The sequence below is a fragment of the Streptopelia decaocto genome, assembly GCF_964273445.1.
Source record: "Streptopelia decaocto genome assembly, chromosome: 4".
Taxonomy (NCBI): Eukaryota; Metazoa; Chordata; class Aves; order Columbiformes; family Columbidae; genus Streptopelia; species Streptopelia decaocto.
Window position 1 is genome coordinate 4894697 of NC_138658.1, and position 72089 is coordinate 4966785.

At 42.3% G+C, this 72089-nt stretch overlaps 1 protein-coding gene across 3 annotated transcripts; it reads right to left on the bottom strand.

Moving 5' to 3' along the window:
• Positions 1-296: 296 nt before the first annotated feature.
• On the bottom strand, positions 297-50206 carry EMCN (endomucin). 3 transcript variants are annotated; one of them, XM_082050752.1, is made up of 12 exons: positions 49989-50202; positions 34191-34250; positions 31414-31515; positions 30905-31018; positions 24623-24745; positions 18917-18949; positions 16292-16357; positions 14173-14268; positions 13138-13162; positions 12062-12123; positions 3190-3252; positions 297-2000 (listed from the first exon to the last, which is right to left on the bottom strand). In XM_082050752.1, exons 1-11 carry the CDS (start codon positions 50047-50049, stop codon positions 3194-3196), a joined length of 801 nt encoding a protein of 266 aa, XP_081906878.1. In that variant the 5' UTR covers positions 50050-50202; the 3' UTR covers positions 297-2000; positions 3190-3193. The 3 variants fall into 3 exon arrangements, 2 of the variants coding, with proteins under 2 accessions (XP_081906878.1, XP_081906877.1); XR_014183880.1 differs by lacking the exons at positions 297-2000; positions 3190-3252 and adding exons at positions 7312-7515; positions 7865-11260 and having other exon boundaries at positions 49989-50206; XM_082050751.1 differs by lacking the exons at positions 297-2000; positions 3190-3252 and adding an exon at positions 7312-11260 and having other exon boundaries at positions 49989-50206.
• Between the last annotated feature and the right edge of the window lie 21883 nt (positions 50207-72089).

Genomic DNA, 72089 nt, shown 5'->3' on the forward strand with positions numbered 1-72089 from the left:
TGAACAGGGGAAGGATCCTGATCCTTCACAAGGATGGAAGTTCACGTTTCCATTTACCACAAGCTCAGGGGTTAAGAGGATCACAGGTTCTCCATTTCTGTTCCCCACTAAACCCACCTCTTCAGCTTCACACACACCCACAACCATGCCCAGAGTATCTAACGCCTGCCCTCCAGGCTCACCATAAAGAGTTCACCTCACTCTGAGCTATAGGAACACACAATAACGAACAACAGTTGTATGAGGAATGGGTAATGAATTGCATTTCTGCAATGAGAAAAATAAGAGCCGCTTAATAAAGAGAATAACTTTTAATAAGCAGTTAATTTTTTTTTTCTTGACACGCCATGGTATTTTGTGAACAATTTTTGTGCAAACACATATACATGTATTTCACAATCTTTCTCTGCTTTTTTCTAGTGCACTTTCAGTATGATGCAACATGCTACAAAATGTATTTTTTAAATCAATATGAAAATCCACAATGATTGCTTTTTTACACAGGAAACTTTAGCAGTCAGGAATCTGAGTAGCTGCAGATGCCAACTAGTGTATTTTAGATGGCCTGACCTTTCCAAAGTAGGTATCCAAGACTCCTCTGCTCCTGAGCGACCCAAGTGATCCAGGAATCGAGGATCCACCTAAGTTCAGCTGCAGCATTGAGGACACTTGTTGGTTCCCCATCTTTTACAGAGCTTCATCAGAAGTTTCTCTTGGTGTCGCTTAGACAGAGGATTATTAGTCCCATCAAAGTGGAAATAAGGGCAACGGTCAAGCACAGGGCAATGAACACATTTCAGCATCCTGTACAAACATGAACTAGCAGATCTGCTCAATCTCTTACCACATTGCTAGTTAAGTTTTACTGTTTCAGAGCGAGAAGTTCCTCAAAAGCATTGTATCAATAAGTATGAAAACTTAGATCATTGCGCTGGCTCCTGGTCCTGCACTTACAGCACCAGTTGTCATTGTTCCATTCACCAATAAAACAATGGAGGTTCTTGGCACTCTACCCGAGCCAGTGGATTGAGACCGAGCAGATGCTCACAGTAAAATAATCTTCAAACATTTATAGCTCTAGAAAAGTAGGATACATGCAGGTAGAAGCGCTACTTGATATTTTTGAATTGCCAGCTCTGTACAAATTAAGAGAGTCTGTAATTAGCACTTGAAACACTCTTTAAACTTCCAGAGTTATTCAACAACCCACAGGAATCCCATGCATTGCTCAGAACAGAGGGAAAAAGGTTCATCTGTAAAATTGCTTATCTTGCTGGCCCCCACTGTGCGCCCCAGGCTATATAGGAGACATTTATAGCGTGTGTAATGCAATTAGCCAAGGAACAGGTGAAAATCAACTATGTTGCCTGCTACATTACAAAGATCATATCCAGTAATTTACAGAACTTCAAAGAGCCTCAGTGCAAGGTATATTCCTCCCTTCACAGGAAAAAGCGCACGCTTCAGCATTTCACCCAGGCATCCCATGCTGTAAACATTTCTGACAAGTGAAGTGTGTGCTACAGTGAGGAGTCTCGTGGAAATCACTGAATTCATTTTCATAGTGGCAATTTGCCCAGTACTGTTTCAAGGGTCTGGCCCTGTTTGTATTTTGCTACATACAATTAAAAGAACCCTATCTACCACAAGTTCAACAAAATCTGTTAACATATTCCTTCCTGTATGTACAGAAAATGCTTTCAGTAACTACTATGCAAACATCACTTGATTTTTAAATTCTCTTCAACCTTCTTGAAAGTTTTTCTGCTCTTACTATATGTGAAAATAATAAATACATACGATATACCAGTTATTAAGCCATCAAAAATTACATGTCATTCCAGAAGGGACAGGAGACACCTGAGATTCAGAAGTCAAGAGCTGGTCATGAATGCAAGTGTCCTGCCTGGTAAAAAGCTTCAGCTGCTCCACGTTTCCTGTGGAACCGCGACTTTGGTGGGAAGTTTGTGCGTCTTGTGATAAAACAGGCTGCTTCACGTCTGAAACAACAACAAGATTATTACTTCACGTAAGGTTGTTCAGCAACATAAGAGTAATTTGAAATGGATGACATAGAGTAAATCAAATATGGGATATACAATAAGGAGTAAACCCATTGTACATTGTCCCACATCTGCACAAAGAGAATCACCTCTGGGTTTTTTGATAATGTAGGTAAAGTTGCATTCTGCTGCTCTAATTCAAGGGGCAAATGTCATTTTGTCCTCACTGTTGGCATCAGGAAAGCCCAGTTTGTACATCCTAGTGGAAATGAGAATGGCCCCAAAACATCAAAGATGTTTTGCAAAAAGGTCTCTCCACATTTCTGGTCAACCAGATCTCAGTGGAGTGCGACGGGACCTGTTCTAGAGGGGCTTCATCCTGCAACGATGGTTGAAGTCTGGGCTTTGTCTGGGCCAAAATCTTTGTCTTGTCCATCCCACACATGCTGTGACACCTGGTTCCTCAGGCCAACCTGCTTCTCTACCTCCCATCAGCACCCTGGTCACACAGGGTCCTTCCCACTGCCCTCAGCAAGGGACGATGTTTCCTCGCAACTCCATGGGAAATGGAGATCGTGGTGCCTGAGAAAGCTTCGTGCGTGAAGGAAAATGCAGCGCCCACATCACAAACAGTGGGTTTTGGGGGTGCCCTGACAGTCTCTGCCCTCACACACATAAAAATGCTGTCCAACACCTGCCAGTTTTGCACCTTAGCCACCAAGGATTTCAAGCTAAAATAAACCACCTCAACGAAAGTATGATGTGGAATGGACACAGATTTTTCATGAAACCAAAGGAGCTGAACGCTTCTAGGTACCAAGTTCCATTTTTTATAGGTAACTGCCTTTAAGAATCTCTTACTTCTTACACAAACAGGAAGAAAATTCACCTGTGGAATTACAGCCAGGAGATGCCGAACAGTTAAAGCCAAATGCTATGCCTAGAGAGGTCTGCAGCTTCTTCAGCCCCTCAGTTCGCCTGGGACTCTTGTCGTGATGGTCTGCTCAAGCTGAGCTTTGTTTAAACCACTGTTCCTTGAGGCTTCCACCAACTGAAGTCACTGCTCTTTATGTTTTGCATTTTTAACCCTTTTGTTTAGTTACACGGCACAATACTGAGACTAACAAGTATTAACAAGACTAACAAACACTAACATTACAGGACATGACAAAAGCAATTAACTTACATATTTATTGCTGAGGTGTGAAGAGTTGTCGAGTTTTATTCTTCCCCTGAGATGGGTGTTCTCCTAAGAAACAGAAAATATATATATTTGCATCAGTTAAACATGCAGACACAAAACGACAAAGGAGTCTAGTGGGAACACATCACTGCCCACCATACAAACCAGCCAGTCTCCTTGTCAGACTTAATGAGCAAAAGCCATCCACACAATAGATTTTTACTATTTTTCTGTGTTTTATAGCTTATTTCCCCTGTGATTTGCTCTCAAACGGTGGGTCGCTACCACAAAGTATTTCCAAGGCAGTTCTCAAGGGGTTAGAAAAGGCGTAAGATTTCAATTAATTTTAAACTATGATTAGAACATTAAATAATATATCAGAAAAGAGATATAACTATAAAATTATGTTTTTGCTGACATCACTGAGAGCAGCTCAGTTCCTCCGAAGCAGGAAAATGAACATCAAACAACTTCAGTCAGGGATTACAGACAGTTCTCACTCCTCTTTCCCTGGAGAAGCGGAGCTGCTGCCAGCAATTCGAGGCAGACAAATAAGCCTCCAGATGAGGATGTATTCACAGCCATCCTGTTTCCAAACACGTGTTCCAGGAACGCCGGTGAGATTTCTTTGCATCAGAGATTCCTACATGGAGATGGAGAGGGAATGGCATCCCCAGACTGGATGGAACCCCATGGAAATCCAAATAGCTCCAGGGAACCACCTTCTGCTTCTCTGCTCACCTGCCGGAGACAATTTAATGTCTGACATGTACACGAGAGGCAAGAAAGGGAGGAGATGTACTGCATTCTAGCAAAAGTGAATATACATTAAAAATCTCATGTGCGATATATAGCCTGGGGTTGGAAATTGTAATACAAATCGGGATTATAACAAATTCACTGATTAGGCGTTTAAATAATTAGCAGTCAAATTAAATAGTTGCACTCCTGAAGAAGATGAAAAAGGCTCATCAGTGGTTTTCAGACGGCTTTTCTCGGCAGCAAAAAGGGCTCTTTAATTTAGTGCAGCCTTCTGGAGATGATGGAAAACTTGGTATCTAATGGGGTGAGAAGAGAAACACTGAAAATTCTTCAATAATGGAACGGTGTTCACTTCTCAAGTGTTCAATTTTGGATAAAATAATTTCAAAAAACATCATAAAGTATTGTTACGTCGGAGTGTCAGAAGTTCTGATGATGTTAAATTTCAGCTAAAAAGGCCTTCAGGAACCGCTTCAATAATTCATAATGTAAGTTTTTAGAGAAAAGGAAAGCCTAAGCTTCTGGTAGAAAAAATGAAACGTTTCAAGAAGATTGATACGTTTGTGGCAGGTGAAAAGTTTTTTGTTAGATAAAAACATTGTTTCGAAAAGTTGGAATAAAGTGGATCAGCTCAAATACTTCATAGTTTTGTACTAGCAAAGAAGTGAGTTTTTCAACAACTCTAATTTCTTAATTTGTCTGATGAGGTTTCCACGCAGGTAGTTGCATTGCTTTGCCACTGCACTCCGAGAGGGCAGGAGCCTGCAAGAATTCCAAACCAAAACCAAGTTATTGCTGCTCCATGGTGGCAAATGTGTCTGAAGATGTTTACATTACAGGGTATATAATCATTAGTGCCTATTAACAATCCAGTGATGAAGACAGAATGGTGATATACTGGAGGAGAAATGGTCACACAGACGCTCTCTGTTCTAGAGTAACAAGGGTAACACATGGTTTTAGACCCGGGGCTGCAGGACACCTAAAGTCTGCACAGAGAGGTGCCTACAACAATTTTGGAGTCTAATGGCTCAGCAGTTTGATGATGTGCCAAAGATTCAGCTGCAGCACAAAGAGCAGGTGAGTTGCAAGCGGGAAGACAATTTTGTTGATCTCAAAACAACCTTAACCGACTAAATTCCAAGACCGCAAAAAACCAAACTTGCTCGCAAACCATCACCCACTAAAAACAATGGATTAGACATTGCTTCCCACAAGGGAAATGAAAAAAAAACACCTTGTGTTTAGTATTTTGTTAGAACAGATGATATTTTAGTTGAATGAAGAAATGATTTCACACCAAACTGGCTGATGGAGAAAATACGCAGTGAAGTGGCGATGCTCAACCAGTCTAGACAGCTTACCTCTGTGAAATGAAGGCTGCTGTCAAGGGAGAAAGGGTAGAGCTATGCAAAATATACCAACAAGAGCGGATTTGCTGAACAACATCAGTGAAAATTTGGCTTTTGTTGATTCTGGATTATGAGTTTAGGGGAGGATGACACACTCAACCTCTATTGCTGCACGTTAGGACATGGAAAGTATCAAGAGAGACTTGAACCATCAGCTTCTCACAATACAGTTATACAGTGTCTTGCGTAAAGTTATCAGTTGATCCAATTTAATAGGTACCGTGGCAATGATTTCCTGCTAATGGGTTGAAAATTCATCGTGTGTTTGTCCACTTCGGTAAGTGAATGAGCGGACTGTGAAAAATGGGAGATGAAGGGAACTGGAAGGAAGTATTTGGTGCAGCTAAAAAGGTTCTGTCGGCTGCAAGTGCAACGTGACCCCCTTTGCCTGGGTCCTACCTTGAAAGAAAAGATGCACAGCTCGAGAAAGAGGCCTTAGGCAGAATATTTGGAAAATGAAATGAAAATGACACGGAAATTTTAGCTGACAAGTAAACTCTTCCATTAAACCCTTTATTCTCCCTCTCAGCCTCCTGTGTTGCACCTCTTTGGTGATTTTTGTCTGAAATTGGATTGTAAACACAAATACAGTGGCACCTTGAAGTCTCTAAACATTACTGTCATATAATACAGATAGATCTGCAGTTAAACTGTCTATCTTATTGCCGCAGGAGGCTGCAGGTGCCGCAGGGGATAAGGCAAATTCATGGAAGTAAAAGCCTCCAAGAACTATGAACCATCAAAGACACAACCTCTGATTCGGGGCATCTCCAAGACTCTCGGACCCTTCTGCTGGAGCCCCCATCGTCCAGTCACCCCAGTAAATTGGCAATATGCACCAATGCGTGCTGCTTTAAAAGGATGACAATACGGAAGATGTAATAGGAAAAATTCTGTATTCATAACTCCTGATCCTTCAGCATATTTGTTTGAAGTGCACGGGAAGCAGACTGAGTACACAGATACTGAGGGCTCTGCAAAGTTAAACGTTTAACTAGGGAAATAATAGTACTTCAGTGAAAATGCCAAGCTTTTCTTCCTAATTAAATTTTCACTTATGTGGTATTTAATTTGACTTTTCGCTCTCACAAATATAGTCATTTCTGACTGTTAATGTTGCATCCTGGTGCCGTTATATGTGAATAAGTAATGGACACATAATCAGCTGAAATTATCGATTGTATAAAATCAGTTTTGAAACTCTGAAACAAACATTTCTTGTCTCTTTTATTTTTTTTTGGGAGGCTGTTGTATTAATCTCACTGTCATTTCCTCCCCCCAGTTTGATTCGGAATCTGAATATATTGTTCAGAATACACATACACTGCAGAACATGGTGATATAAAGGAGAGTTAACAGGTCATATCATTATGAGTACAGAAAGTCTTGGACCTGGGCAAATCCCTCTTTGATGTTATTGTGAAAGCCGGAAGAAAACCAATATAAAAAATAGTCTTTGACATAAAAATAGGTTGTACTGCATCTCGGACTACATTGTCTGTAAGAAAAAATTACTTGCGCTGTTATTTCACTGTAATATCCACTGCTGAGAAATTGCTTGTAAGTGGCAACCTGGTTTGGAGCAAAGAATTAAAGCAAGTTTTTCATAAAATACGATTGCAGAAATGTATTTTTTTTAATACAAGTATAGAACTACTTCTGCAGGCACAGGAATCCAAATGTCTATTTTTACCACACTGAACTTCCCTGCCACCCACTGCACCTGTGCCCCTGCAAACCGCTCCTCGCCCCCATAGCCGGACAGCAGGATCTGCGCAATTCCCCGCTCTTACAAATATAAACGGCTCACAAACAGGATCAGAAATATAGAAGGAAGCATGTGCTATTTAATGTTTTTTGACTACAGCTTTGCCCAATAGTCTCAGCTGGGAAGTGTGTGCAGTGAGATCTTTGTGGTGCAAGTAAACACGAACAGAATCCAGCCATGAGCTGCAAAAAAGCTGAGGAAGTTTATTCTTCAGTTCCCGTAAACAAAGAAAACACAACTTCAGGCTGTTATACAATACAAAGTTGTAAAAAAAAAAATAATACAGTATCAGTAAATGAGAAAGAGAAGGAAAAAGAAGCAGGTACTTGATCTGTTTCACTGTTGCACGGGGATCATTTTCTATGAAGCAGCTTCTAGATTTTCTCCCTGCAGGGAAAATAAGAAATACTTGATTTTATCTCCTCACATGAGCAGGAACACCAGGTCTTACTGCTCCTAAGCACACAGCATGCCAACAGACCGCTCCCCGCTGACCTGCATTGCTTATCTCACAAGTGAGAGGAGGAGGGAAGGGAATTTTGAGTGCCAGAGTGAGTCACCTATAGACACAGCTCCCCTCCCCTTAAAGGCATCCACCTGGGTCCTACACAAAATGAGAGAGAGGTGAAACTACCAGTGTATGTTGAGAAACCCCACGGCCCGCTATAGAACCCAATGGCAGGGGTAAATTTCTCTGGGCTGGGCTCCCAATGAGATAAAGCCAAATATTTCTTACCTCCTTAAATGACACGGTCCATGCTCAAATGTGCTCCGCATCATAGAAACCAAGGAGGAAGAATACTCTGCCCCAGCTCCTGATTTGTCCGGCTGTACCACAGCTACATCTGTGGTTTGGTGTGTGAGCAGAACAGTTAAACAGCCTCAGCATTTGGAGATTTGTGGGAAGCGGTGAAGAAGGTATTGTCACTCAACCACGTCATTTCAGAAGACCACAGGGTTTTCCAGATCCAGACCCTGGGCTGTCTCATCAGATGCTGAACTTTAGGTGTATTCCAATGACTGAGGCAAGTTTCTGTGCTGAACAAGAAAAAGGGTTTTTCCTTTGTTCTGGGATGATTTTGGTGGTCGGTCACTATGTGTAGTGCAGTCACCAGCCTCTGATATCAAAGACCAGGAATCCTGAGAGCCTTTACAGAGAAGGCTTTGGAAATTCAGCAAGTCCAGAAAAATGCTGCAAGCATAAACTAGGATCATCTCCAAAGTGATTGAAGTTATGGGGTTCAGTTAATCTATGCCATGAAATCCCACATATCTTCAAGGCAGGCAGCCCATTTTGTGCAAGAGATGCACCCAAGAAATGCTACGAACATCTACAGGCAGGAGGCACATCCAGCTGAAGCAGCAGATAGCAGTCCTGAGGTTGTTATTACTGTTAACCAACAGTAGCTTTTGGAAGAGATGTGGAGGATATGGGGAATGCTGGTTGTTCTATGTCTTCGGTTCGCACTATTTTGTACTGTCTGAGAGCACCTCTAGATATTGAGTGATCCCTTTCTCCAGCGTGAATACAATAAGTTAAGGGTGTTTCACATGAGACAGGTCAGGTCTCTCCTGAAATATCCACGTCAGCCTGGTACATTTTCCCAGCTTTGTTTAGTAGCAATGCTTGAATTTTCATTTGCGTCCACAGTGGGTGTCTCGGGAAGCCCCAGTGCAGATGGACACCTTCCATTCCAAGTGCCTCAACAAAATCTGAGCCCCATCAGCTTTGACACACTTAATATCCTTCCAGCAAATTCAATGCAGAACAGGCAATACCCCTACAAGCCGAGTGAGCCACATCCTGCTCTATCATCTCAAAAGAGCACACACGGGTTAGAAAACATGACCTAATGAATCAGCTTCTGCTTAGGTGCCAGGATTATACCTAAAAACTCTGAAATATTACGTCACCTGCCACACTCCTATGAGACTTTATATTGAATATTGAACTAGTGTGCTCCCGCTATAAAGGCTCCTCATACATTTTACCTGCTCCAGAATGGGTACTTCAGGCAACGGCCATAAAAGAAAATTTTCAAGTCATTACTCAAGTATCAATTTTTCTATAAAAAGTCATTAATCTGTATGGAGTAGCCTTACTCCAATTTCTATTCCTCAACTTTTCTGTTACTGAGGCATTTCCATCCCTCAACATTTTTCATGAGTCCTAAAAGGTGATCAATACCTTCGCTGTTTTTCAGCGAAATACGCAAGAACCCTCACAGCAAAACTTAGGTATGTTTTCGAGACAGACAATACTTTATCATTAACACCACTGATGATGGTATTGACCTCTTAGTATTCAAGCAAAACCCTCCATTTATATTCTCGGGAAATGTATCTACCACTGACAAATCAATCATGCAGTTCTGTGAGCTATATTGAATCCCAAATAAGAAATATTTTTGCAGGTAGATTTTCTGGAGCTCTGTGCCACAGAAAACCATCTTTTCTCCCTAGGAAGAGCCACCCTAAATTTGTCTGTATAGTCAACACGGAACAGCTGTGGTAAGTCCTGCATTTGCACATTAGTGTAAAACTTCTGCAATGATTCAGTAACCTGAGCATTTTTATCCAGGCTGCGTTTTCAGATAAGATGCAAGTACAGGCACTTACCTTGTGTTGGGCATTGCAGTTCACTGCCAAATGTGCATGAAAATTTAAAGGTGTTTAGTTTTGTCTGCTTTTTTTGCTTTACATCAATTCTCAACCATCAGTGACCCCATCTTTCTAAGAAGAGTTTTAAAACACGGCAATATTAAAGCTCAGTTTTACCTAGTGCCCTGATGATACCGCTCCATTAAAAATTATTTCTTTAGTCCAGGCTTAATGTTTTCCTGTATTCTTTCACATTAATTGTAGGTATTTGAAATAATGTCCTTGATTAAACTTAATTCAGAAGCATAGCTTCTGAAAAAGGAGTGGGTTTTTTCTTTCAATTTACAGTCAGATCCTAATTTTAGAAGTCCTAAAACAGGATCCTTCTGTAGTCAATGGACCTCCATAGGTCAACACATTCCAGTTCAAGATACATGCCCAAGACAGATAGGATAAATAGCCCTCTGGATACATACATCTCTTTCAACTGACCATGTGCAGCTGGCTTAGTTTTTACATAGATAAAATAAGGCAAGATTAAACTCACCATAACCTTTGATCAAGATATATCACGCACAACACTGACACACGGCTTTTCTAGGTTGCCTGCTTGAGCAGTTTGTGGCTCCTATCCTTATTTGGTTTGTATATATGTTTTTACACGTTTTTAACACAGTTATATAATCTCAAAATCTTCCCTTTGGAATAAAGAGTAAAAAAAAAAATAATTAATGCTCTTCAGAACTTTCTAGTTTTAGTCAAAATCTTTCGTAGCTTTGTTGGTGTGTACAGAGGTAGCTACAACACACACTTTCTAAATGGCTGAACAATTAATTCACCTTTTAATTGAGCTGGATTTCATGTGTCTAAAAAGGAAAAAAGCAGAAAACATGTAAAGAAGTTTTATGCAGTGCAATTGTTTTCAGCAGTTGTAAGAGGGACCACAAGTCAGACATTTCTCAGGTTTCTATCTGCACTATAAGAAACGCCTAAGTTTTCATGTAGCCAGTAAATCTTATTCAAATGGGCAGGCATCCTAACATATTTGAAAATACCTGTATGACTGACAAACATTTCTGTAAGAAAACAGGCCCTTCTTTCAGGCTGCTTTTAATTTAAGAAGCAAAGTGTGCCTGAAAACCTAGGGAAAAGCAGGACTTCCATTTCTGTGAAAGCACGTTTAATTTTGAAACATATAAAGATGCAAGAATTCAAGAAAAAAATGGTAGCTAGTTTAAATATGAATTGTATTAATGAGAAGAGGACAAGAATCTTGTCTTCTAAGTGGTTATGACTCATACTTTCCAATTATAGCACGCATACATCATACTTCAGTAGAAAAGAATATCAAGCATCTACTGGATGGAAGTTATTTGGATGCTTGGTGAACCAGTAGCTGATTAACAGGCACGAGATCTCATCTTGTGAAAAAAACAGTGAGCCCGAGTCATTCTCATTTACCCTAAAAAAGCATCAAGAGGCTGTTTTTCCTGGAGGATTTCTGCAGATGAGGTGAGAGAAAAGGTGGGACCTACACGGTTGAGGAAACAAACTGCAATGGGTGAAGGGAAGAAGTTTCACCATGAGTCGCCCTCCCATCAGAGGTTTCTTTCTTTGGTTTTGCTGTTGTTGAATAGCTGGGAATCAGATTATTTAGAATTTTGTTCTGCCTCAGTGTTATTTTGTGGTACTCTGTTTCTTGTAGAACCTATAAGTGCATCCATCTCTTTGCTTATACTGATGAGATTTTGCTTTCTTTTGTGCACGTTATCTATAACCTCTGTTCCTTTGGGTTTCATTACCACTTTTTTTTTTGTAAGAAACTGGATCAGTGAAGCAACAAGACAGAGGAATTTGCAATAAGAGTAGGATTTTCAGTGAAAAAGGTGGCTGGGTACAAGGTTGACTGAACGCTGCCAACACCAGCTCCAGCACAGCCCTGTTTACATACAGCACTGACTCCCAAACCTTCTGGTCCATGGGATGTTACCAGTCCTCAAACTTCCTTGTATAGCCAGATCTAGCTGATAAATCCCATAATCACCATTACTCCAGAACACACCCACCTGTAGATCACTTAACATCAGCGATTTATAAAAATTATATTCCCAGTCATACTTCTCACTCCCAAATACCAATAGCACACACAGTGCAGCTGCTCTACAGATGCACAGGCTCCCAATCTGGGGATTTGCGCTCTAGATAAATTGTTTGCACTGACTTGGACCTGAGAGGAGCTGAAGATGGTTTTGCTATTGGAAATGACATCCGAAAACTGCTCTTCTCTGGACCCAGAGAGGGAGACAGACACACACATAGAGGAAACGCTCACCAGTCTCAGCAGAAGTTGTCTTCACAGAAAGAAGTTTGACTCCTTCCTTATCTGACTGGGCCCTGTTGAAGTCAGAAAACATTTAATCAGACCATCAGCATGTGTGTTGGTCAGCTAAACAAAACTCTAATGTTATGACCCGGAGGAGGCAGCACCTGTGCCAGCCTACACTGGTAGGCTTGAAATGGGCTTTGCATGGGATCATGTGTAACTCTTGGTTGTGGAAAACACCATATACCAAAATCCTTGAAAACAGCTTTCACTTAAAATGTATAATAAATCAAGTTGCATGACTCTAGGTTCAATCTAGGGCTCCATAGAAGAAGTACATCTATGGAAAAAGACAGAGTGATCATTTTTCTCTGTCAAAACAAGGCTTTTAGCCATGTTGAATTGCAAGAAGGATTGCGCTTCAGATGTCCAGGGAGTCAGGGCTAGCAAGTAAATCACAGCCCAAGTGTTGCTTTTGGCCATACAAAACACAGAGGCCACAGCCAGACTGAGTGGTCTCTACTACATATCTTCTCATGGATCTTTCTCAGTTTCACTCTCCTCAAATTCCTTACGCCAATACTGTTCTAAATGAGCCTCTGCAAATGGACTAGTGGAGAGAAGATGAGGCAAAGGAACATGAAATAATGAGGGACACGAGAAAAATAATCCAGACTAAAAAACATTGAGAAGAAAGCAAACATGAACCAAAAAAAAGGGAGTAGGAAAGGATAAGGGGAAAAAAAAAAAATCAATGGGGCAAAAACTGGTAAAAGAGAGAAAAAAGGACTGGGCCAATAGACCCTGTGGCATAGCACAAGTTGTTTATCCATTCCAAAAGGATTCTCTGCAAAACACTTGAGAGCCATCACATTTCTATGCATGCTGGCACAGCTGCTTATCATGCATACAGGTATGCGGTGACTGCAAGCGCATCTCTTTCAACAGGATATTTCTCTTTGGGGTGCAACCACTTATTATGTTTAACCAGGGAAAGACCAAATAAAATTTCATGCAGAATCTGCCGCATTCACAAGTGCCCCATGATAGATCTCAAAGCAATGAAAAGACAGGATTCAACCTACTGTTCAGTGCCGTTTTCTTGTCTCTCTGGAAGAAAGAACAATATTAATACCATTTTGACTGCTAGAAATCACTTCAGCAAACATTTAGACATAGCTATCGCAGTGTTATATATCTCTTGCCTCTGAATATTCAGTAAATTCCTCACACCTTCCTTTGTTTATCCGAGTCTGGTTTTCCATGTCGTTGGCTAAATTGGTTGTGACACACCGTTTGCCTTGGTCTGCAGCTTCACCGCTCTGGTTTATATTGCCAAGGCCCAGTGATTTCACAGCTGAAGGTTTGCACAGGTCTCCTAATTCATGCCAGTTCACAGGGAGAGGAAAACCACAGTCTGGATTCAGATCAGGTTTTCACACTTGCCTGTGGCCCACTTAGGCAACTCGCTGAAGCATTTGGCAAATGGAATTGAATGGAATTATAGCTTGTTGTCTTCAGTACTTAACAGACAGCAGCAAAACAGATACTGGCTTTAGCTGCTCTGTCAAAATGACTGTTTCTGAAAACACTGTTTGCTCAGGGAGTTTGTTCCTGTGTACATTATACTGTAACTGGAAAATTTTACTTATATGTAATGTATATGTGCATATGTATGCATATATCAGGTATTTCCTGAAAGAAAGAAGTGGTATATCTTTGCCCATATCTAGAACAGAGATAAATATAGTGATGTTGTTAAACAAGATCTCCAAACTCAGTTTTCACTGTCTTTTTCTACCTGATTGACTGAGTGTTGTTGCACAGCTGTTTGTTAGCAATTTGTAGCTGCAAAAGCATGAACAAAAAGCTTTATGGCGTTATATAATCTCCAAAAATCAGAGACATTTTTGCTCCCTCTGTTCTTCATACTGATTTTGAAAATGAAGTGTTACTTTCCTACTTCAGGCAAAATACTTTGAAATACAAGAAGCTTTCCTATCAGTCTACTGCGACATCTGTGATTAAAGTAATCTAAAAAGGCTTCAGAGATCTTTTAATAATAAAAAGCACATAGATATATATATTTTTTCCCTTCTCAGAGAAAGCGAACCAAATACCTGGAGTTTTCTTCTGGCACATTCTGTACAAAGCAACCAGCGAGAAGGCAGCGAGGGTGATGACTATCAAGGTGATGACAATTGGCAAGATAACACCTGTAAAAAAGGGAGAACAAAAGAGGGCAACAAAGATGCTGAAGGGAGTGGAGCATCTCCCGTGTGAGGAAAGGCTGAGGGAGCTGGGGCTCAGGAGCTTGGAGGAGACTGAGGGGCCACCTCATTAATGGTTATAAATATGTAAAGGGTGAGTGTCAGGAGGATGGAGCCAGGCTCTTCTTGGTGACAACCAATGATTGGACAAGGGGTAATGGGTTCAAACTGAAACACAAGAGGTTCCACTTAAATATGAGAAGAAGCTTCTTCTCAGTGAGGGTGGCAGAGCCTGGCCCAGGCTGCCCAGGGGGTTGTGGAGTCTCCTTCTCTGCAGACATTCCAACCCGCCTGGACACCTTCCTGTGTAACCTCATCTGGGTGTTCCTGCTCCATGGGGGGATTGCACTGGATGAGCTTTCCAGGGCCCTTCCAACCCCTGACATTCTGTGACTCTGTGAGAACACGATTTTTGCCGCTGCCCTTGCCTTGCATCGCCTCCATGTGCCGGCACTCGCGGACACAAAGGCGAGAGGCTCCTCCAGCTCCACTTCACCAAACATGACTCGTTTCGCCGGAGCAGGTAACCTGCTGCTCCTGTTATTCTTCCCCGTGAGCCTCAGACTCGCAGGGTTTGGGGAGGGAGGATTTAGGCACCTTCCTTCCCCCACCCTTAGTCCTTCCCTGGCACTTGTGCTGCCTTCTAGACCTGGTTTCACCCATTATTTTTGTTGGAGAGCGAGGTTCTACCACCTGCCCCACTGGGACCACCATAATCTCAATGGAAATATTCACAATTCACACCCAGCGTTGATGGCCCTCAAAGGCTTTGCAAAATAGTCATCTTTCAGGAATAAATTTTTGATACATGCGATTTATTTTTTCCTCTTTTTTTTTGAAAATAAGGCTCATCTGAAATTCAGCAACTGAAGCAACTCTTTTAACATTGTACACCCAGAAAGGCACCGAGGAGTTACATAATGCAGTAACATTCCCCACAGCGCTTACAACCAGGGACAGAAAAACGCAAGATCTCCTTTTTAAACGAGGACGTTTCTTTCCTTTTATTATTTCCCACCATCTGCCATTTCCTGACAGGTGTTTCCCAGCCAAGAAGCAAAAAGGAAAGAATTATGTAATGAAGGGAAGCTTTCCCAGGGAAATATATAAGCCTGATTTCTCCCCAGTTATCTTTTTTATTAGTATTATTATTATTTTTCTGGCAGTAATCGACCACATTCAAATTTAGCACTTTCTGGCCTGCTGGCCTAAGCCCTGTGTCCAGGGAGGCTGTGGCCACATTCCTCAGCACCAGCCATCATGCCTGCCTGATATTTAGAAACAGCATATTCGATGGCTCTTGATGCAATTAATATTTAATATTCATATAGATATGTGTGTGTGTGCGCATCTATGGAACCAGAGGGAGAACTCAGAGACAACTTTACAGTGGAAAAACAACAAACGTTACTAAGCCAGTATTTTGGGTGGGAAGTAGCAGAGCTGCAGCAACACTCTTTGCCTAGAGATGCGTAATATTAAAATATAAGATTAAGTAACATGCATCATGCAAGATGGAAGTGCTTGAAGAGGCTGCAGAAGGCTCCCTCCTTGTCCTTCGCTCCCGTGACAATATGAACAATATATTCATATAATACTTCCATAACAATATATTAATAGAATATATACTCATAATGGCACATGAACAACATTTTCATATGTTTCCTTGTGTCTTCTCTCTCAGGGGATGACTGTTCACTTTTTTAAATTCAGTTTTATCACTTTGAATCAGGCCTTGGGAATAATTGTGCTGCTCTCCAATGAGAGTGGTGTCAACTTGTTAAGCTCTGTTTCTCTTTGAGAGGAGTTTTTTAACAGGCAGTTAAATTGGGTTTGTAATAGGGTCTGTGTCTGGTAAGGCTAGAAATAAAACTGACCGTTTCATTTCTTTGCTACTTCGATCACTCATTGGAAGCCAAACTGATCAACTGACAACTCAAGAGCTGGACGATGAAGCGGGAATACTCACTGGAATAGTGGATAGCATTCTCTGGCACGTTCTTGTTTCCAGAATTGCTTGCAGGACTGCCAAGAGCTAAATTTGCAAAAGAAATATTGCCTTTCAGGTTAACATGTAATTCCCAGAACTCCCCAGACAACCCCCCCCAAAAATTAACACCCCCCCCCCCCCGAACAATTTCTGTGTCCCCAGTTCTCGAGCCATTTCACAGCTGTGGCTCTTCTCAATAATACCTGGATAACTTGGCAAGAAGGGTGAAAAGGTTTATCTGGTATGGCCTAGAAGAAACACACATGTTGCATGGGTACAATCTCCCCAAGGATCATCTACGTGTCCACTTACAGGTTATGAGCTACAAACTTTACCACTTTTAGGAAGTTCAACATTAGAAGAGACCTCTTGACAAGCAAATAAACAATCAAGAGTGTGAAAATTAGACCTGTCTCCAAAAGAAGAAAGACCAAAATTTTTCACTGCTAATTAAAAAAAAGTGCTAATAGTAGATGAAGAAGTCTGAAGAGGTGCAGGATCAATAGCCAGCAATTTTCTTGAGAGTTGAGTGTTATATACAGTAGAAACTTTTGGGTGTTATATACAATAGAAACTTTTGGGAGTCTCTGGACGTTATTTAGGGGAAGATTCAAAGGAATGCGTTTCTACCTTCAGGTGCTAATCTGATTTTGAGTCAGTTATCAACAACTCAAGACATTCATTACCTTGTTGCATACAGTCTGTGGAAAAACAATCACTGAACTTCGGGAGAGAAAACAGAAAAAGTGAACATTTCCTATGGCCATTTTTAGCAGAACAAGATTGTATTCTGGCCCTTGGTTTCTGAATGACAGGTCCATCTTTTTTACGGATTGATTTTTTACTTTGTATAGGCAGTACATGTAATTCTAGTTCGCCAAATTACAGTAACAAACAAGGTTTGTTAGTCCCAACCCTGTAGGGGCTCCTTGCTGCACTGATTTTAAAAACTCAGGACCACTATTGGTAAATGTTTTGGTAACAATTTTTTCCTCCACTATTCTCCCTTTGCCCATATTCCCATTCTCACAACATACTGGCCTGTTCAGATATGTAATAAAATGTTGTCTCCTGATGCAAGAGGAGCAAAGCAGAGAACAGCCATGGGCAAGTTTCTCCACAGGTTTGCTGGATATACCACTATACTGCATTTTCCCGGTAACTAAGAGCCACGTGGTCCTACTTAAAAATTAATGTGGATTCATGGTAGCGCAAAGGGAAAGATTTGAGAGAGCTGTGTTTTCATTTTTATTCTGCTATTGTGTAGCTGTGTGAATTTCGGGCAGATTGTTTAGCTTCTGTTTCCTTCCCCTTCATTCTCTGGCCAGAGACTGAAACCTTCTGGGGAAAAATCATCAGTTACTATGTGCTTGTGTGGTGCCTAAACAATACAGCTGAGATATTCTGATGCTATAGTATAGGAAGCAATCATTGTCTGAGACCCTTAGCTCTGAAAAATCACTGTCTTCCTTTAAAGCAGAAGCTGTCTCTCCACGGTGCCGGTCTGCCGAGGGGTGATAATGTAAGGATGGAAACTGTGAGCCATCATCAAGTGACTGAAATCGTTCTTATGAATTTGTAATTCCATGTGATTGCTTCAGATTTCCCGGGGAACTACTACTGCCCTTTTCACTACCGCACCTGATATACTGCATGATATCCAGGGCAAGCAGGCAATTATCACAGCAATGAGCTACCCTGCATGCCGGCTGAAAATGTCAACAGAAACAAATGACACTGAACAATGTGAATGTGTATCCCTGCATTTGTGCAGCGTCTCCTCGTGAGAAAAACTGAGGATTCAAATCCACTGGTTATTTGTTCTAGTTCTCTGTTAAATGACAAAGACGTGAGTAATGCAGGAAAGACAAATCCATAGGTTAGCGTTTTAACTGTTTGAGACCATCAATGAGAAATACAACAGCTACAAAGAAGCACTCCTGAATGAATAAAATGGCTTAAGGAATTAAAACCTTTAACTCAGTTATTCACTTGATTCACTGAAGCTTCTCACAAGCCAGCCCACCCTGTCTACTTTCTGTGGATCTGGAAAGTGAATATGGAAGGTGTTTTCCAGCTATGGAATGATCTGGGATCAGAATAACCATTGGAGTAACACATCCATCATGGTAACAGGAGGGACAAATATTTGCTGGCAACAGGAGGGACCAGTAGAGAAGGGACCATTTCCTGATAAGCCCAGAGAAAGGAAAATAGGACAATACAGGAAACTCTTGCCTTACTCTGGGACCTGCTGCTTCTAACCACAGGACAAGGAATGAGAGCCCCCAACAAGAACAAGCTCCTTGGTAAATACTGTATTTATATCAAATTTCCATTGCATCATGCAATACACCAGGCCTGAATTTTTGTGCTCCCACCCTGTTTTCTTTCCAGTATCTGCTAGTCCAACATGGCATTCAGCTGAAATCGCAGCGAAGCTACTCATTGCTACAACTTGAGCATCACTCCTCTGCTTCTCTGTACTATTCTCCCGGTTCGTTTTTCCCCCAGAGCCTCCTGTTTCGTGAACTTTTCATTTCCTCAGGCTGCCCCCTCCCACCCCACACCTGCCCTTTTCACCAGTGTGACCGGGGATCTTACTCATCGGTTCTGTCGGGGAGCTCACATGAAGGCCTGCAATAAAACAGAAGAAACAGGTTCGTTAGTCGCTGTTTTAAGGTTAGATGTCCAGAGTCTTCACATCATGCAAACTGTCAGACTCTGGCAATGTGCTTAGAAACCTCACAAGAAATGCAGACCCAGAACTGACACTTTGATGCTTTTCCCAAGCCCAGAAAGCCTGACATGCAAAAATCTGCAGGCTTCCCATATAGATGGGAGCAGAATCCAAAGCACAGCCTACACTGGGTTGTTATTCTGCATAAGAGAAGAAAATCCTGAATTAATTGATACATTCCTAAAAAATTCCTCCTGCCAAAACCAAATAAGTGCTGGGAGTGAATAGCTGGTGTTTAACTGACAAATAAGTGTTTTAATAAAAGAAGCTCAAATGCCTAACTGAGACATGTCTTCAAGTGTCAGAAAACCCTTTAAAAACGAATCTTCATTAATTATCTTTGTGCTTTTGTCTAGCAGACTGCCGAGCAGCAGGAGTAAGAGGCATTGGTAATGAAGAAGAAATGGACCTTGCATAGCGCTGTGAATACGGATTGGCCCCCTGCTGTCAGCTTCCCCCAACCACTTCACAAGTTTTTGGTGCGGAGCGCTAATTTTTCGTTAGCTTTTTGTTAGTATGCTGCTGCTTTTGTGTGTCTAGACTGTAGCATGCTTGGAAATTAAGGCGGCTGAGTACTCGGCATTTGGAGGCTAGCCACGGACAATCATCGCTCCTACCGTGGCTTTTATTACGTTGCATTAAATCTCTTCTCCGATGACTCTGAAGTCAGAGGGAGCGCGTATCTAACTTGTCCGTGGCTTTGAGAATATTCACCTGTGTGAACTGGCAGCACTACATTTATCTGTTTGTACAAGACAGAGCGTCTCTTGCCAGGGGCGAGTGACTGGCACTCTGCCTGCTTGGTGAGGCCTCTCACACTGGATTACTGGGGCTACCATGGAAAAAATCCCCCAGGCACTATACCTAAGCAGCCGCTTGCTATTTTGAGGCATAAATCACAGCGTTTGGTCACCCTCCGCTAGGCTGGAGGGCACCAGAGAAGTCCCCTCATTGGGTGTCTTTGGGGTTCACTGCTGCCACAGCATCTGTGGGCTCCAGCACAGGTGAAACATGTTGTTCTGCTGCTGGAGACCAGAACAGCTGCTCATGTTTTCCCTCCTCTCTACACCCAATTAAAAACACGGATCACTTGAACCACTGGGGTGCAAATAACCACTTTAGCTAGTTATACATGTGACAGAGCTTTAACTGCATTTTAAAATCACAAACATGCATGAAAAGCACATTCTGGTTGAAAAGGCGAGTATTTAAGAGGTCTTCTTGAACGTAAGGTATACAGATATCTCACCCTGCCTTCCTAAGATCCAGAGGAGACTTTTTTTCCTAAGCTTCTTATCATCTCATCGATCTGTCTGCAAAAAACAGTGTCACCTTGCTCAGAGAGGATCTCTGTGATGATTCATTAGGCAATGTTTATAGCATGTTTGGGCAATATTAACGACAAGAGCCAAGGAAAAGCTTTCAGGAAGTTAATAACTCGCCTGTCAGGGTTTGGAAAGATACACAGTACAGAACGCAGCAGGAGATGTACCTGGCATTAAGGAGGCATCCAAATGTGATATAAGTGCTTGTTCCCCAAATACTGCCTTTCCTTCCGCTTAGAAAGAGTGGGATCCCATGGAAAAAAATACTGGGTGATCACACAGCAATGGCTGAACAAGCAAATGGTAAAGCCCTGTGAGTGCACACATCTACCCACAATAAAACTGCAAGAATTTTCCCCAAAGGTATCTCACTCAGATTCTGCTGGAGCATGAAAAATTAAGCAGGAAAAATCTCCTGCCCTTCTCTGTCTCTCCCCCGTCTCTAGTACACAACAAGGTGCCAGCTCGCCCTCTGCTCAAAGATCGCTCAGCCCTGCCACACAAACAACATTCTGCTTATCAGAGCGGTTCAGCAGGCGCTTTCCATTTGCATCTTATAAATAACCACCCAGTGCCCTTTTTGGTGGTGGGGTCGTGCGCTGCTGTCCTACGGAAGGATGGGAGGAAAGGCAGCATTTCTCTTGCTATCATAGTTACTATAGCTGTTCGCCACATCCTTTGGTGCTGCGAGTTAGGGGGCAGATGCTCTGCATAAATAATCTGGGAAGATTTCCAGATTCATCGTAAAAAGTGAGGTGTGCAACACTGGCTGTGCCGAGCCCTCGTTGGGCAGTAAGGAGGACAAGGATTAAATCTGGCACATGGCGGTGGTTTGATTTGAAAATACCTGCCTGAGTCAGTTCAGCCCTGGTTAGAAGCTTGACAGATGGAGAAAGAGACCAATAACCAACCTCTCCCCGCTCTGTTCTCCAACAGCCGCTACCCGAGCAGCCTGGGTACCCTGCCGTTTGCTGCTTCGGTTTTTGGAGAGCAGCCACGTGAAACTGTGTTCACTGGCAAAACAAATGAATAAATTTGGCTGATTACTCAGAGGGGATGCCGCAATATAAATCAAAGCAAAATAAAGAACTTCAAAAAACCCTCCTTGCTCTGACCATGCCACAGATCTGGAATTGTGTTAACTGAGGCTTTGCTATATTTTCCATCTCCTAGGCCCTTTGATTTTAGTTTCTCTCTGAGAAGAAGCTGAAGATAAGGTGGGTAATTTTTACCTAATATCACTATGCAGAGTTCCTACACAGTTTGCACCCAGAAAGAATCCAACCCTCCGTGTCTTACTCAGAAGAATTTCTCTTAAGGAGATGCCTCCTGTGAATCAAGTGAGTAGGACTTATAATTTGAGGAGTGCAATAAAGATATCAATAGATGCAGCAGGTTGATTCATCTAACAGTTTATCATAATAGATCGTTTGATCTTATCGCCCTGCTGGGTGAACTTAAGCTCATACTGTGTTATGGATTTGGTTTTGTTGTTGAGGTCACAGAATAAGATGCTACAGTACTTGCAGTTTCTCAGGTGCATTTAGACTCTGATCCATTAAATCTCCAATTTTTCATTAATTAAACAAAAGGTGAAAATTAAATATTAACGAGAAATCCTGTTGAGTTGGAGAACATGTAGGAGGTACATTATACATGACAGCCAAAGTTAAAGAAGCCTATGTGTCTATGGTACGCATGCACGTTCCTCTCCTTGCTAAAAACAGTCCCCATTGCCCTCTCCAGCCTGGTGGTTTCGAACTCCTTTAATACAGCAATAGCGTTCTCTGATGTTTCTCCAAGTTCTTTCCAAGGCTTCCCCACTCTATTCTGTTGCTATCCAGCTCTCTGTTGTGCTCCTCCCACACCCTGCTCTTTTGATATGGCTGATTGGAAACTTATCTTCCAAATGTGCTTTTGTCCTTTTTCTGCAGCAAGGAAGGAAATTTTCACCCAAACAGCATTTTTGCAAACATGGAATATGGCCTCAAAAGTAAATATATTCTTTTGCATTGAGGTTAGCCAGCTGAATTATTTTAGTGGAGCGTACCAAATAGAAACATTCAGTTTTGGATCAGCTTCACATTAATTTGTCTTTCCTTGACTCTTATGCAGAAGCTGTGTGTTGGGTGCCTTCAACTTGTCCTCTATGGGCTGCAGCACCAGCTTCTGCTCTGGTGAACAAAAGATATCCAGCCCCTATATAAGAACCTTAACATGAAATTTCAAAGAGCTGGGAAGAAATAATCTAATGGCAGTGAGAGAGTCAACATTTCTCCGAGTCTCAGTGCTGATGAAACAAGTGGCTTCACACCTGCATGTTATCAGGGTGCAGCACAAGGCTCCCCTTGGCCCTCAGCAACCGCATGTAGGAGAATAATTCTGTTTAGAGAGAACTAAACTGTTCTTTCTTAAAGTCTTTGACGTATACAGAGCATAAAGGAGCAAGGGTGATCTAAAGGTTGGATAAGCTGCCTAACTCAGCGGGGTGAGCAATGGAGTTTCATGCTTGTTTAAGCTGCAAGAAAGAAGCGAGGAGCTGGGGACGTGAGGAGACAGGGAAGGTGCCAGCATGGAAATCCTGATGCGGGGGGAAGCGATTGTGAAACGGCACTTTAATGGGAACTCTGAGTACCGGCTATACCAAGCACCTAGACTGACTCTCCCCCTGGATAGACTGGCCCTTTCATCCTCAGCCAGGCAATTATAGTCCTGGCATCGTGAGCAGTCCCCGAGCTCAAGGAGATTTATTGGTTTTGCAGCAAAGTGAGCTGAGTAAGATGACGACTTTCGCAAACAGACCCAAGGAAGGACGTAAAAATTTCTGGGCAAATTTTAAATGTAAAATCACAGTATCACAGTATCACAGTATGTTTGGGATTGGAAGGGACCTCAAAAGATCATCTAGTCCAATCCCCCTGCTGGAGCAGGAACACCTAGGTGAGGTCGCACAGGAACATGTCCAGTGAATGAACATGTAAGTGAATGAACAATGTAATAGGTAACTCAGTACTTGTGTCCCGTAGTCAGATATGTATTACAATTTAATTTTAACCTGGAGAGTTTGCCTGTGAGAGAACCTTTAATTAACAACACTGTAACTCACTGCTTTATTGCAGCGTACCAGTGGAAAGGTTTCCACACCATGCACGTGTCTGCTAAAATACACCAAATCTAAGAAGATAATCAAGTAACTGCATCTCACAATAATATGGGGCGTAGGCTTATTGAAATAACTGCAAAGAATCCTCTCTAAATCAATGGTCTTGGATTAAAATATGAAAAAAAATCCCAGCTTTCTTAAAATGCTTATAATTATCTTTTTGGATGCTTCTAAGCATTTCAGTGTGTACTGAGCATGTGATGCTACTCCACTTTTATATCCAATCCTATCATCTATGAGGAAAAAAGTCATACTACATGCACATGCTTATCTCTGATAAACAATCCGGAGGTTGTAAAGAGAGTCTTGTATTCCTTGGGGGATGTTAAACATTAATAATAACTGGGATACACAAACAAGGTCAGTATCCTGATTGGATTTACACACATATAGCTGAAAGTAAGTATTGAGTGAAGTGAAGGCTCGAGAGACCTTAAGAACACTTGAATATGTGATTCTTCCAAAATCTAGGCAAGTTAAGCCAGCTAGAAGCATAATAAATGACTACTCATATGACCTGGCATCTGTGTTCACCACAGTGTTGCTTAGTGGATAAATACACCAAAACACACCCAGAAAAACAGTAAAACTAGACTGGAGCTGGTAAGGATTAATAACTTTTTGACATTGCATGTGACCACGTTGTACTTTGAACAATGTCATTTAATTGGTAATATGCATTAACTTGCCCTCCAGATTTATTAATAATTGTAAAAATTATAGCTATTTTCTCCTTTGTCTCCTTTGCTTTGCAGCCGGAGACTTGATGACCTCCTCTGGCAGTCAGTGTTACACAATGACCACATACAGCACATATAAACATTGCTATTATCTTTTTGGGTTTTTTTATATCCTGTAATGACATTGAGTATCTTTTTTTTTCCTTTTTAATTTTTTAAGTTTTGAAGTTCACCCATCACTCATTGTAATTTCATAGCCAGATGACACGGACACAGCGCACCCTGCATGAATTAGGCCCTCATTCCAGGACAACGCACAAAAAATTAAGAAGATATTTGAAATTAGCTGCGTCTTTCTAACTGTTTGTATAGGACAGCAGAGCGTATGGTTTCAAGACTTACCTGAGGTTCCAGGAGCAGAAGTGTTTTTTTGTAGGGAGATTGTAGAAGAAACAGACCATGCCTTAGTCGATGGAGCACCCGAACTCACATTTTGTGCCAGCTGTGTTGTGCTTGCTTGTGTAGCTGGAAATGAAAGAGAAGTTCGGGTAAGATACACCTATATAAGCATTATCTTAGATCCTGGACCATCCCTTGGACAAACGCTCCCATGATCATAGAAGAGATTTAAGGTCAGAAAGCACTACAGCTTCTGTCAAGTGACGAACCATCCGTATGGAGTTGTTACCACTGGCATAGCTGAGGCATCTTTAAAGCACATCCTATCATCAGAAACAGCCTCACATCTGTGCCAGGAGACAGCCCAGAGTTCTGCCTTGGGGTCCCAGAATAACTACACAGTCTTGCACCAAGAGCAAAGTGAGGAAAGAGAAGCTCACTCACTGCCCTCTAACTTCTAATGTATGAAAAACTAAAGTGTCTTATTTCTGTTCTTGCAGAGTCAATAGAGGACCAAGGCCATCTGTGTCACAAGATTTGCAGCCCAAGGTGAGTCCAAGACGATGGTGCTGAAGGAGATGGTCACTGAATGACAACAAGAAAGAATTTAAGCTGTTCCAGCACAAAGGATAATTCCTACATCTCTGCTCATACCTCAACATAACAACAGGCAAGACATTGCCTACTGAATAAAACATAGAGGTGCCCAAGAGTAACCTTATATTTCCCTTGTGATATAAATCAGAGATGCAACTGTGCTGTAAACTATTTTCAGTGCCTCTTCATGTGAATTTCAAACACTGGAACTAAAACAACTTTAAGACATGTTTTAGTGCAACATCATGCGTGTGCAACATGTAGATCTTGAGGAATGCTTCGTCACGCAGAAACTCTGATTACCAGTTTGGCCACTTAAAGAACCTTTATCTCAGCAAAACCAAACCAACCAACCAACCAAACAAACCCCCAAAGTTCCCTATTCTACCACCACACACCTTTAACTTGACCCTTCCCCTCTTGTTTATTAAGTGCAGTAACTTGGAGATGCAACCTTCAAAACTCAATAAGCTAAGAAGGATTGAGTTGAAGCCACTGGAGTCAGGGGATTCATACAACTTTGGGAACTGAGAGGAGCTGGACATCCAGGGACAGCATCTTTGGAGGTTGAGGCACAGAAGGAAACCATACTGAAAATTGTGCAAAACAAACTTAAATGCCTAAAACTTCCACTGGATTCTAGTGATGAGAAGCACAATTTCACTGTCACCTCCCTCCAGAAACTTCAATATTGTACCCCTTTAAAATGCAAGACTAATCTGCAGTAGAACGTAAAAAGCACCTCTACCTCATTTTTCATAACACAAGGATCTGAGATCTTCAATAATTCCTGTATTCTCACCGTAGAAGCCTTGAATGAATCTTTAAAAGTAAACTTATTTCTCATCTGATTCTTACTGTGGTTGCTTCAGACTCACATTTTAAATGTTGAATTTCAACTTGAGATCAGTTAAAAAAAAAAAAAAAGGCTAAAAACCCAAAGAGCCTCTCTCTCCCTTTAAGATGCATGGGCTTCATGAGTAACAGCAACCATCTTGTGGCTCCCTTATCATTAGTAAAAGCTGCATGGGAGAATGAAAAGTAAGGCAGAATAACAGACATTCAAACACAAATACACTTTGTGAACACCGCGAAACAATCAGGTGTGTGGGAGAGATGAGGAGGGAGGCAGGCAGCTGCCTTGTAACCCCCGGGAGAGCTGTTTTCCCATGGGCATCCCATGTTCCAGGCGTCCTATCAGTCCTGGCAGCCGCCCAGCCCCGGGTGCTCCTCTTGTGTTTGGGAGCTGCGAGAACAGATTGTTCTCAGGAACACGGGCTGTGCACTGGAGATGCCTCAGCGGGGGATCGGGAGGGGACGGATGAGAGCGTTTCCATGCTTTTTCTTTTTTTTAATTCAGCTTGGGTGAGATTCTTCCTGCAACTCAGGTAGCACCAGGTATGACTCACACCCTCACCTAGGGCTTAGCGTGAATCTTGTTGCATTGATTAAGGCAGACTGCAGAACAGGCTCACTGCTCGAGGGGTGAAGCAGATGTGCTACAGTGCAAAAGCCTGCGTGGCAGATTTCACCACTTCCAAGCCGAAAAACGCAACCTGGCAGGGAAGGTTCCCTTAATTCTGCTGTATTACTCTAAGATTAAATCCCAGAACCCCAATTCTCTGCTGACTTGTGGCTTCGGAGCAGCTTTCAAGCAGCATCCAAGCCTTACGCCTAATACACAGCCACACCGAGCAGATCTAATAGCTTCTGTGCCAAAAGCCCACGGGAGCAGGAGCATCCATCTCCAGCCACTGCCGCTAGAAACCCGCCTTTTTGATAAATCCCGCAACTCATATCTATGCGAGGTTTAATTTGATCTCGACGGGAGGAGACGGCGCGAAGCCCTCGCCGCGGTGCCCGTGCTCTGCGTGGGCGCACGGTGACTCAGTCCTGCCGTCCCCACCGACGCGACACGTCGCCGCAGCCGTTCATCACGCTGCGGCTCCGCCAGCGGCCGGGCTCACGGGAAAGCAGCAGAGAAGGGCGGCCGCCGCCGCTGCGAAAGCATCATCGCTTAATGGGCTGGTTATGAATAAAAATGGTAAAGGTTGTAAAATAGCTGTCGGACGGGGATGATTGCTGCAGAGGCACGGCTCCCTGGTGGTGATGCAGCTCTCCCTGCTGATATTTTGATAAGATAAATGACGGTGTGTTAACACGTATTTGTCAAAGGGATAATCAACAACAGGGAACCTAAAGCTGCTCTGCGAAGCTGCTGTCTGAGCCTCTGGTATTTCCTTACTCTTTCTGCCCTGAAAACCCTTCATTTTCTTTAACCAGCTGCAATTTGACACATATTCTCACTTGATCTTAGCATGATTTTCTACTTAACCTGCATACAATCCACGTATATCTTCACATTTCCCAACAGTACTTCAAATTTTCTTTACAGCAGGATGTTACCTCACTAGCTTTGACATCATAAGATACTTCAAGTAAGGAGCAAATACTCCACATATACTCTAAGCACTGAATATAGATACCTATACGTGTGTAAAAACCTTGCTTGGCTAATCGATGGCTCAAGGAAACACCTTTACAAGGCAGAAAGAACTTCACCTAAACCACATTATAAATGCCAGCACAAGGGCTTTGTTGGACAGAAGACTAAACCTTCTCCCTTTAGCTTGCAGCTTTAGCATAAACACACATACAGGACTTGCCCCTATAATCAGTAACCTGAGAAACCTTTCGCATTAACAAACGCACTCATGAAAGCTTCGAAAAATCCCAGTGTAGCAAAACGAATGCAACTTCATGCCTGTTGAGGGGAATGGAAATTGGCTAGGGAGGAAACGAAGCAGATTTCAGTTCTAACATTTACACCTATAGCTGATGTTGTCTGCTGTCTGCCAGCTTTACATTTTTAGGTAAGCAATGAACCTCAAGTATTGAAAAATATATGTTTTAATGCATTTCTTTGCCTAACATGTCTCAGGAGCCAACTACACTCAGTGTTTACCTGTAGCATGTGATAATGACCTGAGGACAACTGAGCAACACATGTTAGCATAACCCTCTTCTGGTAGTTTTACTGAAGTAAACCTTCCTTCTTAATTACCAGTGGTTTAATAAAAAGAGAAAAAGTTTTCCTCCACTCTTTCCTTTTCTCAGTTTTTAATATTTCATTGCACCGCGATGTATCATCATCCAGGAGAGTGGCATGAGATAAATCAGAAACACACCAGCTGAAAATCCACTCTTACTTGTAATTTAATACCTCGAGCACTGACCTTGCATAAGATGCTGCCCCATTTCCAAGGGAGGAAGAACATAATCTTTTGTTGCATTTCATTTCGTATTCTCTTTGATAACTGCAAGTGTCCCAGAATATGAAATCCTGATTGCAGATGCAATTTGCTGTAGTGTGGCACCATATAAATTCTTGTTTCAGGGCCTAGACTGCACAAGTAACATCACTCTCTAAATGTGAACTATTGGATTTGACCCCTTATATTAACATAAGAAGGTTAAGGAGACAAGTCTTATTGCTGGCTTACAATGTAATAAACAGGGCAGGAGGGCAAAGAGGGAGAGAATGTACTTATGGCCTGCAGAGGAAAAGAATACTGAAGACTTTGAAAAAAAAAAATAAGACAATGTCATTTGCATGATTTCACAGTGTATGGAGCACTGGGGGCTCTTCCTGAATCTGTAATAAAAGGTGACAGCAGCCACAGAAATTGCAGTGGAGACAGGAAGCCCTGTCAAATCTCTGCTGTGTGAACGCAGTCATTTGCTGGAGCTTTTAGCAGGGATTGAAGCAGAGAAAACAACGGTCTCCATTGCAAAACAACAGGGGCGCCTGCTTTTTCTTAAAAATCAGGTGTAGCAAGGGTAAATTTTGAAGTGTCACAAAGGAACCACCAATTTCTGCCTTAGTTCCATATGGTCAGCCCAAAAAGGGGGAGAAATGAGTGCTAGTGAAAGAGAGCAGATGACTTCCATCTCCTGTCCATTGTGCTGCTGGGGATGCTGGCCAGGGCTGGGGGATGCGCTGAAGACACCAGCACCTCCCTGTGCCAACGCATGGGGTGGAAAGAGAGAGATGAGAGTGAGAGGTAGGGAAGCCCTGCATCTAAGTTCATTTATGAACCGATTTTATCACATGTTTTTGGAGGGTTTTTAGCTTAAATGGGGAGTTTTAAAAACAAATGACAACCCAAGCAGCTAGGGACTGAACTCTGGTTGGTGGGAAGAGAAGTGAAGAGGAAAACAAAGGAAGCACGTTGGTGAAAACTTCACAGCCAGACCCACCACACCTCCAGCACCATTTTTTTGGGGCATCAGTGCAGCGCTGCACTGGCATTAGCTTTGCTTCCCCTGCTGGGAGCTCTACCTGTCACCAAGGTTTAGTTCCAGGTGGCCGTGCTGCTCTGGTACCCACAAGCCAGGAATCTCCATCAAACCAAAAGGACCAGGAATTGCGATGTGCCATGCTGCAGGCTTTTGGCAGGCCCACAGGGTCACAAAAGCAAGCTTAAAAGGATTCTTTGTCGCCTTCGGTATCACTTCAGCAGCTTGTGCATCGGGCATACTGTATTCTGTGAGTCACCGATACTGGCATTTAAAAGCTGAGCTAAAAACCAAAAGACTTCTGGCTGACAATCAGGCTGCTCCCTGCACCGACACAGAGGGAAGATGCATCAGCAGGAGATGTAACCCCGGACTGGATGGGTCGGGTCCATGAGGGGTGGCTTTAAAAGGCTTTAAAGGAAAATTTGCACAAAGCAAGCACAGGAGTCCCTTTTTAGGCAAGGAAACCAAGGGAAGGGAAGTCAAGTTCTAATCTTTTGTCACAGTTCAGTATACTCTAAATATAAATTCTGATAATATTGGAGTACCAGTGACTGCTGAGTTAAATAACTGGAGTATTCATTTTTTATATTTAATTGACTCAAAATATAAAAAATGGAGTATTTCAAAGCTCCAGTTCAGCAAAAGACTTGAGCAAATATTTACAGTGTAGTTCATGGACAAGAAAGGGAGATTGAATTTCATCTTAAGTTTACTGAGCTCCTTTTGGATGTTATTGTACTTGTTTGAATTAATCCAACTACTTGCTGGATATGTGGATTTTTTTTTTTTAACGGTATTTTTCTAGAATCCAATTTGATGCTCTGGGCCAACACACACATTATTCTGAAGATTTATGAGGAGCAAAAGTATTTCCTAAGACTGAAGCAGGGTAATTAGTACCACCTCTCTGCTTTCAATACTGTGACTCATAATAATATAGAACGTAATTAACTGTAGCATTGAAACATATATAAAAATAAAAACCAAAGGGGGCTGTTCTGACACCACTCTGATGACAGAATCATTTATTTTTGATGAAATTCTTACTTAAAAACAGAGAAACAAAACCACCACAAAACACTGAAGAAAATAAAATATTAAGAACCTTCCAGATACATCTACCCCAATTATAGCATGATTAAAATCCTGTGTAATGGCTTCAGATCAACTCCACTACAAATTAAAGGTATAATATTGTTTTTGTAATATTCTAGGGCAAGACTCATTAAAGATATGCAATACGGTAGAATGAATGGCTCTGCTTCCCCAAACCTCTAGATCCAAACCCCAAACTACTCTTCTTGACCTCCTTTAATTGCTCCACACTGTTTTACAGAAATGTAGCATACAGTGAATTGGAAATGGCTCCATGAAATTATCACTTACTGGTCGTTGTGCTGTCATTTTTACTTGCTGCTGTTGTGGTCGCTTTTACCGGTGGCTGTGTTGTTGTACCTTGTGTTATTTGTTGCGTAGGATTAGGTGAAGGCGCCGTGGACCCTAATAAAGGAACAACATTCAAATTACTTCCTCAATTTTATATACATGCATATGCATACACACAAAACACACCAATTGCCCTGCTTGCTGCTCAGTTTTAAATTATCAATATGGTATTTCATTTAAATTGAAGATCAACAGGGACAGGATCACTGCAGAGGAAGCCACTCCATGTCTCATAGGTGAGTCATCCCACTGAAGATAAGCCTGTGATAACACATTTACAAGGCCTGGCTTGGACCTGCCTTGATCCTGACCAGGAGGAAGCTCCTGCACACACCTGCAGGGTTTCACCAAAGAGTTCACTATCTGTAAAACAAATCTCCAGGCTGCTTAATTTCCTGAAAGACCACTGGAACAGCACCAGTGGTTAGCTCAAATAAGTTTTCACTTACTGTTTGTCGTGGGTTCATCTGTAGCACTGACGGCAGCTGTTGTCAGCACTGATGCTTGCGATGTTGCTGCTTGTGGAGTTGATGTGTTCACAGCTTCCGTTACTGCAAGAAAGGCATTCGCATCTTTATCGATTTATTTTATCACGCATAAATAAACATCACACACCTCTAGCTGCCTTCTCTCCTCACAAAGGCAGTGAATTTCTGTGTAAAGCCTGGCCCTTACAGAGCTTTCTTACCCACATGTTTTTAAAGAGGATGCAAAGTGCATACGGTTGGTGTCAGAGGAAGGTTTGGCCTGTGGACTATCCACAAGGTGCCCACAGAAAGTCAGCAGCTGTACCTTCCAGCCATCCCCTAAGGAAGAGGCGGATGCTCTCTGGGAGTTATACAGAGGTGCCTGGCACGACTTCCAAGGGAAGAGGTGAGGGGGAAGGAGCCTGGCATGGATGGATGGATTCACTGCACTGCTGGACTAGACTTCTGACCAGTGTTTTGCTGCGTTTAATACGAGGAGGGATGTAAACTCCCCAGAAAGAATTGAGCGATACACAGGAACAAAACTTGTATATTATAGGTAGTTTACAGTCTCTTCTTCCTGAAGGAGAAGAGACTCTACTAGTCTTTGTGCAATTTTTTCCTCTCCTATCTGCTGTCCACCCCAAACCCTGGTTGAGTCTTCTTCTCTGGTGAGCTTTCCCACACCTTCTTCCTCTGCATTCAGATTTCTGGGGAAAAAAAATAGCACCTGGCAGCTCTCCCTCTGAGCTGTGCAGCAAAGCTTAGGACGTTGTGGATGAGACCAATAGTATTCTCTAGAAAGTGATGTTCCCTGGGGTGAACTTGGTGCCCTTTGTAAGGTGACTCCTGGTAGTTCTCTCCTCCAGAGGGGTGACATTTGGAAGCTGAGGGGAGGCTCAAGAGCTCCATCAGGCAGCAGGAATTGTTCCAGCTGCTGCCGCTCGAGAAAGAGAGGAGCAGAGTTCCCCAGACGTCACTGAGGCAACAGCGAGGTTTAAATCAGCGTGACTTGCTGTGCGTGGATGTCATATGGCAGGACCTGTGTGCCCCGGCACATGATCAAAGGAGTGGACTGGCCAGATTGCTACTGAGGAATCTGAGCTAAAAAACCCATAACCAGTCATTTTAAGAGCCCAGCTTTCAATTCTGTAATCTAATATGAAAAGAAAGCATTACTGTCAGCTACAGAGGCTCATTTAAATCCCTGACAACAACCCAACATGTGTCCTACTGCCTATTCTAGAACTTTTAATGGATGGGATACATGAAAGAACAGGAACAAATCATGACACGATGTCATTTTCTCTCATATGACTTGAGTGCTTCTAAATGCAATGTTCACACCGTAACTCTAAAAATATAACTTATACTCTCTTCTTCTGCTTTCAGTTTGCTGGCTGTTCACCTAGAATAGCAGTGCCTCAAAGAACTGACCCCCTTGGGAGCTTGTTCCACACCCACCAAGCACTTTAATCTCATAGTGGGCTGCTGATGATTTTCTCACGGGTATAAATAACAACACTGTTTTCCCTTCTGGGACAAAAGCTGCAAGAGAAATGTCAATGAAACACTTGAAGAGCTCATTTACTGTGAGGTCTCGGGCCTTTGTGAAATGTCTTTGAAACAGACATGAACATCGGGGGTTTTGAAATATAAAAGAACTGAACACAATTTGAAAAGGACTAATTCTTCTGCTGAAAGAAACACAATATATGCACATGTCACCTTGCTGCATCTTATTCACCTCCATTACTAGAATTTCAAGTCTATGCATCATAATCATATCAGTGCTTTCAGCTCCAAAACAGACTCATTATTATCTCTATTTATCGAAAAATAGAATCCTTTGTCCAAGTTTTCTTCTCTCACACACATCACTTATTAAGTGCAGCAGTCTTCAATATTCAGACTAATAAAGGAGTTGATATTTAGCTCACATGAATGAAATATGGTCAATATTGATTTTTCATAACTACAAAGCTACACAATAAGCAGAACTGAGTGTGTCGGTTGAAACTGTAAACCAGAATCACAGGCTTCTACCATCTGAAGCAGTTATTTTCTCTGTTAAGTTTCATAGTTTTAGGACTTTACGATTGATCTAGTTAATAAAAAACAATCACAAACAAAAGAGAGAAAGAATGCAGCTTTTGAAACTGAGGGCACTGGTGCCACCCCTTTACCCCCCAAAATTAATCTTGACATAATCTTGACATCAACAGTTTCAAGAATTTATCAGTAGCATTTTGCAAATGACAGCTTTATGCACATGTATTCTCTCCTATTAACTGGGGCCCAGCATTGACATATATTGTGTAATTCTTCACTGTTAAAGTCCATACCCTCTTCTGTAACCCTACACTCATCAAAGCAGCTACTCCCTGCTGCCATATCCCTTAACTGATGATGTTTCCCAAATTATTCTCAATTTGACAACCTCCTGAACTATGAGTCTTAGCCAATTTGTTAATATCTTATCACATTTGAGCCACTGCTTGAGAGCAGAGGAACTCACTGAATTTCAGCCTTTTCCACCTGAAACAAAAAGGCAGCCTGCTTAAATTAATCCTCTCCTTACTAAGATCTCTCAATCCTTTCTTCTCAACAGAGTTTTATTAAGAGGTGCAGGGACATCACTCTACAGTCACCTTACATGAAACAATCTACCCAGTTTCTTCCAGAAGCTGGAAGAGCTGAAAGCTAAAAAGGCAATGGGAGCTTCAGAATATCTGATAATGGTGAATCTGAACTCTTACCAGATTTTGATGTTGATGCAGAAACACTTGTAGTGATGGTACTGGTTGGAACAACATCATCTGAAACAAACAGAAAGAATCATATTACTTTAGCCACCTTCCAGATCTATTTAGCACTACATAGGCACACAAGGCAGAGAGTAGCGAGGACCTTCCTGAAAAACCAAATTCAGAAGCCTATTAGCAGAAGCAACCAAATAATATAACTCTGCTAGCAATCTTTTCAAGCTGTATCCTAGTTTTGCCCTCACTCTTGTAATGGGGAGCATCTGCTACAGCCTCCCACCTTCGACTGTGGGTTGTTTTCCAATGGGTATTAGCATCTCTAAGACTAGTTTGGAAAAAGACATGGAGCAATTAAAGCTTTTTTGCTAGCTCCTCCTCTCCTTGAGTACAACCACAGCTACTCTGGGTCTCCAGAGCAAAGAATTAACTAAAACAACTGGCTGCAGGAGTAAGCACCCATTCTCCTGCCTTGGAGGAACAAAATTGTGTTAGGTCACTGGCTAGTGAAAACGCATCTGGAGGGATTTGGGTTTTCAGCATCACCCTGATCCCTGTATGTAAGAGGAAGAGGAGAATTCACGAAACATGGTTCAGGAAGCACCAGGCTGAGTAATGAGTGACTTTCCCCATTGCCTTTAAGACAGTGCTCCAGCTGTGGGGAGTTTACTGCAGCAAATGATGTCGGTCTTAAAAATCCCAAGTCAAGTTAGTAGCTCAGCCTCTGACTACCTGAAAGGAGGTTGGAGCATGGAGGGATTGGGCTCTGCTCCCAAGTCACAAGTGATGGGACAAGAGGAAATGGCCTCAAGTTGCACCAGGGGAGGTTTAGATTGGATATTAGGAAAAAATTCTTCCCAGAAAGGACTGTCAGGCATTGGAACAGGCTGCCCAGGGCAGTGGTGGAGTCACCATCCCTGGAGGGGTTTAAAAGGCGTTTAGACGAGGTTCTTAGGAACATGGTTTAGTGCTGGTGTTCGGTTGGGTTATGGTTGGACTCGATGATCCTGAGGGTCTCTTCCAACTGAAATGATTCTATGAATATTACAAAACAAATAAACCTCCCCCCAAAAAAACCCCAAACAAAATAATTTCTGGCTGTGCTGAAAAGTTGTAAGAGCATAACTCCACTAGAGTTTTGGCCTCAAATAAGATTTTCAGTCTTATTGCTGTGGTGTTTATATTATTCTACTAAAAGAAGTTTGGGGGGTGATGAAAGGGGCAAAAAAACCTACATTGAGTCAGAAACAGTGGCATTTCTTAACCATTTTACACCACTGTGAGACAAGGATGAGTACATTTGGGGAGTACAAGATCAGCTGTGTGACTGAATGGGAGAGCAAAATGGTGCAGATTAATCCCCCAGTGCTTTCAGGTTTGGAGCGTGACATCCTGTCGTGCTGCATTAGCATGCTGGAATACAGACATTGCAAAACTGAGTCAGGACAGCATGTCACTATTCTTGTGTGGCTCCATTCATGGTAATATCTGCTGGCATTCTCTCTTTTTTTCTTGGCTACAGGGCAGAACAGTCAGCTTTGTTCCCTTTGCTCAGCATGCTGTGCGCCGATTAACATTTCACGAGCACCACCCGAGGCCTGCCAGAGTCACAGATCTAACCTGGAAAAAGAAATAACACATAATAAACTTGCAGGAGCTCTGCAGACATATATTAAGGTCTAGTCAGATGAGCTCTTACAATTCATTTTCAAGCAGTGTAAGGTGTTCTCTCTTGGCACCTGTGCAATTCTAATGGGTCTCAGCTGGGTTGTTGCCCCTTCCTAGCGAGCCCCACTTTCTTGGGTATCTATTCTATGTATGCTGCTGCCTTCATGATGCCTTGTCACAGCATGTGCTGGCCTGGTTTGATATGGGCATATCCCATATCAAACTAAATCAGCCCCCATGAGCTTCTGCCCCAGCCCGACTCCGCAGGACACACAAATGCAGTCAGGCTATACACAACCCCTTGCACTCCGCATTTAAAATACTGTTTTTCCTGCTATTTAGTTGCCCAATCAGAATAATGCTTCGTATCCCACAACTGGAATACTCTGAAAACAAATTTCATCCAAACAGACCAAAAAGTAATCTTTTTTCCCTAAACAAAGAGTGTTTTTCCATCTCCTAGTTCTCATTACCAGCTGCTGACGAAGCTCCTGTAATTCCACATGCCACAACACTCAAACAGAATGTTTTTTTCACCAGTGCCTACATTTCATACGGTTTGTTGTAAGATCTCTCAGTAACTACCCTGTCTGTAACACCGGCCCAATGCACCAGATGCCCAATTAGCTCGTTCCCTAACTCAGCGTGACTGTGCAAAGCCCGTTGCAATACTTAGATTATTCGTCCCGCAAAGGCGTTCCATTTAATAACCATGTTGATAGGTCAAGATTTCCTCAAAACTAGAAAAACCTGAGATTTAGGTCACAGTTCTGTTATGATTCACCTTTTTCTGATTTTATCACAAGCTAGAGATAAACTAAGGTAAATTTGATTAGCAGAGTAAAGTAGAGGTTTATAAATTAATTGTTTTCTTAAAATGGCAGATAATGAAGTATACTTTAAAAACAAGCTGAAAGCAATATGCAAAAATGCTTAAAACTTGTCGGGATTTTGGAGGGAACTTGATTAAAAGAAGTGATAGGACTGGCAGCTTATTATGCTCTTATTTGCAATGTTAAGTTGTGACTAAGGAGAATCCTACAGGGGATAAAAGCAAGACATCAAAAATGATTGAGAAAAACACTTTTGCCCATTAGAGGCTATTGGTAGACAAAGAAAGACATTTTTCTGCTCATGTCGGATTGGCTGCAGCCTCAGATGCCAGATAACCAAGTAAAGTTACAATTGCATGTTTTTCAGCAAATTTAGATGCAGCGATCTCTGTGATACGAGAGCGTCTTGATGTGTTCTAATGTAGGAGTAGCAAATATCTACTCAGCAATTGCTCCCACACACAAACCTCTCCCGTTTGCCATGTTTGCTGGCAATAAACTCAGCCAAGAAAGCGATGATGGGGGTAGCGGGAAGATCCAGAAAGACAAAAACATCTAAAAGTAGACAACAAGGCGAGAAGAAATCAGAATTTGGAGAGGGAAGGGAAGGGAAGGGAAGGGAAGGGAAGGGAAGGGAAGGGAAGGGAAGGGAAGGGAAGGGAAGGGAAGGGAAGGGAAGGGAAGGGAAGGGAAGGGAAGGGAAGGGAAGGGAAGGGAAGGGAAGGGAAGGGAAGGGAAGGGAAGGGAAGGGAAGGGAAGGGAAGGGAAGGGAAGGGAAGGGAAGGGAAGGGAAGGGAGAAGAGAAAGACAATAATGGTAGCAGGGAAAAATAACAAGGAATGAAGAGAAGCTTGAAAAAAACAGTTGACCCAAGGCCAAAATGAAAAAAAAAAAGTGACTGGGTTTGTTTGTTTGTTTTGAGGGGGGGTTGTTTGTTTTTCTTTCAGGTTCACAGAATTTCCCTTTATTGTCTTTTCTGGCTTGGAATTAAATGTTACATTTGCTCTAAAATTAAAGCGACGGTACAATCATTTGTATCTGGTCTTCGGATACGATTTTGAAATGAACAAATTGAAACACTGAACTTACTTTCTTTTTTAAAAATTCAGGAGGAGTCCCTGAACTCAGTCAGGGCTGCTCAATGGCCACAGCTCTACTCAAAATGCACCTTTTGACGTGGGCTCCAGTCTCCAAGGTCCGAGCTTGGAGCTCTCGTCATTTCTTCCTTCTTTGTCTCTCATTATTTTTACCTTTACACTGGGAAGACTAAGATAAGCAGGTTTTGACCTTGTGTTAATTAGGTGCCTGTTATTGCTATAATCAGGACAGAAAAAAAAGCAGAAATGACCCTGTGATATTACATCAGAACTATTTATACACTACAGAACACTACAGAATGCAAACTACTAAGCATGAAACACCACATAAAACAGCTAATACAAAAGCGAATGTCAAAAAGTCAGACTAAAAACATTTACAAAGATGAATAGATTGATCAAAATATATATTGACTAAACTAATTACTGAATTTGAATGCTGTCCAGTTTGCCATCAATATGTGATTATGAGAAGAAACTATTTTTATTGAAAAGTCACTGTCATTGCAGAAACAGAGTGAAATGTCCTGTTAGAAATCTTTTTACTTGACCTCGTACTAGGTAGACAGGAGCATATATTCATATTAAATTCCCTTCGTTCAGATCAGCACCGCTTAGGCCACAGCTGAAGTACTTGGTCCAGCTTTGGAAGGGTGTTGAGAAGGGTGTGGATGTTAATGGAGAACCATAAAAATCATCAGTACCATAAAGAGTGTGTGAGCTTGCTGGCTTACAGCTCTCCTGGATATACCATCACCAATAAGATAAATGGCTATGACTGCGGAGTAGAGATTACTCCATCCTCCCTGGAAGGTCTGTGTAGAACAATACAGTTTAATGAGTTTAGATGGAGCGTCTGGAACTTAGTCTTCCTCATACAGATCAGCTAGGGTGTTTCTATTCATTTTGCCACACAGATACTCCCTGTGTCCCATCGATAAAAGAGGAATATTAGTACATTCTTACTTTCTAGAGGACTACAACCTACAACACACAATGGCACCGCGCTCTAGCACTAATGGAGTTGTGCAAGAAACAGGTATTTGAGGTCAGGTTCTCAACTGCATCTGCAGTTTTTATCATTTGTATCTCCCAGAATAATGATGTGGATACAGGCTGCAACCTTTGCATTTGCAACTGACCTCAGCTTTCTCAATATTTTGCTTTTGTCTTCAAGTGCAGAATAAACTCTCTGAAAATACTGCAGAATTCTGTAATGTAGGACCGAGCAAGGAATGGCATTAATTTTAGATAACTGTTGTTATTTCGGTTCTCCCTCTGCATTTCTGCAGTTTATGTTATTTCCACTACATACAGCTTTCCCCCACTCCCCACGTTCTAATTGCACAAATAATAACGACCTAATGCCAAGATAAATACATTGCCAGGAAATCTGCAGGTTCAAGACACGCATGTTTTTAAGAGCAGAGGGGTTTATCTACAGTGTTTCTATAAATCTTGAGAGCTGTCACCCCTGTAGTACTTTCAGTTTCACCTGGAGAATTTGTTTAGGCCAAAATTGTGACATGAAACTTCCCAAAAATCAAACAACAGTGTTGAATTGTGGTCATAGGTCAGTCACCAAATGGCTAAAAATGACTAACCAAATTACTTAGAAAACCAGTAAACACTAAAAAAATTAATCTTAGAGGAAGCATACATGCTTCGAGATCACAAAAACTTCCTTTTGGGATGTACTCTTAGAAGAGGTTTAAGTGCTATTTTAACAGTATTGTTCAAAATCATTAATTGCTTTCTTCCTATTCAAAACCTCTATGATCTCAAGGATGAAACCTATCAATTAAACATTCCAGAATTTAAAAAAATCCAAAACCCAACACAAACAAAACCTGCAGATATTTTGTTCTACAAGAATAAATTTGATAAAAGTAATAGTCTTTCTAGTACATTTAATCCTTAAGGACTCATACTTCAAATCTTTCCTCTACAGTCATATCAGCTACATTATAAGCAGGAATCAAAGTTGTGATGTAATCCAGTGAATGTCTGGAGCTGATAACAGTGTGTAGTTAAGGATGTTAAATTAAACAAAGCCATTTGCAAACGTCAGGGATTTGAAGCAAGCTCAAAGAAAAATACACAGCCTTCATGTCTTCGTATTTCCTCGGCACGCTAAAGCAATACCCAAGGCATGGCATGCCTTACGCACACATCCAGATGTGTCTGCAATAGTAACTGTACACAAATACTCGTGCTGTGACAGCACCTGGTGACAGGAAAGCTGCATCCCTAATAACAGTCCCGCACTGAATCACCAAAACTGCAGTATGATGACAGGTCAGAATCGCAACGTGTTTTTCCAGCCCGGTCTCGCAAAGCCCTGTGAGATGTAATCAGATACTACATGCAATTCTAAAAACCACAAGGCAGGGAGAGAGGCCACACTCTTTGCTGCTTGGTGGCAACCAGCTGGAAGCCTGGGGAGGTGGGGAACCAGCTCCCATTTGCCAAGCTGTTACCTTCCGTTTCAGTCACTTCTGCCTCCAGCAGCAAACCAAAAACTACTGGAGAGAGTGCAGAGGAGGGAACGGAGCTGGTGAGGGGCTAGAGCACAAGTGTGATGAGGAGCGGCTGAGGGAGCTGGGGCTGTTCAGCCTGAGAACAGGAGCTGAGGGGAGACCTGATCGCTGTCTGAACTGCCTGAAAGGAGGTTGGAGCGTGGAGGGGTTGGGCTCTGCTCCCAAGTGACAAGTGATGGGACAAGAGGAAATGGCCCCAAGTTGCACCAGGAGAGGTTTAGATTGGATATTAGGAAAAAAGTCTTCACCGAAAGAATTGTCAGGCATTGCAACAGGCTGCCCAGGGGAGTGGTGGAGTCACCATCCCTGGAGGGGTTTAAAAGGCGTTTAGACGAGGTTCTTAGGGACATGGTTTAGTGCTGGAGTTCATTTGGGTTATGGTTGGACTCGATGATTCTGAGGGTCTCTTCCAGCTGAAATGATTCTATACAAATCCTACATATTGAGATCCTACATTTAAGTTCAACTTCCTACTTTTCCACTGTAGCTCGTGGTTTGCAGGCTGGTGTCACACAACAGAGACACCCTAATACAAAAAAAGCGAGAAGAAACATGGGCAGGAGCATGATGGGGAGACACCAAGGCAGGGAGGAGAAGTCCCTGGGCCAGAAGAGCACAGTTTGCAGAAAGCAAAAGCAGCTGAAAACAAGCAAGAGAGGAAGACGTTGGGGAAGGGAGAGCATGAATGCAAAGTCCCATAGCCGGAAAGGGAGACAGGGACGGGGCTGCTCCTGCGCGGCCTGGGAACAGACAGCGGTGTGGGACTCGGGCTCTGCAGAGGAAACGCGAACCGGGTGGGCTGGAGGCTCCTGGCAGCAAGAGCTGAGGAGAGGAAGGAAAGGGAGGGAGCTGCTGCAATTTCTCCAGCAGGGAACGAGGAGAAGGCAGGAAAAGCGGCTTTGGTGCCAGCAGTGTCCCGGTGCCCCCCCTGCTCGCCCATGCCCCAAAAACAGCGCTAGCCGAGAGCTGCTGGGAATCAGCAATTCCCCAAGCAAACAGCGCTGTTTCCACAGAGCCAGCAAAGAGCTCCTGCCTGGGGAGCCACCGCACAGAGAAATACTGGAAATGCAGCTGCCAACACGGCTGTAGGTTGTTGAGGGCTCCCCCTCATCAGAAACAGTAATGGGGACAGTTGGACGTGTGACCCCATGCTTTATTTAGCATCCGAAATGACCCAAGCGCAGCACGCTTTGCCTCTTTGTGTGGACGTAGAAACCTGGGCAATGACCGGCCAGTTTCATGCTTTCTTTTATTGACTCGGAAGAAACGCAAGCTCCCTATCAAGGGCTTTTAATCACAAGCTTCCTCAGTACACTTTCTGCTCCTATGTGAAGCTTGGTGGGTATCTTTATTACTGTGTATTACAGAAGGATGAGCACGTTGTTCGCACTCCCTAAAGTAATAAATGTGCTCAGCATGCTCATCAGCACCCCAGCCTGCCTTGGACAAAGGCTCCAAGCTCTGTTCTTCTCTTTATTTAAACCTGTTAAACCTATTTAATAGGTTTTAATTAAACCCTTTAAATCTATTTAAACCACCAGATTGTCACCCTTTGATGGTGATATATTTGTCTGTCCATGTGTAAGATAAAAGGTAGGAGTTACTCCGGGTTATTTCATAGTATGAAAAACAAACCGCCACCCCCCCTTGTGTTAGTCATGCTAAATCCATTTGAAAATGTCTCTAATGGGTGCAGTTTTATATAGAAAAAGGCTTTTTACATATTGTGCATTGCTGAGTAGGACAAGAAAAAGAAGAGAGCTGTTCCCCTGCAACAGGAAAGAAGAGGAGTGTTGGTGTCAGTCACCTCCACCCAGAAGGAGGAGAGAAAAACTATGTCCTTCTCCGGGTAACCCTTATAATGCTTTTTCCTTACCGTGCTATTTGCAAGCCTATTTTTGTTTCCCAGGAAAGAGTGTGTTTGGGTAGGGCAGATATAAAACAGGCAGACGGGAAGCTGAGCCCAGGTCAATCGGTGGTTCTTCTTTGCAATGTGCCGCAGCAATTAGCGAAATCATAGCTGTTCTGCTCTATGTTTGTGATCCGAATGCACCCCCAGGAAAAGGACTAATTGTATCATCCAGGAAGGGGTCACTGCAGTGTCTGCTGTGATGTATTTATTTTTAGCACGTCCGGGATCAGCCCAGACACCCATTTCAGCCGCACCCGCCCATGCTGCTCTATTCCCGACAAAGCTCCGAAAGCCCCTGGAGCATCAAAAACCTGTTCCCATCTGAAAACTTTCTGTGGAAACACTGTAAATCGCTCCTATAATTAATGTAATTCCATGCTCAATCAAGTCCCTCTTGTCTTTGCCACATTGCCTAGAAGAAAGGTTAAATGGTGCAGAATATCCCAAAGGGAAAGCTCAAAACAGGCTTTGCAAGACCAGAGTGCAGTCTCATTGGAGTTAAGTTATATGCAAGGATGAAGGATACATATTGAAAATACTTGATTTCTGTAACTGGCACATATAGCCGAGGAAGACCTTGTCTGTGAATACCTTGCAAAGCTGACTAAATACTCACATTATTTCTAATTTCTACCAATGTGATACAACCACTGCATGAATGAGTTGTTCCATTCCTACTCAAACCCTTCCACTCCTTTTCTCCCTTGGCCATTTCTTCTATAGATGACCAATCCTCGTTTTCCAGTTTTTTTTCACCTGAAAACAGTTTTTTTTTGCCGGTTCTTGGGAATGCAAAGTGAAAGCAATTAGCGAGGAAGCAGACAATGCATTGCAAGAAAGCGTCACTGAGCCAGTAAGATAAATTGTGCACTAGTTCACCTAAATTCAGCAGCATTGAGACGCACTGGCCACATGATGCCACTAGCACAGGGAACGCCTTGCAAAAGCAAATAATGAATTCCTCTGGAGCCATTCGAACTAGACAGGATAAAATGCGCAGAAAACCAAGATACAGTCCTGCACCGGGAGATTTTTTTGCCTCTAATACCTGTGTTTTGGCTTTCACTTGCTCTCATTGGTACGGCTTGGGGATTGGCTTATTTGCCATAGATCTTCAGTAAGTTTTTCCTCTTGTTACACATTGGAAACTACTTGAGTTGTTGCAAAGGAAGCCCAAGAGTTTGGTAAATACATTTGCTGCCTTCTGAACCATAGAAAATATATTAATATGCTACTCTTGTAAGAAAAAACCTTCCTAAACAGAACCTAAAGCTGCTCTACCTTAATTGCCTTTCTGGGCAGTCAGCTTTTGGTGCTGGCTGTAATTTCCGAGATCTATGTGTTTTGTGGCAAAGTAGAGTTAAATTCATAGGCTGTCCAGAAAGCTCCATAATTCAAAGAATTCAGTTGTTTTCAGAAAGAGCAAAAATGAGTAACAACAATTGAATTGCATGCTGTCCCCAAACATTTCTTTTGAGATGCCACAGGCTTCAGCCTTTATGACCATCTGCAGGAGCCAAGGGGAAATGATGTTTGGGCAACTTTGTAGGGGTTTCAGAGAGTCTAATTCCTGGGAAAAAAAGCCCAGATTTTGGCTTTGGGGGACTTTGAATGGCAGTGAAAGCATTAGCCGTGTAGCATGTCCAAAGTTACCCCTCTACCAAGACGTGAGATGGAGAACTTGGGAGTGAAAACATTCACACTTCTCACTTCTTGACAGAGTAATCTTCAACTTTTTTTGCCATTTCACCTAAAAACGTTTGGTGATATTTTTGCTTGCACAGCAAACACTGATATTTACACCATCTATATTGCTATGATATACAACCTGTCCTGAAACGAGAAGGGTCAATTCATTTGTCAAGGAAAGAAGATTTCAGACTGTCCTCCCACTGGGATGGATAGCATACACACATTAACATTTAGCAGGTTATCGACACTGTATTTTAAATAAAAGCCTAGACTATTGAGCATGCGAAGAAGTGAGAGACTAGTAAAGTGAGGGAATATATGGGGCTCTGATAACTCCAAATAACGATCATGCAATGAAAACACAACTCAACAAATAAGTAATGTATTTTACAGAGGAAAATAATGCGAAACCTTGGCCAAGAAGGTAAGTAAATCTCCTGGCACTGTTTTCCTTAGACTAAAATCCAAAGTTTTTGCCATTCTGATCAGTTGTTGCCTCAATAGCCAAACCTGTCAAGCCCAAATATGATTTTCATCTCCTGCTAAAGATTATGAAAGGAGAAATCTGCAGGAAGTATAAACATCTCATTAATATAATCAGGGATTTAATTGATTTAACCATAAAGTTTTGATTGCACCGACACTCCTCAAACCAAGTACCACACTGAGAAGTGCTTCTTAGAATGAATACACATCTTGTAGAAATCTTTAAACAGGAAGGCTGGTGTAGTGCTTCCATCCCAGCAAAATGCATAATTTCATTAGAGCGATTAGACAAGGCAAAAAGGTTACAGCAGATAAATACGATGCAAAACTATGCGCTGATTGCTCTGTGGTCTCAGCAACCTGAGATGCGTTGCGTATCTACAACGGGCAGCCAACAGCCAGGAGCACGTTAGTGCCAATGGAAAAAATGAGATTAAAAATTGTAAAGTACTCTGATAAACAGGCTAGGATTTTTACCTGTACCAAAGTCAAGCAAGCATCCCTTTTCCATATAAAAACTGTCAGAAAATACTTGCTGTGTTACTAGTTTGAAACATAACCTTTGGAGCATTAGCTGGCTACTCAGGCGTGAAAGGGGCTGTTGTCTAGCCTGGCTGCTGAGCAATTAAAAGTTTTGGAATTAATTTGGACTCTTCCAGACCAGCCTCTAGTGCATGTGTGGGTGGCATCGGAGGGCTTCCTACCCAAATTCCACCTCTCCTGCAAGGGGGACAATACCCCAGAAGATCACATCTGCTGCACCGTGCTCCCTTAGAGCCATTGGATCAGCAAGTGATCATCAGAGCTTTCTCACACGGGGAGATAAGGTTCAGAGATAGCACCATGTTAAATTGCGTCAGACCTGTTTGCAGGTGGGTCTGGGCTGCTGTCAGGACATCTAAGGATCCGCTTTCACGAGATGAATGCCAAGGTATCGCTACCTGATAGCTCATGTGCTGGGACAATGACAGCGGTTTGCATGGCAGGACATGGTGCGACTCAGGGTTTCGAGTCTTCTGTTTGAATCTGGGACACTTATTTTTAGAGTGGTAGCTGAAACCAAAAGTAAATGTTTGTCTTCTAGGGGAGCCAGGTCTTTAATTCTTGACTTGTATTTGGAAATAACAGCTGCTACACACGCAAATCCTACATTGTCTCTCGGTTTACGGAATTGCAAAACAAAACCATTAGATATTCTTCCTTGAGTTGTCTCAGCAAAAAATACCAACAACACCCCACCCCCCCTTTGTGAGCAATGCAAATATTAAGGATGTCTTTCCCATGTGATTTTACTGTGGGGACTTATTCATCTTTAAACTGTATAGTTAGCCTGGCTACTGAATGGTCTCAGTTAAAAATACTCCCTTCCCTAGGTTAAGAGTGTCTTAAAGATAATTTTTAATTAGTATTTTTGCATGTTTTTCACCTAGAACTCGGATGTATAAACAATTCAAAACCAAATTCAAGGTCCTTTCTTATTTAGTAAAAACTTACAAAACCAAAACATACGCCTCAGAAGATTGTTTTTGCTCATTTATAAAGAAGAGCTCCAAGTTTTAATCCAGATAAAAGAGCTAAATAAAACAAAACATTCTGGTAAATTTATAGAAGAGACAACCATTTGTTGGGCTTGTTATGTGGCATTATGTATTCTCAGGTTTGGAACCAAATGCTGCAGGCAACTTGCCCTTCAAGTTCAGTTTCTATTTATTTTGGCTGCAAATCATAATCTCCTTATCAAGCAGGTATCAAGCCATCTGCTTCTATCCTCAGGAAATGCAATAAACCTGCATGCAGGTTTAGGGCTAGAACAAGGCGTTTTCTTCTGTCCAGTAATAAACACACCTTTAAAATCCATTAGGCAAAACTGGCCCAATATGAGAAAGCTCTAATGAATGAAAGGAATGTGGCAGTGGGGGAAGGGAGGAAAAACTCAATTAAAGGCGACCGTAAGTTCCAGCACTACAATTTTTGAGAAAAAACTGCAAACTGCAAGGAAACACCCAAAACACTTTATTTTTCCACAACATGCAAACTTTCAAGATATTAAAAGTGTGGGTTCAAGAAAGCAAGAGGTCTGAAAAAGCAGCTGGTTGTCTGAAGTCTATTCGTTTCTCAAACTTTCAGAGATAACACAATGATCCAACCGTGACAGTCTGTGCTCTCCCAGAGCACGGCCATGAATAATAACCCAGAATGACGGGACACCATGCTCCAAAGCTTTAATTGCTCCAGTTTAGTTAGTATTTAATTTTAAAAAATGAATTTTTAAAAGGCTGAGAAAGGTGGGAAGAAAAAGGCTGTCCACCTTCCCTAGTTAACATCGGCAAGAGCAGAGTTCAGGTGGCTCTAAATGTATAAAGTCACTCCAGGAGCTCCGTTTTAGTGGAACTTTTCTCAAGCTATCAGCTTGGGAGCCCAGTTTAATCTGCTGTGTTGTAGATTAGGGATGATATCCCAGGATCCACAGCATTCCCTTAACAGGGAAGGGGGTCGGGAAGCACGTAATTTAGGCTTCATTCACAGTGTAATGCAACAGCTCCAAATTGCTTCAGTGGCCTTTGGGCCAGGCTCTCAATGCCAAGTTATGCTCCTGCTTTTCCAAAATGAAAAGGACCCTTGGTTTGTTTGGTTTGTTTTTTGCAGTGCCATCAATTTCAATAAGAGCATCCTTGGATAAAGGTACTGCTAGCTGTCAACAGGGGTCACTAATCAAGCGTTAATAAACCCACCCACTGTATGTCTACAACACGAACCAGTGCATTCCAGCTGCTACCAGCACCTGCGCGCATCCAGACCAACGCTAAGAGGAGCACAACCCCGCTCTTTCCTGCTATTATTTCTATAAGAGAGAAACCAGGGTGTCTGAGTGAGAAGGAAGTTGTGTGCGGAGCACATGTGGAGCACATCTGCTGGGCCACGGAGCTGTAGCCAAGCTGTATTCAAAGGCCAAAGCACAGGAAGATGTGACCTCTAAGTGCTTACATTTTAAGCACGTTGCAGTTCCTCACCCCTCATATTTTAGAAGAACAACCAACACCCTTACACATTTTAGGAGTACATACAGATTAAGGAGCATCTATATTGTATTACTATGATTTAGCGATATATTCTTTGATCCTGTCTCCAGATTGAAGCTGGAAATGCTATGAACCAATGCAGAAAGCATTTCTATTTGGGAAACATTTTGGAGCAGGTAAGAATAAAGGGCAATATGCCAGGAGGACTGAACTCCTTGAGATAAGCATGGAGGAACTTCTGCTTTACACATGTCATTTGGCTCTCCAAGGGTTGAGAAAAGCCTCGAGAGGAGGGACGGGTTGTCAGGAGGCCACTGTCCTCCACATCTGTACATAACCGAGCCTCCAGTCATTTGCTGACAGAGGGTAGATCCCACCAAAACATTAGGGACTTCTGACAATGCAAGATCCCGAGATGAATAGAAAATTACCAAGAAAGCACCACCAGCACACAGGCTGAAGACAAGGCATGAAATTTGGAAGCCCCGGAGGAGACTCGGTATGTTCTTGACTAACCACAATGGAAACACCCTTGTCTGCTTCTGCATGATTTACAAAAGGTACAAAGACAAGCAGCTTGTGTGTTATGTGAAGAGGCTGCAAGCCCACACATTACTTGTCTTGGTAAGCTTTGAAAACAAACTACCCCAAAACCTGGGGGAGGGAGTACTAAAACACCAGGGTGTGATTTGACCTGCTCTAAATTGTACTGAGCATCAGTTTTAAAATACTAAAAGTGTTTCTAAGCAACTGGAGAAATGTCTTTCTGCTGTCTCCAATGCTCAAAAAGGGGAGACTGAGCATGAAGGGACGGGGGTCAGCCTCCTTCGCTTTCATCCTTCTCTTCAGATCGTAAGATCCCACTGTTACAGCCCAGATGTCCCGGCCACCTTAGCGATCACAAACAGTGGAAATCCAAAGCCTTTGGTCCAGCCTCACATAACAGACAATAAAGCTGCTCCTGTCTTAACAGGTGATGAGTGGGGCAGCCTGAAGGAAGCTTGGCCAGAGTATGCTCCTTTACTTTCACAAGGTAGATAGAGACATATTGCAAATTTCCCCACACAGTCTTCATTTTCTAATATGAATTGAGCAACAGAATTTCACTGCTGTGTCTACCTTGCAATGAAGCATGAAAAAAATACTTCTACAGAACCAAAACTGTTCAGAGCAAATATATCCTAAATGAAATTTGCTTATTCACTGTCATCAGTTCTGCCCTGTTCATACCATGCAGAGGAGGGAAAATCCTTTTTAAAGAAAGGATTGTATAAAACCGACAGAATTCCTCCCACCTTTGCATGTTGCTTTCTGATAAGCTTTACGGACTGTTGTCTTAAATATGCTCCTTTTGATCCAACTCCACTTCGCTTTCAGAAGTTGTGAAATTAAAGGTTTAACAATGACAGGAAGGCTATTTTTACTAGGAGTGGCAGACAGAGAATAAATAGTATCTCAACACAGACTTTTGGGACTTGTACTTAATGTAGATTTAAAACCAGTTCTTTTTGTAGCACAATCTTATTTTTAATCTCCTTTATTATTTTTTTTTTCTAACAGCAGTGAGCCCAAGCAATAGCATAAGCTACACCACAAAAGGCATTTCTAGATTTTAACACACAACCTGAGCAAAAGTTGATTAATGTTTTGTAGATCAGCTAATCTAGTTTTATCAGTCTTTCAGCTTCTGTTTCACAGGCAATCTATAGGCATTTGTGGAAGCTTTGGTAATGAGTATTCACACCAGAAGGCCAGCAAATGAAAGTACAGATACAAAGCAGATTTTACTTCAGATGTATCTTTTGACAAAGGTGATGAAAGACTCTGGCCCTCGTTGCAGTTTCTCTCACCCTTTCAGGTTTTACTAGTTAATTCCACTGTAAAAACACAATCTTTCGAGCTAAAGAGTAATGAAAACAGATTTCAGCGATCATATGAACACCACAAAGTTTGGTTAAATCTGTGCACTTGAGAATCACTTTCAAAAGCTATCACACTCAGTAACTAATATTGCCCCTAGGCTTGCATCCCTCATTATTTGACACTCAATAAATGTTGTAACCTCTATATCTTTGGGAGTAAAACTAAGATAATCTCCAAGAGATACCCTTGGCCCAACTTATTGCTGACACAGTGCCAGGGAAATCCATTAGGATAGATTTGACTTGCAGGAGCAGTATTTGCAAAATCTGACAGACATTTCAATTCCTCCCCTTAAAGCCACCTCTACAAAAGCTGCTTTATTCACAGAAGAAAAACAGAACAGAAAACCTTGTAAATACACCCCTGCTTTTAAATCTTCTCAGATTGAAGAGCTTCATGACACCCAGAAAGAGAGCTGTCACAAAAATACAATGGCAGGAAAGTTTTTCACAGAGCACATATAACTCAACTACCAGTTAGTACCTTCTCCTCCAACACCCAGTCTTTCAATCACTGCCTTAAAATAATAAATTAAAAAAGCACCCAGCTACTGACAGCTAAGCTTTTGCTCACAAAACACCCCACAAATGTGACAAGCCTATCCAAAAAAGCCAAAGAACTTACCTCCCACAGCGCAAACACAGAGTGCAGCTAGAATAAAGCAGGCAGTCCCCAGGAGCTTCATGCTTGGTGGTGCTGGTGCTGTGAGCTCTGCCTCGCACAGCTGGGCAGGGAGTGCTCTCTCACGCTGAGCCAGGCCTTAATTACTCCATGGAAAAAGGTGTGTAGGGACTGTGCCTAGTCACTGCCCATTCCTGCTTATTTTGGGGACTTTGATAAAGAACAGGAGGAAACACAACATACTCCCTCTGGGAGTTCAGCACGGAGGAGATTTATTGTTTCAGTCCTTACAGGAACTCCTTTTCTTTGGCAGCGAGCTGTGTTTTTGTTAATACATTATTTTGTTCTTCTTCGGCTACGAGGTCAGGAAGATTTTTGAACAGATGCAAACCTTTCTTTAGAATACGCTACACATCACCAGCTTCCATTCTGTGGCTGGGAATACTTTTAAAAGGAACGTTTATGAGCAAGGAGGTAGTGCGGGATAATGCAGCAAGGAATGGAGGAGCAAAACGAGCAACAGGAGCCCTCACCTGGCTCTTCTTTGTGTTGTGTAAAGTGGCTTTGGTGCAAATCACAGCTGCTTCCCGTTGAAGGCAGAGCGAATGCCTCCCTGAGACAGCTGCCATCCTGGAACCGGGAGGATGCCAGAGGCCACCGGCACAGGGCGAGGAAGTGATTCCAGCAAGGAATTTCTCATTTGAGAAGCTGCAACTAGCCTTGGCTGTGTCTGCTCCATTAGTAATGGAAAGGACTTTTCAATTATTCTTTGTATTTGCTGTGCCGTTGGATGGGAACATAGTGCCCACAGTGACACTCTTACCTGGGCTGTCTAATAAGCCAGAGCTGAATCACTTTCTTCTCCTCCAGACCCGCTGATCTGGGAAACTCTGGTATCCCTCCTTCTCACAGCCATTTCTCCACCTTCTGTGGAAGAAACCCAAGCAGAGCTCTAGAGATAAAGGCTATCGAAGCATGATCTTGTCGTTGTGCTCTGTGCCTTAACAATTCAAGGCAGCTGATGGCAATTAATCACAAAACTTCAACCACAACAAGAATGCGCTGCAGTGTGTTTGCTCATCTCCCTCTCTGTCAACTCTTGACTTCACAAACTCATTAAACAGTCAACCCTACTTAGTGCAGTAATTAAGATTTTTTTTTCTCCTTATAGCTGTTTCTTGCTGTAGGAGGAGGTTTTGGAATGGCTTTGCATGCAGGAACTCCCAGGAGCTAAGCCAGAGTGCTTCCAACAACAGCACAGTTTTATTCATGGGAAGAGGAAAATGGTAGCAGCTCCTCAGCACCATGTGTGGAATAAGCTTGGTTTAGTTAAAGAAATTACCCTTCTACATCTTAAGGCTATGACACATCCTCTGCCTATTCCAGGTGACAGAAGCCAGTGCTCAATAAAAATCTGATGGTAGACAATGAGTTTCTGGCATTCCATTTGGACAAACGTAGGTATTTGCACCTGTGAGAGATGCAAACACATAAGTTCTCCACCATCATTGGAAAGAATCACACAATAATACAAACTTGACTCAGGCTAGAGGTGGGCCACACAACGACACTTTGGTCAAGTTGATCAGAGCATATGGCAGGGAGTTAGTGCCAGTTTTTGTGCTAGTTTTGTGCTGATATAGGACCTAAAGTTAGAAAGGGCTAGAAAAGCAGTAACTACTGCAGCAGAAAGCTTTCAAGCAGAAGAATAAATCTGAACATGGAGAGTCAATTTGTCCCAGGTTAGTGCTGTTTCTGATGCGATAAGAGGAATTCTAACCTTTTATTTACTGCATTGCCAAACTACCACCTGAAATGCTAATTCTGAAGAAGGAAGCGGAAAGGAATATTATTTTATTGACCCAAACGAAACCTCTTGCACAATCTAAGAGGCCTGAGGACAGGATCCTTTCCATGGGTTTTGAGCCCCAGAGGAACTCTATGAATGACTAAGAGAGTATTGATTTTGTTCAGTGCTGTTCATCTGAGCAGCTGCATCCCAAGGAGCCCTCAGGGTGCTGCTGAGGATGACGAAGGTGGCGGTTCCCTGAAACTCACCAAAGGCAAAAAGGGCACAGAGTGTTGCAGCCCTGCAGTATCTACCTATAGCACAGGTACAAGTGTGGCAAACGCTCCCCATCCTCATGCAAGCAGTTGGGAGGGGAAGAAAGGGCCAAGTGTCTTTGCTTTGTACCAGGTCATGCAATTCGAGTCGTGCCTCAGGGAGGCCTTAGGAGATTCTTACAGCGCTCGTCAATGGAAATTCCTTTAAAAAGAAATAATTGAAGGTTTTAAAAACTTCCAGTGATGTTTCTAGCAAAAGATTATTCCTCTGTGTGTTCACTGAAAAGAAAATCTTCTCTTTTTCTCCGTACCAGCAAAAAAGTTTCCTTTATTGAATAAAGGTTTTTCTTCCTTTTCTATTTTCAAATCAAGAAACTCAGCTTCAGTGCCAACTTGTGCTTTGCTTTATAAAGAGAAATTTGGTCATTGGTACTGCTGCCAGCTGTGGTATTACTGTCAATGCCGGAATATCTGGAGTTTCACTTTAAGCCTCAGAACAAGCGACTGTGGGACAGTCTCAGTTTCCACATTTTTTCAAGTAAAATTTTAGCCCTCCTAGTTGCAAAAGAAAACCTGAGACATGACCAAAGAGCACTCTAGAGAATGAAAGGACTCTCTGTTTTAAAATACCGTTATTTTGTACTCCAATAATGGTCGGGGTAGCCCGAGTTATATATTTATTTTTGCCAGTGTGGTATTTCATTATTAAAGGGAAACCATTTACTGCCCCAGTGGATTTGCAGTTGCAGATTTATTGGTCTCAGGCTGTATTTATATATTCTTTCTTAGTTCACATTGCTTGGAGAAAAACATCGCCTTTTTATGCACAGTTCTCCTGTGGGGTTCAAATAATCCCCTTCAGATTTAGAAAATGTAAAAATTTTACATATCGTTCAATATTCTTGAAGCACCATTGCATAAAATGGGAAATAATATGGACCGTGCTGCCTTGTTGTGGGCTACTGGTGGTTTCCAATGTGGATGCGAAGAATAGATGTGTCAAAGTCTTTTCAAAAGGAAAAATAAAAAGATACAGAGATAGATACACAGTCTTTGATGATTTACTAAGTGAAGAAACACACACACAGTGACAAATCTGCCAGCCATTCCCATTGATGCTTGTCATCCCTTCCACTGAGGGTTATTTTAGCTCTTACACTAGAATGGTAGAGCATGATAATCTCAAACTCCTGTTGTTTTGTTACATCTGTATTTCAGCAAATACATCTAAAGTGGTATTTATCAGAAACTACCCATGACTTACCTGTACCCTCCCAGAAGCAGGGTAAATTTACATTGAAGAATGCAGTTGATACAGTGTAGAAATACATTGTTTAGGTATTCTTTCTGTTGTTTTAAAAAATGTATTTAAAAGTACTCATTTTAGTCTATTACAAATACCAAAGTTTGAATATAAAGTAGAACTCCAAAGAACCTGAATATAGCAATGTAAAACCAAGATATTTTGGTGGTCATGTATAAAAGTTACTCTGAAAATTCATGCTGAGGGATGTTTTAAAATGTGGATATTTTATTCTGAATTTTTTATGGAAGCATTGGAAGATCTCAGGGAATAGAAATGTCAGCGCCTAAATTCCTCTGCACACAATAATATGAAAAATATGAAAGATCAAGCTCACAAATATATTTAAGTACTTCAAAAAAACAAGATAGCCACCTTTTCTTTGCTTAAATGACATTGATTTGATTCAGAGGCAGCGGCTAATGTGAAAAATTCCACTAAATCTAAGTGCCTAGATGCCTTTATGTAGGCACTAAAGACCAAAATGCATTTAGTCTGTATTCAGTACCTTTTACGAAAGTTATTTTCAAGGCCAGATCTAATAGAATTACTGCAACTCTAGCTATTAGGCTTCAGTATTGTTTATTTGCAATACCAACAGACTCCGTAAAGATATCTGTCACTGCCGAGCATGTTCTTCCTACTCTTTCTACCTGGAACTCTATTGACGTACTACAGGGAGGAAATATGTTTGAAGGAACTGGCTCAATGTTTATTCACTGGCAATCGATACAAGTCAGGACCATATTTACAGAAATGTAGTTGGCACTCTGCTAGGCTGCCAGATTTCAAAGGATGTTTGAGACACTCGGTGGGATACATGTCGCTGTCAAAAGAGTGCAGCAAGTTTATGCTCCGGAGCTACATCTGTCCATCTGTCTCTTAGTGGATGCGGCCATTGCTGCTGCCAGCAAAACGTGAGATAGAAAGAGGGCTCTGCACTTTAATGACTCATGTTCCTTTTCCCAAAATTGTGTTTCAATGAGCCACAGTTCATTCCATTATCTCATGAGTCTTGTGTATCAATAAAGACAGTCTCATTTTTTGTGCTCAGTCCTTATTTCCTAATCCGGTAGGCAATATACTTCAATGGAAGAACAGCAGTTTAGCCTATACCTGATGCCCTGGTTCATTTGCTTCAGGAGTTACTCAGGTCTGGATTAGCTACTTGAAAAGCTGTGTATTTGGTTGGTTTTGTTGTCAAGTCACCCTGTGGTTGTCCCTTGACTTTGTGAGCTCCTCGCTTGGAGTTGCAATGTGCTACTTAACAGTCAAGGTCCTTCTAAGGACACTGTTCTAGGTCCATTCTTTTTCTGTTGGTGAATTACTGACGTGTAGATATTTTGATCTTGCTGGTCAGAGAGAAGCTTAAGCATAACTACAGTGGCAGGGAGAAAAAAAGCTATGGAAGGTGCTCTGCCCCAAGTCATATGTCATGTTTGTGTATGGGGAATCAGGAGAGCTGGAAGAGAGAGACCATAAACAGTCATTCTAGGCATATAAAAAAACATGGGCTTGCAAACTTAGAACGAGGAACTTCATGTCATGTAAAGACTCATACAGAATGTGTTTATAGGCTTTGCATCCTGTCCTGAGCTAATGAAATGGGAAACAGTGAGTCAGTCTCAGGTTCTCGTGTTGTTTGAAATGCGGGGAATGATTATATGGTTGGCTGTCTTAGAGGAAACAAAACAGAAGTGTGTGTTTGAACCATGCCTTGATTTTCCAAATGGCTGAATAAATCCAGCCACTATCTATCCAGACATATATCTCATCTTTGTTGTGGTAAACTGCAATGAGCTCATGCTTCTTGAGCCTGGTTAAAAAACAGGCAGCAGCATGAGACTGCAGTGGAGCTCAGTACTGAAAAGCGAGATGTACTTTCTGTTCCAACCATACTTGTCAGTTTTCCTGGGCAAGATGTTGTTGGACGTTAAACTTCTGCCGAGCTGAGTTTCTGCGGTTTCTCTTTTCCATTTAGTTTCCTCTGCACAAGCAGTGGAAAAACGTATCGGGTTTCTCATCAGTCCCATGAGAGGATACTCTGTGCATTGGTCTGTCTAAGCTATAGTTTTTAACAGTGTCAGCTTTGTTTTCAGACCATTAGTGCCAGAAAAGAACATCTTAGAACATTATAAAATATCTGATTATAAAGAGCCTATTGTACCTAAATACAACACAGTATTACTGCTTTCTCAGCATCCAACACTACGGCTATGCTAGTATTCCAGCGTCTACTATAAACCTATGTTTCCACTCATAAAAGGAGTGTCCAGATTCCAGTTGTGTTTCTGTTTGTCGACATTGTGAGATTTGCAGAGCTCGAGCTGCTTCTTAGAGGACCCTGGGAGCTTCTGAGCTTCAGGACCTGGGGCTGCAAAAAGGGAGAGTTACGGGAGATTTGGCAGCTGTGCAGAATTTCATGTTGGGCAGATAGACAGTGTGCAGGAGCCGCCGGGCCAGCACACTCGTTTCCTGCATCTCTTCCTCCGTCAAGAAAGTGAGGTAAAGAGACAATTCATAACGATCCGCTTTTTCTGGAACGCGTAACAAGAAGCCAGAATTCACATATTGTGAATTTGAGACTAAGTTGTGCTCCAAGACAATGTCCAATAGACATTTTTCTGCACAGAGCTCTTCTCTCCTTGGCATTTTTTCCTTGTGCTTTTATTTTATTTTATATTTATTTTTCCCCAGCTATCTACCATCTCCTCCAATCCAACTTCCAGCACTGATAGGCTTGAAGTCTTGGTGGCTTAACCTCCTTATCCAGAACAGCTATTACTGCCGCTCTTCAGTGTCTGGCTTCCCAAGCCTTCATTCCTTTGGCGTATTTCAGCCTTCCTGTTGTCGCTATCAGCCTAAGTCCTGCTGGCAGGCACTTCTTGACACATGCAAAATACAATGCATGTCCGGTCTGATAAGGAAACAACACTGCCAAGAAAAGTGGGTTAAATCTCTGTGCGAAAATATACCCCCAGCATTTCGGTTTCCTAGCAGACTGTGTATCTGCCCCTTCGCAGATAGCATAAACATTTTCCTGTTCTCTGCATTGCTACTTTCCAATTTATTCAGCAATACAGAGGGAACAAAAACGCTCTCCACAGCATGCAATAGTTATGCAGTAAGTAACCAACTGAAAATGAAAGCATCTTGGGCACCTGCTAAAAGCAGGTATTTCAGATCATCCTCAGATAGCTGGAAAATGCACACAAATTTTCACATATACCTTCTTTTAGTAATTTCTGATATTGCTGGACAGTTTACCATCAGGAATGCACTGATTCACATTAATCTCTGGTTACACTAATCTAATTTTTGCTTCCAGATAGCTGGGATAAGACTAAAACATTTTAAGGGAAAAAAAAAGAACCTAAACCCAAACAACAGACCAAAATGGACTACCAGCATTCTGTGCTGCCATGTGCTGCACTTAGGACTGTTCAGTAGCAATGGAAAGTGCTTGCAGTAACAAAAAGCTGTTAGTAAACTACTACATATTATGCCAATCACGTTTTTAAATTAACTTTATGGTATTAGCTACCGTATATTTGGTGTTATAAAACTATGCTCTGGGACATTAGCACCATGGGTGTTTGCAGCAACAATACCATCTCTCAATTTAACATTAAGAAATGCTGACTTATTACATTAAGATAAATGCTGAGTTACTGACATTAAGAAATGCTGAGTCGAGACCTATGCAAATAGGTTTGGGGTACCACAAGAAGATGGTCAGACAGAGATTTAAACAATTGCTTCTGTCCTGCACTTCTCCACAAAGAAAAGGACTACATACAACCTACACATTATGCTCAAACAAGTTAAGGAAACATATTTTCCTTTCCAGTTGCATCAGGCTAGGAGACGGTTAATCCCCATGGCTCAGCTGAACAGCAAAACCCCAGTGAGCTCCAGATACTGAAGTTAATACTTGGCTTTCATTTTTGTTCAGTGCTGGGAGTAGCAGGTGGACATCAATTGCTTCTACAGACTTCTACAGTTATTTTTGCCTCTCGAGGGATAGGAAAAGAAGGGAGTAACAATGACAAGGCTGGGACAATGCAGCCCACGCATCTACCATTTCAGGCTGAGTACCCTAATGGCATTCACGAAGGAAGTACGCACTCAGTAAAACTACAGCGTATTGTTTTCATCTGACTTTCTACTGTTTGAATAGTTTGGCTGAAGATGGGAGTATCGCCATCACCAGGAGCATGTAAAAACAAGTTAGATATCTGTCAGATATAATGCACCATAGTTTGTTGCAGAGACCCAACTCCCACTTTTGTAGGGCCCTTGCTGTTCCTAGAGTCTACAAGGTAGAATTTCAGTCTGGAAAATGTATGATTTATCAATTTGCTAATCCACTGGTTATCTGACTTTTGTCATCACCCACAGGTTTGGAGGCCCATCTTCAGCCTGCATGTGCAAACCAGCTGGGGAGCTTGGGGGTTCACCCATTAGAGTAACAAGATGAAACGCCAAGTCCATCAAGAGCTATCTGAGGTGGGAATCCTCATACACAAACTGTCAAATCCATACAAAATACGGGTAGAAATACGGGTAGAAATAGCCAAAACCTGTCAAGTGTCATGTTGTATCACCACATTTACTGAAGTAGATGCAATGATAGCTCAAAACTCTTTTGCAGGGGTATTACTGTACTGACAGAAAGATCAATTTTGCAGAATAGCTTCATCCACATTAGGAGAAATGTAAAGTGTTGACAATTTTTCAAGTAACTGAAGATTTTTATTTAATTGACATAGCTCTTTTCTGTCATCCTCATTGCACAACAAAGCTTTACAAGAAGGGACTGTTTCAACATAGCTTATAGCTGCTGGAAATCACTATATAACATGATGCTTAGATCTGCTGTACAACTGAGACCGGATCAGCTCGGTGCTTGAAAGAAAAGAGCAGCAGAAAGTGCAGCTGTGTTTCAGGAATTAATACCTAGACATTAGCACAGCTCCAGCAGAATACCAAACCACAAGGGGCAAGAGGACCAATATCTCGCTGACAGCCCACAGCCAGCCCCTGCTCTGTGGTCTCCACACTTTGATCGTAGAATCACAGAATCATTTGGGTTGGAAGAGACCCTCAGGATCATCGAGTCCAACCATAACCTGACCTAACTCCAGCACTAACCCATGTCCCTAAGAACCTAATCTAAAACCTCATTTAAAACCTAAGAACCTCATTTAAACCCCTCCAGGGATGGTGACTCCACTACTGCCCTGGGCAGCCTGTTCCAATGTCTGACAGCCCTTTCTGGGAAGAATTTTTTCCCAATATCTGGAGCGATCGCTCCGTGCTTTCAGAAGCAGGGGAAGGAGGGCTCCTGCCCTTCAATCCTTTGGTAGCATTACTGGCATTACAAAGACTTTCATTTCCCTGGGATCCTGTTGTTTGGCTGGGAGGTGCCGGGGTGAGTCACTGAGCCACCCACCGCAAAACAACAGGAAGAGTCACAAAATCCTTCAAGTAAAACAATGACTGGGAGGTGTCTTCATCCAGGCTGCATTGCACGTTAGTGACAGCATTTGAAATGGCTTTGGAAATATGCTTCTTTCAGGCTAAATTTTTGTTTTATTCCCTCTTCTAAAATGGATTTTTTTCCCCACAGAATCTTTCAAAGTGTAGCACTGATGGAATACTATTTATCAAGCTACTCGCTGAGTTTTTCAGCATTTTGTTGAAAGATTTATTTGATAAAGGATTTTTTTAACATTTGATAATCTTCAAGCTGGTAATATATATCCTTTCAGTACATGTTTTGGAGAGTAAAGAGCAATATTTGCTGAGGAATTTAACTCAAAATAATGTTTTCTGGTGTTCCGCCAGACCAGATCTGCACTCAAGCCAGGCCAGATCTGCTCTCTAGCCAAAGCTACAGGGCAGATTCTTCAAACCCTTCCAGACCAGCCCTACGGTGCTCCCAGAGAAGTCAATTAAAAAACCCAAACCCAACCTTTCACCAATTTCAATGAGCAGTGTTAGGGCTGATCACCTTAGAAAATCCTGCTCACATCTGTTCTACAATTATTGTATTGACAGGTTAGCAAATGAGTGTGTAATGATCATTCCTATTAAATTCAGCTGGACATCTTAACCATACAAAGATACTTGTGATATGTGTGAGTGTTCATAGAATCAGGCCCTGGAGCCAGAACTGTGGCATGCGAGTAGAAGTCCTGTATTTCTATTTTCTACAAATCTCCTGCATCCTACTTCAGCTTCATATTGCATTCCCATGCACATTAGTGCACTGGCTTCACTCACAGTGGGAACTACATGGGACAGGGATCGTCTTTATTTCCATTGGGCATTAGCCCAGTTTATAGGACAGGATGGAATCTGCAAGTTGGAAACAATACCACCAACAACAGGAATTTTCCACCCCATCAGATCTAGGACTGAACCATTGGTCTGTGACATTCACTGTGCATGAAAACCAGTGAGTTTAGGCAGTACACAGTAGCAGGGCATGGAACAAGAAGCACACAGCAGGTTTACTTTAAAATGTAAGACAGACATGATCTCCATGTCAACAAAAGCTCCTGATACTGTCCTTCTGCACCTCAGCTGCTCCTTGTACAGGAATCAGCCATCACTCATAACTACACAACCTTGCTGGTGTGACTGACTGATACCTGGATGCCCAACTGTTAGAGGAACAAGAGTACCCCTTTGCATATAGACATGTCATGGTCGTTAACAGAGAAGACACTTGGACAAATGTGGCTGATTTTCCCTGGTTTGTTCACCTCCCGTAGCATCATGGAGCTAAAGACTCAGCTGAACACTTCTTTTTGTCTTTCTTTCAGTACCGTGAGACTTTCAACATTTTGTTTCCCAGTTCTCAACAGTTTTGAGATGCCTTCCATTTCCCTGTAATAAGCGTTACTTCTGTTTGGTTATTTTTTCCCCCCTCTGCTGCATCTTCATTCACTCAAATTTCACTTCTCCCCTCTGTACCTGCATTGATAACATTTTTCCTCATTTATACAACAGGCAATGTAGTATATACTCTGCTGGAGTGGGTTCTGACCATATGACTACCCAGCAAACCCACACAGCTAAGATCTCACTAGCCAAATAATTCTATTGGAGATCATAAAAACAAGATAAATAATGGTCCAGGAGAGAAAAATGAAGATAGCACTCAAACTTCTGTAGCTGGTTGATATTCCTTCTTAAGTTACTATGGAAAACTACTTCAGATGTGGAAAAGCTATGGCTATTTTACTACTAAAATCCTCCTTCGATTTAATGCAGTTATCACCTTTCACCAAATGTATTTCCTTGGTCAGGAAAAGCAGGGCAAGCTGCTGGCAGCCTTCAGTCAATATATCTGAACTCCTGTAAAGTTTGATGATGAGCTGTGGGGTGGGTGAGGGCAAATGTTTTGCAAACACTGTTAACACAAGACATCAGGAGAACCTGGGAGTCCTGGACTTGCATTTAAAAAAAAAAAAACTTCACAAAAATAAAAATATATAAATTGGAAATGTGCTAAAACTCAACATCAGCATGCTTCAAAAGTGAGTGTCTAATGTTAGGCTCCTAAATCCTTTTTAGCCACCAAGATTAGTAGCTTGATCTTTGCTACTGGTAATCACCCAGCAGGTTCTGGGAAAGTAGCTTATTTAGGCACCTAAATATGGGGTTTAGGAGCCTAATTTAGTCTCTCAAGTCTGAAATCTTGGCTGTGCATTCTCAACCAAATAAGAGCACGAGTATTTCCAGTGACTATTAGAGTTTTACTTCCAGGTCCAACACAAAATCAGGAGGGCTCTAATTTTCTAGTTCCATTTTAGCTGTAAATCTCCCCATTGCCGTAGTTATTCTGTGGGTGGAGCGGAGGAAGGACAGCAGAGCCTATGGCAGGGCCCCAAGCACCAAAAGCCACCCCAGTCTCGCTTCCTTTCCTCCCTCCAGCTGCTCGTGAAGTTTTCTCAGGTCTCTCCACATTTCCCCCTGTTGTTTCCTTCCTTCCCTCTCGTTATCTACGCGAAAGCCGCTTGTGGCCTGTCTGTCTGTCTGTCCAGCCTTCAGAGGGGCTCCACAGGTTCTCACACACATTTCAGTGGCACCATTCCCACCTCCTGCAAGACACGGGACCCCTGGGGCCCCAGGGATCTCGAACACCCCAGCAGCCAAAACCACCTGCCTTTTTCTGCTGAAGAAATGGGTTTGTCTCTGCTATGTAACTGGTAACAGGATGCCCTATGGGGAATTAGAAGATTAAAAAAAAAAAATAAGCTATTTTAATTGGCTAGTTTTAAAAAGGTTCTGTTTCCCTTGTCAAGACCCTCTGGAACACAGAAGGCAGAACTCCAGGGTAAGGCTACACTGGAAACCAAAACCTGGGCTAAATCTTAAGCAGAAGCCAAAGCCAAACCAGAAGCACAAATCAAAACCATATGTGTAACTCTATTCCTAGAAAGTCCTCTTTTCAAATAAAAATGTAATTATGCTCCTATTTTCTGAAGCCACGCCTATACATAAAAGCTGTAACCATTTTACTAACCCCTTTTAGAAGCTGATTTTTATTTTAATTAGGACAGCCTTTTAATGTCCTTTTAGGTTATTCTCAGCACACCTTGCACTGATTTGTCTAAATTCATTCATTACAGACCAGGGCAGCTTTTGTCCCTGGAGTCCTCGGAGTGAGCATATTATATATTTTTCTGTCCAGATACTTTTTAGGGACTACATTTGAATAATTTTACAAAGAGCAAGAATCTTTCTGAATTCCTTAATTGAATTTAGTGTAATACTTGTATTTCTAAAGGAATTAATGTAAGTAAGTCACCCTCTGCAGGATTGCGACGTGGCTTGCAGGATAATAGTGTTGACTGGTCATAGAGAGGTAGGGAATTAATCCAAAGGGGCACTAAAAATAGCATGAAGAAGTTTTCTTGAGACTGTAGCCAACCTACTCAATGAATAGAGCAAGGTGGCGAACGTGTTTGCTGACAGGTCTTAGAAAGATTACAAAACAAAGATTAAAAGGCAACTGATGTGAGCTTAAACCTTTAAATATCCCTTAGATAAAAGGAGAAGACATTTTCACAGCAGACTGGAGCTCCTGCTTTGCAGAATGGCTTTGGGTTTATCTCCGAGAACTGCTGACCCTCTGAAATCCACTGCAGCAGAACTAGCAGAAAGAATGAAGAAAATAAGATGAGGATGACAGTGTGAGACAACATAGATCGATGAACAAATGCAGTGTGCTGTTGAAGATGCCTTTGCAAGACCTCACCCACACACAGTTGCTCCACAGGTTTTAATGCACTTGTGTGCCCAAATACAAAGCTAAGAAACTGTGGAGATCAATTTTCAAGGGCTTCCCCTTGGAGCATCGCCATGTATGCAAGACTCACATAATAGATTCAGCCACGTCCTGGCTTTAGTTTCACCATCATTGCTGGTAAAATAAAATTAGTAAAGTGATAAGAACTACTTAGTGGAAGATAACTGCAGTAGCTGAAATGCAAGATGAGCTTGTTCTTCACTTTGATGGAGATTAAAGAGCAGCTTATTATTCCAGCAAAGGAAGCTATATGAGCAAACACTATTACAATTGTGAAAACACCCCACCTAGGGTTTGCCTAAAGCAAAGCCCCATAGTAATGACTAGAGCCTTGTTTGTGTTTTCAGTTCTTTCGTTAGTCAGAGGCTTAACAAAACCTCTCAAAAGAAAGCAGGAAGGGCTGTGCACTGATTCTTGGTGATTCATTGATTTCCTTCCTTCCATTCCCAGCTAGAGCTTGACTGGACGCGTCTGCACAATAGTGTGTGCAGCACTGCAGTCAAGTAATGCCCAGCACCAGACAGAGCCACCCGCCTGTCACCTGCCTTCCGTGGGAGAGCGGTGACAACACCAGCACCGTCCTCTACAGTCATCCCCAGGGCCTCCTGAAGAACTGTAGGGCTCTCTCAGCAAGACCTCTCCTTTTAAGTGGTACTCTGCATCCCCTCCAATGAACCCTGCAGCAGACAAGTGTGACACAACCGGGTGGCCACCGCCTTGCTTTGCTTCCATTGCCTGACAGACCTCCCTGTTCCATGTCCCTGAGAAGCAATGTGATGGATCATCAGCTCAGATTGCCTGCTACAAAAGTTGTAAAATAGGAAAAATGTAGGTTTTAAATACACCTGAAGGTGTTCTCTTCTCTTCTTTGAGCTCTCAGACGGGATTTCTCTGAGGCATCTCTTAGCTGTACTAGTTCAGATAAACTCAGTAAAACTCTGCCACTGAGCCCCGGCTTCAAAAGAGCTTTCCCCTATTCCAGTTAGATCAGAGCTACCTGTCAGGGTGTTACCACATGAAAGTCCATCTTTCCAGCAGCTCCTGAGTCCTGATTTATCCTTTAAAAAAAAAAAAAATAGCCTAAGACAACTCAAATGTGGACGTGGCTTAAACGAGCTTGTAATGTCTGCAAGGATATAAATGAAACAGCATTCCAAAGTGTCCTTGAGAAGTCCTGCAATAATGGATTTCTCCCACTGTACCCCACTACCACAATGCCTGCTTAAGAAAAAATGTAAAAAAATAAAGCGAGGTTATGTTCACAACACATTTCATGGCCCTGAAACACACCAGGATCCCCACGTCCCAGTTGAAGGTTTGCCTGATAGTCCAGCTGCATGGAAGGAAATGAATTGCATTTTGACCTCTACCTTTGGAAGCCCTTGATTATTTATGGGATAATTTTAACAAACAAGATCAAGAACTGTTAAGTTGGCTGGAATAAATATTTCAAGCTTCTTGTGCGCTAAGCTCTAACTACCAATGTGCTTTTATTAATGGTCAGAGTAGGATGAGTAAATAGATGTATCACTGCAGTCAGCCATAGAAAAATCATAGAAATGGTGACCTTCTATAAAATTTTTGCCTGAAGTAGTTGACATTGGGGAAGGACTCCCGGTGGACTGGCGATTGTAAGCGGGCTTTGATTTAGATTATACTCTCTCTATAGAACAGTTCCCTGACCTGCCAGTGTGGAAATCCTATTGACTTGAGAAGGAACAGGGATAAATCCCTGCTGAAAATGCCACCCTTAGTCTTCTTTTGATCTTCAAACAACCCATGTAAGCTCAGTGAGACTATTTCAAAAGAAATTTTTAACATATAAATAATAAAAGCAGCTCCACAGTTTCATTGAATTGCTTTTGCAACTCGTCGTTCCTTTTATATCTTGGCCCTTCTCTTTCAGCAGTTTTTTACACAAAACAAACAGGCTAAACGTTATTTCTGCATTACAAAATGAGTTGCATAATTCCTCACTATATAAATCCAACTGAAATTTTCTCAATAAGGTGGAAGGGGGCAAAACCTGGCCCCTGATGGCTGTAACACTTCCCTTGTTAAGAACCACAGCAAAACAGATACTGAGTTCAATGGAAGGCAGAGCTGCCCTTCAGATCCTACAGCCTTTATTTGCATTGCTGGAGTGATCCAACTGCTCCATTCTGTTTTCCCTCTTTTGAACAGGATCCCATCATCTGTTCTTGTCCAAACTTTTCCCTGTATCCAAAGTTCCGTATATTCAATTTCAGAGTCTTATCACCCCGTTTGCAGTGGCATAATGCCACCCAATCTCATAAAAGGACATGGCTCAGCACTCAGTAAAATCAGTAAAACCATTTCCATTGAGACATCAACAATGTGAACCAAACACAGATCCAAAATTGTGAGCCTTCCTCCATGGCTCCCCTGCTCTTTAGTCTTCAATTCCTGCCTCCTCTCAGGAATTCTCTCAGCATTTTCTTCAAAAGCTTTCGAAACAAATCTGATCAAATTATTTTTCTCTCTGCAGCTCTCCAAGGTTCTTTAGACAGAGCAACCAAATGGAATGAAAATAAAAACATTTGGCATAATGTTCTGTAAACAGAGGCTTCAGGAGTGTTGTTGTGAATAAGATAGGAACTGCTAAGCCAGGATAGGCGAGTGGTAGCTCTTCTTCTGTGTAATCCTGTGGACTGTGGATCACACCTAGTTGTCAAGCACTATTTCCACATATTCTCTTCCAAATCACTAGTGGAGATACTAGAACTAGCTATGCAAAAGTGGCTTTTTTCAATGACTGTGGAAGTGAAGGGTAACTATATCCCTGGTCTGAACAGAAGGGCAACACAAGGAAGAACCATAAACCCATGGGTTTTACACAACTGTCACAGGAGCCAATACTGAGGTTCATAGCTGACCTGTCCATTATAGGTCCAGCAGAGCAGCAAGGATTTAAACACCACCACCAGAGTTCTTGAAGGGAACGTATAGATCCAGCTGCACTCTGTAACTCTGTGTGTCTTCGTATTTTGCAGCTCCTCACTCATGGGAAGGAATCACAGAATCACAAAATGGTTGGGGTTGGAAGGGACCTCTGGAGATCATCTAGTCCAACCCACCTGCTACAGCAGGTACACCTAGAGTAGATTACACAGGATCGTGTCCAGGCAGGTTTGAACATCTCCAGAGAAGGAGACTCCACAACCTCTCTGAGCAGGCCGTTCCACAGCTCAGGCACCCTCAAAGTAAAGAAGTTTCTCCTTCAGGGATGATGGGAGCCTTAAATGTTCACAATGGATGGCCATCCTGCAAAACTACTTGCTCTGCCACAGGAAACTCAAAACCCAAGAGGTTCTCCATCTGGTTTCCCAACGTACATCACCCTAACACTGCCATTTCTCTAGTGTTTTGCCTGCTTTTGGGAATGCCTTTGCTCCATTCTTGCTTCAGACTGACACAACTTGAATTAAATTACTTAGTAAAATTTCTGTCTGCTCCAATTCCATCACTTAGGTATTTTGTACAGAGGAGAAAATCAGCTACTTGTTCTTCTAAACAGAGTGAGGTACTCCTCACTTACTGAAGTTGGCTGCTTCTATCACCCCCTAAAAAATTGTTCAAGGTATCAATAGCAACACTGTCTATCCCTACAGGTGGAAGTTCTGAATCACACTTCAGTTCTCCTTCATTTCCAAATCCCACTGACTTCCCTGACTGCAAGTGGCTCAGTATGTGCTACCACATATATAAAGGATGTGCATCATTACTGTGTTAATCTGCATGTTAATATATTTTTAAGTAAACTAATGTTTCAGAACAAAATACTGACATTTTTCAGTTTCAAAGGCATTTTTTTAGTTAAAATGGTGGTTAAGCTTCATTCTTTCCTTCTTCTTTTCTTGTTGCAACCCTTCCATTCCAAAATCAGAGATGCCAAACTTTGTCCTGCAGGAATTTTCCTAGCAGAATTGTGTCCCACATACTAATAGTATCAGCATCGTCCAAACTGGATAATTGGCAATCTCAAAAGAACTGATGGGATCTGTTGCCTATATATTACTAGCTCAGGGCAATGTAATGGCCAGCACTAATTGATTATCTTTCTTTCCAGTCACAGAACCATAAATCATAGTTAATAATTATCTCAAGTCATTTCTAAGATAGTGTCTATAGTAAGTATGCTGCCACCACAAGTAATACCTTTGATATGCTGTCTTCCTAGGACAGACAGAAAAACATCATTCTTCATCCTGCCATTAAACACAGATTGGAGACTTAAACATGTTAAACCAAAGATCACACTACAGCGCTACATGATGTATAGAAGAAGGGACTGCATACACGAGTTCCATTAAAAAAAAGCAGGCACTATTAATATGTAATGATCAAAATGCAGCCTCCCTGGCTCCCACTGCACTCAACTACACTTACCAAAAGTAAAGAGCTACTCTCACAAAGCTCGGTGTAGAAAGTGTGACGTAACTGAGTTGTGGAGTTGCAGGACTTTTAAAGCTGGTTAACTGGACATTTAAAATGTACTAAATATCTATTGAAATACAGGCCATAATAACCCCTGGAGGAGAAGGTCTTAGTAGCTTTACTTATTTATGTATATTTGTATATATGTATTAAATACATCATAGAAGCATTGCTAGCTGAACATGTTAAATAAGAATAGGATGAAAACTACTTCTTACAGAAACATAGATGACTACATGAAAGCATGGGTGAGCGCAAGATGTAAATGTGCAGCAGATTATTTTGCACAAAGATTTAAAAAAAATAAGAGGTCAAAGCTTTTTGTTTAAAGAATGTTCTGCAACATCCCCAAACAGGATATAAACAACATAGCAGCCACAATGAAATTCTCTGTCTCCTCAACTAAACAAATTATGTTAGGTAACCATTGTAAGAGACCGATAGAAACTGAAATAAGGTTCCAGAACTTTTAGACTGGTTGATCTGCACTGGGTGCATATCACAGTAGGAAAAGCAAGCAAATCTGGCACTAACCCATTTTCCTTCTCTCAGAGCTGGCTGGTAGTAGCTGGAATGATTCTGACATTATTCTGCACCATGCCGAATGCCCACTGCCCTGCTGGGCCACAACGGCAGAGAAGAACCATCTGGAGGTACAAAAAGCCTCTTTCTCTTCACCAGATGCCAACACGGGACTCCTTGTCTGTTACCACCAGGGCTGGGTCTGTTTGGACCAACAAACCAAACACATCCCACGGCATCCGTGTGGGTGTAATCGTTACTCTGCATACAATCATAATGTTTCTCTATACTAACCTCCTTCTGTATTTAAATGGAAGTGTTCATGGCAAGTGAGGCAGGTGGACCAAAGCCTGAATAAATCCAGAATACGTAGTCTCAGATTAGACATATGTCCAGCAGAACTGTTATTTGTATAACTACAGAGGCGTGTTGCCTTCCACAACCTTTTTATTGCTTTCTTTCTCATTCTTTACTCAGGCAAAGCTGGTGGGAGTTTCTCCCAGGGATAGAACTGAGCTGAGTGCTAAGTAAGTTAAACATTTCTTTGTTTCAGGTAGTGATCATTTTAAGAGATAATTTATATCAAATGTATATTAATTTTATATTAATAATGTACTGCACTGCATACATACACACATGTATGTAAAAATTGCAAGCTGTTCCATCACAGTTCATCAGGAGGAGAGCCAGGAAGACAGCCATGACTACTGCACAAAGGAATGTGTGGGCTGCAATATCAGTCCCTGAAAAATCTGCGCCTTTCATAAAAATTCAGATGATTTATCACCAAAAAAATGATACTGGGGATTTTCAGGTGCTCTGCCCTGGCTTGCCTCAAATTGATTGAATCAGAGTTAAGATAATGCTGAAAATCATCTCTCATTCGGGTCAATCACACCGAGTTGGTTGCTAAATTGCATCACTCTTCCAAACGAGTAATGAAGTCTCTGGAAGGGGTTCCTGCTGCAGAGGGGCAGAGGCTCTGCCAATTGATTTCACAAGGGGTGTGATCAGGCCCTAAGTTAAATGACGAGAAAAGTGGCCTTGTGTACTTTTGAAACTCTTTTTTGCTTCCAGACATCAGGGTACGGAGGTTTGGATGGGTGAATAGGTGGACCATAAACAATGATCTCTGCTTCCACATTTACTTAGGAATGCTATACTTGGCAGTGCATGTTTCCAGTAGCGGAAAGCTCCCTTCCTGATGTCAATATAATATTTGGCAGTTAATACATAGTCCCTGAAGAAAACCATGGCACAGCTTGAACACAGTGTGCAAGGGTCTACGATGCTCAGATACACTGGCTAAGCTCTTATTTTTCAACAAAACTTACACCAAAATGCGCAATGGAAAAGAGAGAAGGCTTAGGCACACAAGCCAAGCAGATCGCGGGCTGCTATTCCAAAACACTGACAGCAACTATTGGAATATTTTCTTCGCATACGAATGAATTGCAATAATCCCTGAATGAAGGCAGGCTTGTGAAATAAATATTTTCCTTGTATAACATTGCCCAGGGGATTAAAGAGCAAATGAAGTACGAGCCTGTGCCTACATTATCTAAAGCTCCAGGACTGCAGGAGCCACTGTCTTGTACAGCACGACATGCACACCGCATCATTAATAAGTGTATAGGCCATATTTTACTCTGCTCCCCTTTCAAGCATTGGAACAGGCTGCCCAGGGAAGCGGTTGGGTCACCAGCCCTGAAGATATTTGAAAGACGTGTAGATGTGGCACTTAGGGACATGGTTTAGCAGTGGACTTGGCAGTGTTACGTTATCATTTGGACTTAATGATCTTAAAGGTCTTTTTCAACCTAAATGATTTTTTAGGTCTATACACAAAAGAGAAGAAGGATTTAAGCCACAAAACCATCTCCCTGTTATACCAAAAATGCATGCAGTTTCCTTGGGAAAAATCATGACTCCTAATTTGTTTTTGAAGGAAGTAATCTTTTTTCTTGGCAGATCTGATAAAAACTGCAGCCCATGATTGTCTAATCTGAAGGTCATGTCACACTCAAATAACTAACCTATCTACACAGTGGATGGAAAATCTGCTGTCACCACCCATCATGACAACTGTCGGCAAAATAAAAGCAATGCCACCGCCTGCCTTCCTGGTACATCCCAAACTGTCTGGATGGTAAAAATAATTCCTAAGAACAAACAAACAAGAACCTGCAATATGTGGGATATGCCAGTAAACTTTCAGACAGGAGAGAAACAGAGGTCAAGAGGAAAAGGAGCTTAACTAATAACCATACCTGCGCAACTACAGGAATTTAGCCACGGTCTGTTTAGAGAAGCAAGATGGGAGGGTGGTGTAGCTCCGAGGAGCCAACATTCCATGCTGTGAGCAGATGTGTTAGCAACACCTGCTCTTCCATGGGTTTGGGTTGCTGCCCTCTCTCCCTTTCCACCTCCCATGCTCTTCCCCAACCCCTGCAATGCTTTCCCTTACTCCAAAACCTCCACAAGTGCCCCCACCACACCTGACCCCTCTTACCAGCACGACCTTCTGCCTGGGCACCTCTTCTCAACCCAGCTCCAAAGCGCGTGTGCTGACCAGGCAATGGAGAAGGCAAAGCGTGGGGTTGGTGGTGCCGATTTCCTTCACGAGGGACATGACTCGGAGGGTCTCTGTCGTCTCTCCAGCCACCAGTTTTGATTTAATTCTTCAGGGCCTTATGTCTTTGAGGACTTTGCTCTCCCTGCCAGGTGTTGGTGAAGTTACCTGATGAACCCGGGAGCTGATGGGTGCAGAGGGATGAGAGACAAGCCTCAGGGAGGATGGCAGCAGCTCTCCTGAGGAGAGTTACAGGTTTTGTAGTCCTGGGTGGAAACCCTGCCAGTGCTTCAGACAGTGCCTGCAGGCTCTCCTTGTGAAACAGAACCACGCAATAACTACAGGTATACATATATAAAAATACCAGTGATGTTCATAGAATCATTTCAGTTGGAAGAGACCCTCAGGATCATCGAGTCCAACCATAACCTGACTCAACTCCAGCACTAACTCATGTCCCTAAGAACCTCATCTAAACACCTTTTAAACCCCTCCAGGGATGGTGACTCTGTCACTGCCCTGGGCAGCCTGTTCCAATACCTGAAAACCCTTTCCATAAATAATTTTTTCCTAATATCCATCTAAACCTCTCCTGGTGCAACTTGAGGCCATTTCCTCTTGTCCCATCACTTGTCACTTGGGAGCAGAGCCCAACCCCTCCATGCTCCAACCTCCTTTCAGGCAGTTCAGACAGCGATCAGGTCTCCCCTCAGCTCCTGTTCTCAGGCTGAACAGCCCCAGCTCCCTCAGCCGCTCCTCATCACACTTGTGCTCCAGCCCCTCTCCAGCTCCGTTCCCTCCTCTGCACTCTCTCCAGCACCTCAATGTCCTTCATGTGATGAGGGGCCCAAAACTGACCCCAGGATTCAAGGTGCAGCCTCACCAGTGCTGCGTACAGGGGCACAATCACTTCTGTAGTCCTCCTGGCCACACTGTTCCTGATACAAGCCAGGATGCTGGTGGACTAGTCCAGATCCCCGTTGAAGCATACCTTAACAAATCCCATGTTGAAGCTGTAAATAACCAGGCGTGCCCAGGCCCTGCTTTCCATGGGGTGCTTCAGGGAGTGAAGCACAGTCACTATCAAATTGTACGGTGTTGCTCCAAAAAGAAGAAAAGGCATTTGTTTCCGCACAGCAGCTTGCAGGGGTGAAGTGCTGGCAGGTGGGAGATCCCTGCTACTTCCCCAGCCCACAGCAGATGGCACCAACATTTAGTTAAGATTACAGCCAGTCTTTTACTCGCTGTGGGCAGGAGGTACCTGCAGCTATAAGCTGAATGGTGGATGTATCATAAAAAATAAAAAGTACATTCCTTGTAAATTCTTGAAGAAACGCTGTGGTTTTTATGCTCCGTGCTGCCTTTCCCCTTGCAATGTACAGCGAGCCAAAACCAGCAGCTAGTTGTAGCTACCAAACTGATTTTAGGCTTCATTTTCTGTTAATCTATTGCTTAGACTGCAAGGTCCCTCTTGCTGAATGAGTGGTCCTTACCTTCATTTGCTAGAAAAGGAAGGAGAAGACTTGACTCATTCAAATATTTTCAGAGCAAACCCAAGCAGTATAATGGTAAATTAAATCACCTGTGCTAATTAAACTATTTGGAAACATTAGAGAAATTGAAAGCAAGTGAGAAAGAGGAAACTTCTCCCATCGTGTTGCTCTGCTGAAGTGGGCACCTGAAGCCATAGATGTGCCTTCCTCCTCTGAGCTTTTGCTGGATTAAACACAGTATTTCCCCAGATATTTTGTCGTTGCGCAGGCAAACCTGGCAAGGAAATGGCAAACGAGAAAGAAAAACCTAAACCAGGACCCATGGGCAGTGACATAGGGAGGGAAGGAGTGGAGATGCTCCCCCCAC

Bases quoted from the DNA above. Each gene is read 5' to 3' on its own strand.
- EMCN (XM_082050751.1), bottom strand. From the start codon at position 50,049: ATGAAGCTCCTGGGGACTGCCTGCTTTATTCTAGCTGCACTCTGTGTT. The intron at 31,516-34,190 runs GTAAGAGTTCAG...CCTTTCTTGCAG, and splicing joins TGCATCAACATCAAAATCTG to TAACGGAAGCTGTGAACACA. The intron at 13,163-14,172 runs GTATTTGGTTCG...TCTTTCTTCCAG, and splicing joins GTGCCAGAAGAAAACTCCAG to AGAGACAAGAAAACGGCACT.